Here is a 62,457-nt window from a genome sequence, read left to right on the forward strand (position 1 = left end):
TACTAGACAAGGCAAACTCTTTCCCTCTGTTACACAATTTGACCTCTGTCAATTCAAAGAAGCCGGCCTGGAGAGACACTTACCCTGGAGCCACTGTGATGTCCCTTGTTCTTTCTCCTCTGGGTTCATGTTATGCTTCTCTCCTACCTAGAAAAGAGCCAAGTTCTCGGCTCTAGGTAAGACACCATGCACGTTCTTTGGAAGCCTGTGTCCCTGACTTCTACCCACTCCACTTAATGGAGGGCAGAGCCCTACATGGAGTTTAACATCAGCCTTTATGATCAGGGCAGATGGCTCAGCACCATCATTTATGTTTCTCTCCAGCCTCTTCTGTAGATACTATTAGTCACATTTCACAGACAAGGAAACTGAGGTTTGAAAATGTGCCGCTTGATTAAGATCCCACCACAGCCAGTAAGGGTGGAAACTAAGGAAGCTGGCTCAAGGCTTCTGACATTGTCCTAAGCTTGTCTGCCTGTGTCCCCTGCTTCAGCTGTGAATTCCCTGGCGTGTGTGGGGGGAGGGGAGGGGAGGGACAGGAGCCACCACGTCCATCCATTCCTGGCAAGGCTCCATTAAAGCCCTTGTGATCAAGAACATGGTTGACGGCAGTGCCTGGCCTCCTCCCGTCTCTCCCCCTGGGCCTCTCCTTCCACACCTCTCTGCCAGCAGCACATCGGGGGCCTCTGCTTGGATGCCAGGCTGCTGAAGCAAGCAAAGGCTTGACCTGGGCCTGGGGCTACTGGCCCGGCTCCTTGCCCTGCCTTGCAGACAGAGTGGGGCCTGGCACCCAGGACCCCCAGCCTTTAGCTGCCAGCAGGGCAGGCAGCTGCTAGGCCAGCCAAGAGGCTGCTATTCGTAGCCACCAGTGGAATCGAGAGCCCAGGAGGCCTGGTCAGCAGTTCCTGCAGACTGGGAAATGTTCTGGCCCCAGCCGGGCTTCACCTCAGGCATCAGGGGAACCTGCCGAACAGTCTGGGCTTTGTCTCCACAGTGTCTGGGTTTCACACACCAGGCCTGCCGGTCTGAGCTCAGGCTGTGCAGAACAGCTTCATGCCCCACCATCCACAGCACTGACCACTGCTGGGGTCAGCCTCTATGCATGGGCCTCTGGGGTCTGCTGGGCCTAGGTACCAGAAGCCCTAAGAAAAAAAATCCTTTGTCTTTGGAGGTGTATTTGGGGGAGCCACCCCACCCCCTGCGCCCAAGGGACAGATGGGTCTGGATTCCAAGGCCTGCTGGTTACCAGCTGTGTGGGTTTTAGATTGTCACTTGACTTCTCTGAGCTACATCTTTAACTGCCAGAAGGAGATATTCACAGAAAACTTAACACGGCTGTTGTAAAAATAGAGTTCTTTTTTAGTAGTTATCATTTTTCATTAACATGTATTAATTATACATACTAATGAGGCTCAATGTGGTATCTGAACACATGCATACATTATACACTGATCAAATCCAGCCTCCCTTCTCTGCACCCCCCACCCACCCACCCAGGACTCACGAATCAGAATCAGGTCCATGTTTTACCTTCTGCTATCCACGTAAGAGAGGATGAGCATGCAGTCCTCGTCTCGCTCCGTATCAGGCTCATTTTGTTCAATGTCACTGTCCTCTGGTCCCATCCATTTTGCTGCACCATAGCTGACGAGTGTCCACCATGTGTATGTGCCATATACTTGTTGTACCCTCAACCTCTGACTCTGTAAGCTTACTCCACACCACAGTGGCTGATAACCGTCCCACAGTAAACATGGGTGTGCAAGTGTCGCTCATGCTGACTGCATTTCCTTCGGGTGCCTATGCAGGAGGTGAGCATCCGAGTCATGTGTGGAAGTTCTATTTTAGTTCTGAGAGGGACCTTCTCGCTGATTTCCGTAGAGGCAGAACTATTTTACATTCCTGACACAGTAATGAGAGCTTGTTTTCCTTGACTCTTTATCAGTATTCATTTGTTTGGTTTGGTTTTGGTGACTTTTAAATCATGGCCATTGTACCCTGGGTGAGATGTTTTTACAATTTTGATTGCATTTCTCTGATCGCTAATGATGATAGACATTCATTCATATATTTGCATCTATGTTTTCTTGAGACGTATATTCAATCATTTGCCTGTTTTTAATTACATGACTTGGTTGTGCTGTCACTGAGATATTTATGAATTTCCTTACACATCCTGATGTTAAATCCTCATCAGATACAACACTGGCAGAGGTAGCCACCACTCTGCTGAGAGTTTTCAGCTCTCGCTCTAACAAACACTGCGGTGGTTTGAATGAGAAATGTCCCTCACAAGCTCATGCACTTGAATACTTGGTCCCCAGCTGATGGTGCTGTTTGGGAAGGTGATGGAACCCTCAGGAAGTGCCATCTTTCTGAGTGAGGTGTGAGTCACTGAGGGAGGCTTTGAGAGTTCATAGCCTTGGCCCACTTCCGGTTCCTTCTCCCTGCTTCCTTTCTGTGGCTGAGACGTGACTTCTCAGCTTCCTGTTCCTGCCACCATGCCTGCCCGCCCTGATGAACTCTTTGTGCTCTGGAAGTATAAGCCAAGACAAACTCTTTCTTCCATAAGTCACTCCTGGCTACAAGAACTCATCCATGCATGTTAGAACCAAATAACTGCTTGAACAAACATTCCGCAAGTTTCAGTTATTTTATACCATAAAAGTTTCTTAGTCAGGCTTTGTGGGGTACATCTGTAACCCAAGCTTTTGAGAGGCAGAGACAGGAGGACAAACCCCTCAATGCCCCCAGCCCCCAACCCCCCATCCTGACCCCATTCCACAGCTACAGCGTGAAACCATGCCTTTCACAACGGCAGCAGCAGCACAAACACAGGTCCCTGGTCCCGTGCAGTCCAGCGCTGGCAGCCTTGGTCACGGAGCTCTGTGTGGTCCTTTTCCTGACAGCAGTTTCGCCAACCAGGTACTTGAGAGCCTCAGACTCCATCACTCACAGCCACGCCCCCAGAAGGAAAAGGAAATGGCTCTGGATGTGTGCATGGCAATCTCTCCATCTTCTATGTGAAGCTTTTCTAGGAACTGGGGAAGTTGAAGCAAGAGTTATGTGACAGGAAGTGACAAGAGATATGATTGTGCCTGAAGGCAGAGCAGAGCACTGGCCTTGTAAGCCAGGCTGGGCAGCTCCTGTCTTACCCTGAAAATAGTGCGGAATCGTCAGATGTGCTCAGACAGCGGAGTGATGTGATCAGATTTTCCTTGCAGTGTGATTGTTCCTCCAGTGTGGAGGAGAGGCTGGAGAGAGAGAGACTGGAGGCTACAAAACAAGACAGAGAAGCATCCTTTAGAACAGCAGCTCTTAACCTGTGGGTCTCAAACCCTTTTGGGTCAAACGACCCTTTTGCTGGAGTTGCATATCAAATATCCTATATGTCAGATATTTACAATATCATTCATAACAGTCACAAAATTACAGTTATGAAGTAGAAACAAAATTAATTTTATGGTTGTTAATCACCACAACATGAGGAACTGTGTTAACTGGTCACAGCATTAGGAGGGTTGAGAACCACGGCTTTAGGAATAAGTGAGCAAGGAGTACGAGGAAGGAGAGGAAAGATGGATGACTGTCCTCACAGGCACTGAAGGTCATGGATTGGGGTCTGCACTTCTGTGAAGCCTCAGACGGGACTTGGCCCAGGTCCGTTCACTATCTAATGGAAACTCACGTTTGTGAAAGTGCAATAGGTCCATAGCTTGGAAGCTCTATACAAGTTTGAATCTCATTAGTTAGGGTCCATAGGAATCAAAAGACAAGCTTTGTACCTGAGGATGCAGAGTGTTCTGGAAGCAAGTTGGAATCTTATCTATTAGACATTGTTACTGTTCTCTTAATATCCAGGTCTGTGGCTGTGTGCTATGCTGATTTCCATATCCATGTCTCATGTCTTTGTCACTTCCTGGACATGCAAAGGCTTGCCCCTGGACACTAGGGGAAGCTCACCTTACTCTTAAAAGGGACTTGGAGGGGAGCGGGGGCGAGCACAAGATGGCTCAGCAGATAAATGTACTCACAAGCCTAATAGCCCTGAGTTCCATCCCCCCATTCACTTAAAGGTGGTAAGAGAGAATCATCTCCACACATTGACCTCTGACCAACACACATGTTCTGTGGCACACACACACACACACACACACACACACACACACACACACACACACTAATAAATACATTGTCTTAGTTAGGGTTTCTATTGCTGTGAAGAGACACTATGACCATAGCAACTCTTATAAAGGAGAACATTTAATTGGGGTTGGCTTACAGTTTCTGAGGTTTAGTCCATTATCATCATTGTGGAAAGCATGGAGACATGCAGGCAGACACAGTGCTGGAGAAGGAGCTGAGAGTTCTATATCTGGATCCGTAGGCAGCAGGAAGAGAATGCCACACTGGGTATGGCTTGAGCATCTGAGACCTCAAAGCCCGCTCCCAGTGGCCACTTCCTCCAGTAAGGTCACACCTACTAATAGTACCACTCCCTATGGGCCTATGGGGGCCATTTTTATTCAAACCACCACATCAAAAAGTTGGAAAGTGGGGCTGGAGAAATGGCTCAGAGGTTAAGAGCACCGCTGCACAGAGTGATCAATTCCAGCAACCACATGGTGGCTCAAACCCTGTAATCGATGGCCCCTCTCTGATAATAAAAAAAATAAATCAAAAAAAAAGTTGAAAAGTTTTAAAGGGGGCTGGGGTCTGTGGCTCACTTTGCTCAACATATTCCAAAAGGTTCCACTTGTAGCTCATCTGACAGGAGGTATATTAACCAGGAAGAGGCTTCACTGGACACAGGTTGAAGGCTTACCTCTTCCCTGAGAGAGATGGTTCAATTTTTGGGAGCAGTTCTATTGGTTTAAGAAAGGAGTTATTGAAGTATCGCCTCCTTCCATGTCTCTGGAGAGTGCTGGGACCCAGGCTGCCTCACAGCTTTCAGGCTAATGCATCAGTAGACTTGGAACCCAGCTGAGGTAGACCTGTGCCCTGTAAAATGTGATGATATATTTCCTCTAAAAAAAGTGGGAGCTTCAATATTAGAAGCTGAAAAACTTCTTATGGGACCGATGAGGAGGTTCGGTGGTTAATTTCAGCTGCCATATTGACGAGATTTGGGATCACCTAGGACACACATCTCTGGATTTGTCTGTGGAGGGGTTTCCAGGGAGGATGTCAATTGAGATGGGAAGACTCACCCTGAACACTCATCCTGTGGGCTAAGTACTCACACAGAATATAAAGCAGAAGGCAAGCACAGACTTCCTACAGAGTATTATGCATTTCAATTATTGCACACCTACTATGCGCTAAACGCTCTGTGTTACCCTATTTCATGCTCAGCTAACTCTGGGAGATGTGTGTCCCTGCACCACTTGTGATCAACACTTCACAGCATTGTCTGCTTCGAACCCCCTTTTCTTAGAGTCCCCTCACAAAGCCATCTGCTCTCAACAGTTGGTGCTAGCTTCCTGTGCACTTTCACTCTTGGAGACCACGTGACTGAACTGAGGGTGACCACACTGGTAAAGATTAAGCCTGTCTCTCCCTTCCTTAGAGGCTCAGTACTGAGTCTGAAAGCAGAGCAGCCTCACTCCGTGTCACAGAAGTAGTAAAGACATCCAAGGGACTACAAAACCACGCTTTGTGCTTGAGAAAGCAGCAGAACTCCCTGGAAGCCATAATGTAGTGAAGTAGAGCAGACCAGAGTTTAACACGTTGCCTATAATTAGCCATATGATTTGGACTGGCAATACTAACTAGTAGTCGTATCTAACACGTAAACAAATTCATGCAATGTTCTACGTACTCTTCCCAATGCCTCAAACACAGGCGGTTATACATGCTGACTCATTTTCTCATCACTCTGACAGTAGAAAGTGGTTTCTAGGATGGAACCTAAAGAAACCCAGGCCCCAGTGAGGTAGGCATGCTCCCACATGTACGCCAGTGTGTTGGAACACATCTGTTGAGGTCAACTTACTGATCTGGACATGGAGAGAATACTTGCTCTTTTATAGAAGCAAACAAACATGGCAAGCTTAAGACTGTTATCCTTGGACCGTCCTACTCATAGGGCTGACTCTCAGCCTGAATCTAAGAGCTGGGCCTTCGGGAAATTTCTGCCATTCTGTGATAGGGATGGCTCACAATGCTGAAACCTTTGTTCAAACAGTATGGCTTGTGCTTGAAGACCTGGGGTGCAACTCCTCTCTTGTTGGACTTAGTAAGTGACGCTTACTTACATCTTGGAAGAAGTGTGTTGGCCACAGAGTGCTTATGAAGTAGTAAGACCCTCTGGAAGGATCCTCCTTGGAGAGTGTAACCTGAAAGTCCATTTCAGACTCCCCTGGTGTCCTCTCTTCTGATGCCATTGCTATTCTTAGCCTTCTAACCATTGAGCTGCAGGACCGGCCCCCTGTGCAGGATGGTACAATGCTCCTAGGTATTTTAACAACAAAGAGCCTATTTATTCCTAGAAGTTTTCCCACTTTTGAATAAGATGGTACGTGGGAGAGATGCTTTCTGCTGATGTATTTTTAGGTTGATTCTCTGGGGAGCCAACTGTACCAACCCACTGATCAGAGGGAACAAAAATAAACCGTTGCTGGCAGGGGCTCCCAGGGTTATCTGCTTCCATGCTGGATACCGGGCAGGGGAGAGACTGAGAAGCATGCTTTCCTGGACGTCTGGGCAGCAGCACACTTAGTGCCGGCCGAGGCTAGGGTTTGGCTAGGGTGTCTTCCCATACCTGCCCGGCGAAGCTGGTGGTTTCACCTGAGCTGGTCCTATGTGTGGCAGGGAAGTGAAGAGAGGTACAGGAAACATGGATGAAGAGGTTACAACCTGGGGCCCATCAAGGAGTTTCCCGCGCAGTGTCCTGTGGAACCAGTGCTTCAAGGCCTGCTTTGGGATATAGCTCGGCATGCTGTTACCCATCTCCAACCCAACAGAGACATTTAGAATACAAAGGTCATTCTGGGAGAAGACAGTGATCCTGCCAGGACAGAATTTAGAAGCCAGTTTTTCTGGGTTGCATGGCTAGACTGGAAGCTAAGGGATATAAATGCTCACGTCAGGAGAGGTGACGTCTCCCTTCAGACTCTCTGGGGACCCTCTAAACCTGGACATGTTGAGATCTAAGACTCACAGGCAGACACCACACTGTGCAGAGATATCATGGTACTGGTGCCAAGCATGCACTGGTTCCTAGCCACTATAGATGTTGGGGATGTTTAGCCCAGAAACCAGATAGCCTGGGTGACATGGACACTGTCTGCCCTTCTCCAAGTCTCCAACCAGGGAAAGGCTTGCCTTTGCCTCTTAGCCTCTGGGCAAGAGCATCCTGGTACCATGGTAAGCATTTTGAAGAGGCAGAGGCCTGTCCACCAGAGGAAAATCCCACAGGGACTGTTGTAGTACACTCAGCAGACAGGCCCTGGGACTGGCCAGCTCAGAACGACTCCTGGAAGCAAGGGCTGAAGCCCAGATGGAGAGGGATTAGCCCTGGAACTTTTGATTTTAGGCACCTCGATGTTGTAAAGATACTAACCGCATTCTCCCATCCCCTCCTCTTCTAAATCAACAAGGTTATCACTTCTCCTTAGAGAGTGATACTTCTGCCAATCTATCCCCATTCTCTTCTCAGCACCGAGTCTGCCCCGATTCAATTGCCCAACATCTTCAGACTGGAGAGCCAGGAGACTTAGCTGGTCTCTTTGCTTTCCTCTTGCCCTCCTGTAACACAGACAACCAAAGCCTGTGGAATAAGGGCAGCCAGCTTCCCAGGAGACACTGGAACCAGCCAGAGCCCTTACGGCCTGTCTTGGCTCCTCCCACCTTCACATGGCCAGCAGGTGCCATCAGATTTGATACCCAATCCCTCTGATCTACACATGCTGGCTCCTCTCAACTTTCAGAGTTTCCTGGGGCTCCAGTCCTTCCCTAGCAGGACTTCTATGCTGTCTGTGCCCACAGCCTCCACTTAGTCTGCCTTTGTTTTTCTAGAACTCTGTATCTTTCCAGAACTTATGGCAATCTGAATATTTATTCACAACATGACCCATCTTCTCCCATCACTGCCATTTTTTTTTTAATGAGCTGCCTAGAAGCAGATTCCATTTTGTCATGACTTAAAACATGGCTTGGCATATAACAAGTCCTTAATAAAGACTGGTGAGTTTCTTAACTAATTACAGCACTATATTTGTTGAGGGATCAAAGGATTCCCTCACCTGAAAACCTTAGTTAAAGAATGTGTGTGAAGACTCTCCCATGGAAGGCTGGAGATGTAGCTCAGTGTGTAGCATGTTTGAATCCCTGGGTTCAACACAGAGCAGCACATAAAACGATGTGTGGTGGTGCACACCTACGGTCCCTGCACTTAGAAGGTGGTGGAAGATCAGAGCTCATGCCGGGCTTCATAGGAGCCAGCTTCTAAAACAAAGGAACCAACAAAAAGCCCACAGTGTTCCGTACCTTCTCCTGGGTGGTCCCTATGCCCTGCCTCCCCTTTCCACAGTGGGGCAGTACCCACAACTTCTCCACCACCTACGCTTCAAGTCCTTACCAGCCCCAGCCAGTCACACTCCAAGAGAGTTCTGGAGTTTAGACTTCTACCTGAAGGAAAAGCCATTTCCGAAGTGTAAGAATTGTTCCATTAAGCATTGGGAAATTTTCCTCCCTGGAGGGTGTTTTAGCAGAGATTCTCTTTCTGGGGCTCTCCAAGCTGACTTGGGTATAGGGATGGAGAATAAGAAGAGTCAAGAACATAGATGGCCTCCTCTTAGATCCCCTGATCCTGGACACCGGTTGCTGTGAGACCTTGGACTCAAAGGCTGTATCCCCATCTATGGAATTAATTCTGGACTATTTCCGCACCTGGCTCTCTGAATATGCCAAGGTGCTGTGCACCCAGTCGGCAGCTTTGATTGGGCAGCTTTGATCTCTGCTGAGCATCTCGGAATAATATCTTTGTTCTCAGCATCCTTGCCAGCTCCCGAAATAGCTGAGCCAGAGGGGGGCCTGGATTTCGAGCCTGTTCTATGAGAGGCTTAAAAGGAAAAGGCAGCTGCAAACGGTCAGGGGTGTGTGTGATGATGTATGCTCATGCTTGTGTATACGTATCAAGGAGGCAGCCATGACCCCTGGGAAATGATCACCATGCTATCAGTGTGCGCCAACCCTGTATTCAGCATGGCTGCCTGCTGTGGAGAGTGGGCAGCTCCTGGCAGTCAAGTCCCAGAGTCAGGTGGCAGAGCTGCTGGAGTGATAAAAGCTTAGAAGGCCTTGGCTTCTGTCTGTGGCTTCTGCTTGTTTTCAGTGAGTTGCCTGAAGATCGTGCATCAGCTTGCCTTCTGCACATCTCTCCCTGTGCTGTATGGAGGGGACTTACCATGCTTTTGAGATGCTGGTCCTCCAAACAATTCTATATATACCACAGATGGAAGTTTCTAGCTCTAAGTAACTATGTTGGATCTGGACACATGCATCCTGTGACACTGGTGTTTAATAGTCTTTATGGGAGGCAGGTGTGCGCACCTCTGGCAGAGAATCAGGAAGTTCTGTGTGTACCTGTGATACCTTCCTCTCTGAGTGCCATCTCCTTGAAGACTGTGCTTTCAAGCATCTCGAAATGTTTTGGCTTGCTGAGATGCCATACACATATGCACATTGCGCACACACACTCTTGCAGCCTTTCTGTGGCTGGAGGAAGGGTATGTATGCACATAGCAGGAAAATGCATGTGTTTACATTTGCATGGAGTGAACTCAAAAGCAAACCCTGGAGGAAAGGTGTTTGATGTCAGAACATTTTGAACTGGAAGTCATTATTTGCTCCTCTTTGGTGTACACCCCGGGAGCTCTGTCCTCGATGGGGCTTCTCTGTGTGCACATGTAGAAGAAAAATGTCTCTCTGAGACCCTTTGTTCCTTGTTGCTGAAGCTGCCTTTGTTCCTACCAGTGGCCCCAGACTGGTGGTTATAAATTCATGCTTCTATTCTTACCCCCCGTGGGGAAGACCTTTTTTTTTTTTTTCCAGAAGCTGAGGGAGTGGGAGATGGGAAGAATTTTTGGTCAAGCGCTGCATCTGATCCAGCCGTTCATGGGGGTTCCTTTGCTCAGAGCACACCTCAGCTCTGGGTCACAGGGCCCCTGCCAAAGCCTGGTCCTTGTTGAGACAGGGAGAGAAGCCCAGGAAGGAGCTGCTGTTAATCCAGCCAGAGGAAGGTCTGAACCTGTAGGAGGCGATGCAGAGAAGGCTTTAAAACAGACATCATCTTGTTGGGCAGGCAGCAGAGGAGGACTCAGGGACAAGGTCCTAGTTTAGGACAGGAGGACTGCCTCCAGAGCACTATGCCAGGCAGATATGCCATCCCTGACCATGGTGAGGCATATCTGCATAAGCAGTTTCTGATTGAAACTGCTCCTGGTGTTTTGCAGTAGCTAAGTACACTTGGCCGCCTAGAGGACCATATTGACAAGAATCTCAGACCCACTTCATTCTCAAGGGAAAGAGAGTAGATGGATTGTTTTCTGTCAGTCTCAGTGGTTTAAGATTGCGCAAATCTAACCTCTTAAATTCCCCAAATCAGAAGCCAGTGCAGGTCTCCTAGTTTAAAAACCAGCCCCTTCCTGGGGCTGTAGAGGAAAATCCATTCCCTGCTTACTGTAGAGCCTAAAGGCTGATGTAGGCCACTGCCTAGAGACAAGAGCCAGCAAGTCTTCCCCATGCTCTGTCACTGAGGCTGACTTTGCTGTCCCCCGCTCACTGTAAAGACCCCTTCGGTCTCACCGGCCTCATCGAGATACTACAAGATAAGCATCCTATCTCAGGATCTAAACTAATCACATCCACAAAGTCCCCTTCACCATAGCAGGGAACACAGCCATAGGCTTCAGAGATTAAAATGTGGCTGTCTTTGGGGTCCATAATTCTGCCTGCCACAGAAGGGATGGATTAGCGATGTCTGCCACAGTGCTCCATGCTGACTGTCTGTCATGGAGACACCTGACAGAAACAACTTCAGGGAGGGAGGATCTATTTGGTCAACAGTTTGGAGGGTTTCTGTGCATGGTTGCCTGGACAGCTCTTTCTGAGCACATGAAGACAGAACATCTTGCTGGAAAGAGGTGGCCTTTTCTTCTCACGGTGGCCAAGAAGCAGAGTTGGGGGAGAGTGCCTGACCCATGGACTTCGACCTTCCTCCCCTTCATTTCCATCCAGGACCACAGCTTATTGGGCGGTGCTTCCCACATTCAGGGCAGGTCCTTCCCCCTCAGTTGCTGCCCCACATGTCAGTTATCCCTGGGAATGCCCTCATAGACACACCCAGAGTTTGCTTTACTAATCTCCTAGGTGTCTCTCAATCCAGTCAGGTTGACAGTAGCCATCAGACCCTGGTAGGGGTGGGAGGTGTTGAGAATAGGATGTGCTCACTATGTCTTAGTCTGGTAACTAACCACCAATAGAGTCTGGCAAGGAATATCAATGGCTGGTGGTGTAGTAAGAGGAACTAACTATGTGTCAGGCACTTGCTACCGAACTCAAAAGCATGTCTCGTGCTTTTGTGATCTGACCACATGTCTGATTAGATGCGGAGGGAGCTAGTATTCTACAGCTCAGGAAATGGAAGCACAGAGAGGCTATGTGGTGTGTTGGGTCACACAGCTTATAAACAACAGAACAGAAGTAGAAAACCAAAGCTGACTTGAAAGAGCCACTGAGGCTGGGGAGGAGAACATGGGTAGCTCCTTAGATATACTGTGATGATACTGATGGTCTTATGACTGGCAGGACAGTGATTCAGCATTATATTGGAGACAGCACCTGACCCCAAGCTTGTCCTTTGGACCTGAACCCACCCGGATGATTATCCTATGGTTTTGTAAATTGGGTTGAGTGAGAGGCCCAGGCTGGGGGCTTCAGCCCTGTCAGCAGAAATGCTAATGGCCTACCTAGCTGAGGCCAGAAAACGCATCTAAGGGTCACTGGAATTGGACGTGGCTTGCATTCCAATGGTCCACAACTGACCTTGAGGGGCTATTAGAACAACTGGAGGTGTGAGGTGGGAATTCTGTTGTTAATACAAATATTCTTATCACTACAACAGGCTGCTTTAGTATGGGCTGGGGAGATCCAGCTGGCTGGTTCCTCTGCTTTGGGAGTTTTGTGCAGATGGGCATTGGGCAACCTCACATGCAAACAATAAATTGAGATGATGACTCTGTCTGAGCTGTGTCTCTGCAATGCTGAGTACCATGCCCCTTAAACTGCTAGAGGTCAGAGAGCAGGAAGAACCTTAGTTTCCACAGAATTAGAGTCCAGGGTCTGGGGAGCTTCTCAGGATGGATTATGTATGAGAATGTTCTTGTTTGTTTGTGTGTTTATTTGTTTGTTTGGTTTTGGTTTTGTGAGACAGGGTTTCTCTGTGTAGCTTTGCGCCTTTCCTGGAACTCACTTTGTAGACCAGTCTGGCCTAGAACTCACAGAGATCCACCTGCCTCTGCCTCCCAAGTGCTGGGATTAAAGGCATGTGCCACCACCGCCCAGCAAGAATGTTTTTAAAGTGAGGACAGTAACTAAACAAAAAGCTGGAGAGAGAATCAGTACAATTCTCAAACAGCAGCTATGTTGCGAGCACAAACCTCTAATCAAACCCAGAAATATAGAATAACTTTAAAAATCACACAGCTTCAGTGTGGTGGAACCAGGACTTGAACTCAGTTCTGACTTACTCTGTGTCTGTCTGCAGGCACTGCAGACTGCCTGAATGAATGGTCTGCTATAGACAGGTGTTAGGGATTCCTGGAAATGCTGGCTGCTCCTTCACCAGTAGAGGCTGCGTGAGAGGGCACTTACCCTTTGGGGCTCAGTCTTTAGCTGTGATGGCTGCTGTGGTCAGGGATAGTCCCCTTGCCCTGCTGCTAGGAGCACACAGAAGACACAGTCCTGCTGGGGGAAGGGCTGAGCACACACAAACCTGTACACTATATGTATGTTCTCAGAAGATGGGTTCCCAGTGGACATGGAGAAGCTGACACCGATACACAGTTATCACCATGGTAGGCTGTGGAGCAGCCTTCAGATCACGCCGAGGGTTACATCTCCCCTTTGCTTCCTGTATGGTCCCACCTCCTCCATCCTCCCAAACCTGCAAATCTAAAACCCTGATTGCAGTACAAAGTGAACCCCTGCTGGACAGTTGGCATCTGGGCCCCTCTCCTCCAGCATCAGCATCAATCCTCATCCTTATAGCCCTGTGAGGCAGACAACATGAGTCTCCTCTGTCTGAGGGAGGCTCCGTGGCTTGCTTGGCTAGTTTCTGCAGCAAGGTGTGGGAGCAAGGAGCAGCCTTGTTCCTGGATCATTCAGCTTTGACCTTGGACTTGTCTCCACCTCTTACTGTCTGCAGCCAGCCATTTTTGGTGGGGAGCCTGGCTATTGATGCACACAGAATGGGTGGAGAGAGTCCAGCTCCAACCCACCCTTTTCTATTGTTGAAAGGGAGAGAGATCGAAGGACCCCTCTCATGGGACTTCCATCCAGCTCTTTCTATGCCTCCTCCAGAAGTTTGGAAATGCTCACTGAGCAATGGATAAGGGCCAGATGTGGTGCTAGGACCTTGACATACAGCTGCCCCTGAGTGAGATAACAGTTGTTTCTTCTTGCATAAAATGACAGCCCTGAGGCTACAGTGGTTAGTTAGCTTCCCTGTGAGTGTGCATGGGGTGGTCTCTCTGCCAGGTACTGTGGCTGATGTGGAGTGGTGTATGGGGACTAGGGCTGGGCTTGCACTCCAGTGCAAAAGCCAACTGCTCACTTTCCAAGAATTCTGTGGGCTACTTTTTAAAGACAGTCATCATTAAAAATTAAATTTTATTGCCTGATTATTAAATGCTTTTACATCAAAAAAATGAAGGCAGTAAATCCCCCAGACTCATCCCTCTCAGTGGTTTGGTTGCTGTCTGCGGCACTGGAGTCATTCAGCTCTGCTGCAGCCCATGCTAGGCATGCAGATGAAACAGCACATATTGGTTTGCTATGCGCATCGCTCTTCAATGTCCTCTTCCATGTGGTCATACATTCGGGAGCATGAAATCAGCCACAGCGGGAGCATTTTCACAGCAGCAGCTACAGACCACTGCTGCTCTGTGAGTCCTGGAGGCCACGCAGGCTGTGTACTTTGCAGACCGCCCTGCCAGGGAGGACTTGGGCATGTCTTAGATCAGCACTGGCCCAGGGACAGGTGTCTGGGTAGTTCACAGGGTCCTTCAGCGGTAGGAGAGGCAAGGATCTCCCATGGCCTCTTTCATACAGTGGATATAAAGTTATGCTGCCCAGATTGGGGCTGGGACAGGGGCTGTGGGAAGCTGGAGGAGGGTAGGAGAATCCTCCCACAGGGCCCTGGAAGGAGCTTGGCGCTGTGGAAGCTGTTAGACGGCAAGTTGCTGTTGCCTTAAGCTGTGGTACTCTATCATGGCTGCCTTTAGCAAGGAAAGAGACCTCCATAGGACCGAACCCTCACAAACTAAGGTATTAGGTAAGCAAAAAGAATACAGGAAGTTACACAAAGACTTGTTTACATGTGACTGTGGCAGATTCAGTTGCTATAGGCCAAAATTGAAAATTAGCCAAGTGCCCAGCAATTAATAAGTGGGTATACTAATTATTGTGTCTTCTACTATGGAATACTATCCAGCAACGAAGAGGACTGGCCTGCAGGTCGTGAGTAACACAAATGAACCTCAAAGATATTATACGGGAGACAGCAGCCAAGGAGAAAAATCTGCATGTAGAATAATTCCATCTGCACAAAATTCTATAAAAGGGAAACTGAAGCTCTAGGAATGAAAGCTCAGAGAGCTTTTGGGGTAACGGGAACACCTATATCCGGATTGTGGCCGCGACAGAAGCCACACATTTATAGAAACACTTGCAATGGGTGCATCTTATTCCTCGTAAATCAGTGCTCAGCACAGTTGTCCTAAAGAGGAAGAGCTGCCTGCTCTGGTGACAAGGGGCTGAAGTGTCATCACCCAAGTGAGTCATGGGCTCTTGGGAGAAAAATCTATTCCCCTCCGTTCTGCTGAAAGAGGCACACTGTGTGGGCCCACTGGAAACCTTGAAGAGATTTTTTTCAGAAAGGTGTTCTTCATGGCTGGTCTCCAGCGAGGATGGGTTTCCTCAGGGGGCTCTGGGAAGAGGGAGATTAAGTGAAGGCTAACCTCAGGCACTTGTAGCTTACCAGGCCCCTGTGGGGAGGAGGCCTGAGTGCACACCCTGGGGGACAGGTGACTGGGATGCTGGTACTCCTGGCAGGGCTTATTATGTGCCATGTCTACAATGAACATCTTCTGGAGGGAGTGACCTTGGACCATTGCAGGTGGGTCATTTTGCCTAGACTTCGAGAGCCCCCCTTTTACCATATGTCAGGCCTCAGTTTCCACACCTATCAAAGAAGCGCCTGGTGTTGGCTTTGAACTGCCATTGTAAAGAATTAGCTAGGTAAAGTGTGTCAAACACTTAGTGCCTGTAGCAGAGATGAAAGCCTGGTAAAAGGAGCTTATTGGTAACCTGAGTGATTGAAAAGCCCACAGAGGGTCCTTGTGGAAGCAGAACCTGGGAAGATGAACTCGTCACCCACCTTCATCCTTCCAGGAAAGACAGGACAGATGGGAGTCCTGGCAGATACCATCTGTTTCCAAACACCATTTCTGGCAGGGCATGTCACAAAGCAGAACCAAACCTGCTTATTTTCCCCAACCTTAGAAAGATGGAGTTCTAATTGGGTGGGTCTCGGGGGTCCCAGGTGCCTGAGTGAAGAAGCTGAACTGCATTCTGGATGGCGAGCCACCAAGCATCCTAAGGCAGAGAAGGATCTTACCTCATACTAACTCAATGTATGAGCTGAATGTAACATGTTAGCCTATTAAAAGAAGCCAACTGCAAGATATACTGTCTGTGCCCTTCTGCCCCCAGCTAATGGAAGTCTCCGTTCAGCATCTTCAACAGGCTCTGGAGCTCTGCCAAGTGCTTGGAGGGGTCTTGGCAAGGCCGAGTCCATGAAGGCTGCACTTCTGTGCATTGCTCTGTATGCAGAGAGGAAGAGGGGTTCCAGATAGCCTTGTCTGCCTGGGCATACATGCATGAACAGAAAACCATGAATTTTCCCTTCCTTCTTTTGTTTCTTTTTCTCTCACCTTCTAAAGTAATGCATGTGAAAAACCATCACTAGCAGAGACCTGTGTGTAACGAGAAAGGGAAAGCGGAGTTTCAGCCCCTACTCTGACCAAGTGACAGCTCTGGGTCTGTACCCCCTGTCCCCAGGTGTGCATTGCTGTTTGTGATCCTGCTTGTACATCTGTGTGTGTGTGTGTCCATGCACAACCACAGAACTTTCCAGCACAAAGAGAACCAGACTGTCCCCAGCATCCTCCTTCCCCCTTTCACCAGGTGGCTTCTGTGGCAGCACATGTAAATTCCCTCCTTTCTCCCTCAGGGATGCGACATGCCGGGTAATCTGCACAGACTACAATTTGTTCAGCCCATTGAGCTGTTTGGGGTGTTGCTGTCTCCCTTCCGTCTACAAAGCATTGTTTTTCCGGCTTGTGAAAGCTCCAGGGAAGGCGGAGGGCTATCCAGCAACAAGCCTCAGCCCTACACTGCCCTCAGTCACCATCCTCCCTCCACCCCACCCCGCCCCTCGTGGCTCTCCCCTCTCGGCTCAGCCTCTCCTGCCCTCGTCCTTAATAGCATGTGACACTTGGCACAAGAGCCACCCAGCTGCAGCGGAGCTTCGTTCTATCCTTGATGCGTTTCTTTAAGTGCTCTTGTTAATGTTTCATGATGGATGGCGGAGAAACCTGGGAAATGCACCAGCCTGGATTCTGAAAGTCTGCGCACTAACTTAACGTATTCATTTATTCAGTGTGACAGCAGAGAGAGAGAGAAGTGCCAGAGTGCAGAGACAAGCTTCAGATGCGAGGGGGGGAGAGGAGGGACAGGACCAGCCTCTAGTAAGCCTCTCCCGCAAGGGCTAGGGGTCTCACCATGCTCTCACCGTGCTCTCGCCATGTTCTCACCATGAAGAACATCCCATCTTGTATATGAGAAAAGAGAGAGGAAGTGACTTACCTAGACCCAGACAGACAGACAGAGCTGAGATTTGAACCTGGCGGCAAAAACCTCACAATATTTCCTATGTGCGGGGCCTATCCTGAGCTTCTTGTGTATGTGTGAATATACTTGTACTTGTTTGAGAAAGGTGACCACAACTATACCCATTTCACAGGCCGGGAAGAGAGGCTCAGAGCTGAAGTCACCCCTGTGGTGATGCAGCCCTCGCAGGCAGAGCTGGCAGCTGAGCCCCCCGAGGAGGCCTCTCCTGGGCAGAGTCACTCCATCACCCCACCTCTTGCCTAGGGACAATTCAAGAGTGACCTAAGACATGGGCCGGCACTCTTGAGCTCCTCTGGGCCCCTGGTGGAGAAGGAAGAGAGCAGCTGCTCTTGATGCATCTGCTGGCACCGGTGTTTTGAGAGACCTAGCTCGGGGTGGCTTTCCCTGCAGAGCCAGGGCAGTGTCGGCTAGACTTTCCACACTGTGTTTGTCTCACTCCACAGCTCCAGGCCAGGTGTCTCTCTAAATAGCAAACAGAAATGACAAAATGCAGAGCCCTGACAGAGGTTGCGGGGACATCCCTGCTTGGGGAGAACGAGGGCTGCAGGCGCTTTGGGGCCGGAGTCGGCAATGGAGATGAGATCCCCAGAGGCGCCTCAGGCTGGTTTGTGTTGGGAACTCTCAAGCACAGCCTTTATCAGCAGAACAGCTAGCAAACCGAATGCAAAACCGAGGTGGGTGGTGGATGTGCTGCCGGAGCGCAAAGGAGGTCACTGTGGCAGTGTGCAGAGAGGAAGAGAGACCACGGACATGGTTGTGGGGGGAGCCTGGCCAGGGCAAACCAGGGCTGCAAGTGCGGGGCCTTCGATGAGTGTGAGCTGATCCCTCTGGCTGCTGACGGGTGAATAAAGGGTGAGAGGGGAAGAGGAGGGATTTAGGGACAGGTCAGCCCGGGCTGAGACACAAGCAGGGTGTACCGAGCAGGTAGGCCCATCCATCTGTGCTGTGCTTTGACTGTGAGGCAGGACAGAAGGAAGGATCCCGCATACTGTCCACTTCCACCCCAGCTCCTTGGGCGGATGGCAAATGGCAGAGGTGAAGGCCGTGGGGAAGAACGGAGAGTTGAGCGTTCTCTTGGCTGTGCTGCGGGTGCCAAGAAGGTCTAGAAGCGCAGGTGGCACCGTGGAAGGGGAAGTTGGCTCGACAGGTCCAGTGGGTCTCAGGTCCAAGTCGAGAGAGCAGCTGGAGCAGAGCAGAGCCTGGCCTCACTCTGGCCTTCTCACAGAGCCGAAAAGGCAGGCGAGCAGAATGAAGCCACCGGGTGGCTTCTCTCCGAGTGTGCTCTCTGTGAGGGCGTGCGCTTTGTTTCTAGGTATACACAGTAGAGCAACCAGAAGTCGTTTCACCCACCTAGTTCACAAAAATCAAGCAAACCAACCACCACCAGTGCTCCGGAGAGGGTGTGTGGATGCGTGTTCCCGATCTGAGTTCAACTCAGGTTTCCATGCCCGTATAGTCCTCTGATTTTGCCACTCTGGCTGGTTGTTACTAAGGTTGTATGTACCTGGAAACACGCCTCTGTGTGCCCTGTGTCTCATCACCTACTGTCCTCCCACTGCCACTTCTTTGGGCTCTCTGGAAGCATTCCATCCCTGAATCTAAATAGAACGAGGACCACATCCATCAGGGAGGTCAGTGACAGCAGCCAGCACAGGCCACCTGGGCAGGGCCTCAAGAACGACTCTACTAACACCCCTCGCCTCCCAGGGAAATAGCTGCATTTAAGCACATTCAGCCACCCAAGCAGCCTTAAAATGACCATTATTGTCTCAGTTTGATAGAGGAGGAAAATTAGTTTTCAGAGAGTTATTTGTTCAAAGAGCACAGAGCTGGGGAACAGAGGAGCCAGAATGTTGCAAGGTCTCTCCCTGAAACAAATGCCCAAACATCTAACCATTGGCCATATACCATACCATACAAAGCCATACCACCTGGCCAAGCTGGTGAGCCCTCTGACCACAGACGTCAGACTCTTGGAACCTCACACACCCACACTCACACTGCAGATAAGGTTGTTTTGTATTGAGCCAGTGGCTGCCATGTGCTGGACCAGGCTCTGGTCAGCTGAGAGCAGCCGTGTGCATCTTTTCCCAGTTCTGCAGTCAGGCTCTTCCTTGGGCTCACTACGTCATGGAAATCTATAGAGAGGTAATGTATCAGTCACCAATGATCAGATTTGAACTGATGTTAGAACAAGGGTGTCCATCTGGAATGCGAGGAAGGTGGTAGATCCGGGAAGGAGGAGCTCTTCTTGTGCTGAGGAAACAGAAAGCTCTCAGCTGGGTTTCTAGCTCAGCTATACGCTGCCTTCCTAACTCTAGGCTTTATAGAATTAAATGGACATGCCTAGTACAGTGGGGGAAGATGGATAAGGAGGAATGAAACTAAAGAAATACGTGCTAGCCATGGTGGCACGGGCCTTTAATCCTAGCACTTGGGAAGCAGAGACAGGCAGATCTCCCTGAGTTTCAGGCAAGGCCAACCTAGTCTACATAATGAGTTTCAAGCCATGCATGATTACATAGTGAGACCTTCTCTCTCTCTCTCTCTCTCTCTCTCTCTCTCTCTCTCTCTCCCACACACACACACACACACACACACACACACTCTCTCTCTCTCTCTCTCTCTCTCTCTGTGTGTGTGTGTGTGTGTGTGTGTGTGTGTGTGTGTGTGTGTGTGTGTGGTCACACACACTTTCAAACTGTGATGCTATAGAAGATACAGGAGCATCAAAGGGCATGATAGGTCAGAGAAGGTGCCTATGAAGAGCAGACCTGGGTTGTTTTGCTTTTGAGACAGGGTCTTACTGTGTAGCCTAAAATAGTGTACAACCTAAGCTGGTCTTAAACTCAAGATCCTCCTGTCTCAGCCTCCTGAGCACTGGGATTAGAGATACATGCCACTGCACCCAGCTTCAGAGTTGCATAGGTGGGCAGCTGCTAGAAGCCGGAGCAGGCCAAGTGTGCAGCAGCAGTCAAGGGAGAAACAGAGAAGGCGCCAACGTCAGATGACGTGGTGCCTTGCTGGCCACAAGGTGGGAATCGCGGCAGTGGGCAAGCCCGGGAGTTCATAGGGTGGTGGGTGGCTGTGTGCTGTGACAGTAAAAGGTGATTTTGACGTGTGGAGGGAAAGTAGGCTGGGAGGAAAGTGGTGAGGGCAGAAGCATGGCCAGGTCGGGAGCTCACATAAGAATGAGAGCGGATAGTACCTGGGCTGTGCCGAGGCCGGATGGAGATGGATGGAGGACGTAGAAATACCAGAGCAAGCTGGTGCATCAGTAGAGGCTTCAAGGGAGACGGGGTGGTGGCGCTGAGGACGAGCTGGTCGTTAGCTAGGATCTGAGATGCTGAAGACAAGAAAGAGGTCCAAACTATATTCCCTTAGTTCAAACTCGGACCCTCTATTTACTACCATTTTGGCCCTAGGCAGGTGACTCAGTCCTTGAGGGCCTCAGAGTCCCCGTCAGTAAAATGAAGATCACAGCACATTCATAGGGTTGTCTGTGTAAGGGACTCTGTGTAAAATGTTTAGACTCACACCTGAGTATAGTAGATGCTACACAGAGGAAGCGTGTGCTCTTAATAGGAGTCTATTGGTAGGTCTCCGCCCCACCATTAAGAGATAAAGACTTTCCAGGCCCATGGCCCTTGTTTGGAAAGAAAATGTTGTGCAGAGCAGGACCCTGGGAAGGATCCTTCTTTCAAAGTGTTTGCATTCCCTTCCCCAGCGTGAACTTGGCAGGCGAAGCTGTTCAAAGTAAACACAGGTTCCGAGCTCCAGCAAATACCAGGTTAGGCAGCGCGGAGGCGGCCACCCCAGCCCCAGGGCCAGCAGAGGAAATGGGCTGGCTATGCTGACCTCACCAGGCTCATGACTGCTGGCCTTCCCCGGAGGCAGGGCCTGGGCACCTGCGCTGTCTGGTCTTTTTACTGGAATGGCTAGCGATGAGTCACCGCTATCCCTCACTGCATCCTAGCCTGGGCTTGGTGAATCACAGTCTCCCAAACTTAACACCAGGTGGCAACAAGAGGTGGAGTCCAGGAGGGAGCAAGTTGGCATGGAGGGACAGGAGTACCCCAGGGTCACAATGTCATGTGAGAATGGAGGTCTACGGAGCACTGGGAGCAGGGTGGCGGATGGAGGGGAAGCGGTAGGCGTGAGAGGAAGGAAGGAGGGAGGGAAAGCTGCAGATCTTAACAGAAGTCAACTCTGATTCAGCATCTTCCAGCTTCTGCTTCAACTCAGGTGTCCCTTGTCCTCCGACTCCACGACCCACCACCCTAGAAACTGACACAAAATGAATTAGAAAGGTAACAGGCTAACCCACTTTCTTCCATAAACTTAAAATATTTGTTTTCGTTACTTTTCTCATGCCTGCTACAAACCTCCTGACAAGAAGCAATTGAAGAAAGGCCTGGTTTATTCTGGCTTATGGTTTGAGAAGACACATTCCACCATGGTGAGGAAGGCATGGAGGCAGGAGAGGGAGGCCGCCTGGTCTGCGTGTGCAGTCCGGAAGCAGAGAGCCTTGGATGCTGGTGCTCAACTCCCTTTGTGTTCAGTCCTGGACCACCCCAGCCCGCGGAATAGTCCCACCCACATTTAGCATGGATCTTCCCATCTCTCCTAATCTCGATAGTTACTCACAGACACGCCCAGAAACTTGTCTCCCAGGTGACTCTAGATCCTGTCAGGTTGACAGTCATTATTAACCAACACAATCTTCGATACGATTGCTGAGCTACCTGCATGTGTTACTCTGTAAGATTCTCCTGTGAGCATGAGAGTGGCCAATAGTATGTGGGGAGTTGTCCTTTTAACTAGAGGAGCAGAGGTAAGAGAGGGGTGTCTGTAATATTGTGTGTGGGTGCCATGGTGCACATGTGGAGGTCGGAGAACAACTCCAGAGCAGATTCTCTCCTTCCACCATGTGGGTTTCAGGCACTAACCTTGGGTTGTACTTGTTGGCCCTTGCATGTGTTCTGAACATTAGAGAAAGATGTGATTTTTGTACAGTGCCAGTCTTTATGTGGTAAAATATATACAACATGACATTTACCATCTTATCACGTGGGGGCTTACTGCTCAACGGTGTTAGTTACATTCACTTCATTGTATATCATCACCAACTGTTCATGTCCAGAATGCCCTCAGAGCTGAGACTCTGTTCCCACTAAAGATTGTGCCGGATCCCCGACCCCCAGCCTCCGACAACACTCTCCTATGCCATATCTCTAACTCTGACTACTTTAGATGTCCACAGGGAATCACGCATGCTGTCTCCCTTCCTGTCTGGTTTATTGTGTTTGGGGGCCCATTCATATTGTGGCACATGTCAGAATCCTCTTCTATGGGGGCACAACGTTTTGCTCATTTACTTAGCCAGCAATGGGCAGCTGCTTTGCCTCTGTTTTTATTATTATTGTTATCATTATTATTAGTATTGTGATGCCTCTTTTAGACTAGGTTTGAAAAAAAATGATTAAAGTAAGAAAATTCCATGACAATAAAGACATGGCTGTCTTTCCTCTATCCTGTGTTTTCACGTATCGCAGGGCTTTTGCAAATAAGATTTAAAGGGGAAAATGGAAGTTAGGAGACCAAGAAGACTACCTAGACTGAAGACTACCATCTTCCGACTAACCGTGTGCTTTAGGAGAAGATCCCCCAGTGTTCCATGTTTCAGAATCCTTAACATGTTGAGAAGTAAGGCTAAGTGTGGACAATGGCTTGTAAGAGAACATAGCAGAAGAAATATCTATGGAATGCTCTGAACCCCTTCCCCTTTCCTTCACTGTCCTGGAATTCACTATGACACCCAGGTTGGCCCTGTGGTGATCATTCTGTCTCCGCTTCCCAGGAGCTGGCATTATGGTGTGAACCACTGTAACTTACTTCTACGCTTACTTCTTATCCTTCTCTGTCAGGTAAGCACGATGCTCCTATTTTCCCCCTCCTTTATTCTAAACAATTCCAGTCTCCCAGCCCTTTACGCTCTACTTCCTCTTCCTTTTTGGATACCATCAAACTGCTCAGCAGAACAGAAAGCCCGCCCACACAGGCACATTTGCACACTTTGGATGTGAGGCATGCAGACTCACCTTCTAATGCACATTCTCTGATATAGGGTGGGGATGACAGCTGTGTGGCATGTGGCTGCCACTCCCCACTCCCAAACCCTAAGGCAGACATCACTAATTAATGGCCACACTCCTTCCTGTTGGAGCAGACTGGCCCAGAGTCAAGAGTGCAGAGCACGAGCACTCGCATCTCTGCCCAGCCTGTACCAAGCTCTACTGTCTCGAAAACCTGCAGAGCACCATGAAGCCATTCCCTGACCGCCTGGTCTCTCGTAGGAAATGCTACCTGCACTCTCCTTTCCCATAAGGTTCGCTTAACTTTACATATAGGAAGCCCACCCACCCTTGAAGGTAGGAGGCAAACCCAATCTCAATCATTGGAGGAGACTAGAACTTCGTAAGGAACCTGAGGCTAGAATCAAGTCCTTTCTCTGGCCCTCCACTGCTTTTAAACTAGGCTTTTGGGTCAGGGGGTTCTTTCCCCTGAGTGAGAAGAAAGTGAGCCTCCTGACATGGATACAGTTCCATAAGTGGGCATGGAGGAACCATCGGGGACTCCAAACAGAAAACCAACCAGTTTCATGGGTCTGCCTGTTTTGCCCTGCTGTCTGGGAGCTGTCAGTCATCATGGTTCCTATCTTGACTTGGGTATGACTGGAGCATTGCACATTCATGGAGAGGCCATGGCTTAACTCAGAGCCATTTATGGGAAAGACACTTTCTAAGCCAAAACAATGACAACAGACTTGGCCAGAGGAGTATGTATCCCGGAACAACAGGTTTCCCTAGCTCTTTGCTGAGTCGCTCTGCCATCCTTAAGGCAAGACCCAAAAGGAGCAGGTGACAGGGTTCTGACTTGCCGCAGAAAACAAACATCAGGTGCCACCCACTTCTTGGGCCTCATCCTATCTGTGTCTGGACCATTTGCCACATCCTAAGGGCTTGAGGTAGCCAGAAGGCCTACTGTGGAACATCGTGTCTGCTTGCCAGAAAGGGTGTATGTGTGAATAAACCCATATAAAGTGCTTAATATGTGCTTATAATTTGTAGCCACCCTCACATTCCATCTTCAGAACAGCTGTGTTAGAAGAGAACCACCACCACTCCCCCCCCCCAAAAAAAACCTAGAACTCAGAGAAATCAAGGAGCTTCTTAATCACCCAGCTGGTAGGTAGGTAGGTAATCATCCAGAACTAGGATGCAGACCTAGACACTGCGGTACTAGGGATTCTTGGAGCCTATCACTTGGCTGCATTTCCTGTGGGAGTTGCTCATGGAGGGTTAGCCCTGGGCCTGCAAGGCTGAGCAAAGTCTGTGGAGAGTAGGCCAGGTTAACAGAGCAAGCCCAGCCAGTTCAACCCGAGCACACAGAGGCAGGTCACATACATTCAGGGACAACAGCTCTGGCCCTATGCTTCTCTGGGACCCTCCCCTTCCCCAGCACCCTGTTTCCAGCATTCCTCCTGGGTCTCAGAGCTGATGCTGTTTCCCAGGCAGCCATGCTGAGAAGCAGATGGTGCTGAGGGGGTGGGCGCCTGACATCCCTACTCAAGCTTCCCGACAGCTCTGCTCCTCCTCTCCCCGCTCCCGACCCTTTAAGAAGCTCAACCCAGGAAAAACCTGTGGCTCTCCTGCAGCGTGCAGGTATTGGTCTTCAGCTGAAGGCTGTAGCTGGCATTCAGTTCCATGCTTGGAAAAGCCCTGAGGGTTTGAGCTGCTCACCACTGTCATTGGCCTCTTGATTTCTGGCTCATAAGGTGAAGATTCAAGGAGCAGCACATCTGAACTTCCCCCATCCTTAAAGAGATTGGTCATCATCTCTTTGAAGAGCAGAAATGTCTGACTGGATCAATTTAATAAGGAAATGTTTGGCTAGCTATTCTTATTCTTTTTTTTTTTTTAACAAATAACTCTTTAAATCAAACTCTCAGACAAGAGTAAGGTGCTTACGATCTGTTACAAGCATAATTGAAGACGATCTCATTCCAGGGTTAGGAATCACAGCACTTCAAAGAAGGAAGTGTCTCTGGCATTCTCCTCACCCCCATCTTGAGACCCTTCATCCCAGGCCATGACCTCTCCACACTGTAAGGTTCAAATCCCCTGCACGGTTAAGTGAGGTATGATACCCTGCAAATAAAGTCAAACTGAGCTTCCCAGAGGTTAAGTAGCTGTGCAGGTTCAGCTGGCACAGTAGCAGTTCCCTCTGACCTTAAAATCACACCCTCCTCCCTCTCCTCACTCTGTGCCCAACTTCTAATGCTCCATACAGCACACAGCATGGAGGCCGACACACATCCATCAATACCGAGTACAGTGGAGCGAGGTCACATTGAGCATTTGCTAAAGACAGCTGTGTTTTCAGGGGCCGTCATGGTCCCTTCCTATTAGAAGGTTCTGTGCGGTGCCTCCCCCAGTAACCTGGGTGTGCAATGGAGATCAGCCTTTGCTTTCCTGCCATCATCCAGGGAGACCTGAGATGATGGCCTCCAGGATAGGTGGAGCTGAGTAGACTCCTCTCAGATTATACAGTGCAAGGTGTCATAACAGACTATGGGGTGTTGGTGGCTGAGGTCGAGATAATGCCCTTCCACCCTGCCTGTTTGTTTTGTTTTTTAATCTAGATGATACCGAGAAATGTTATGCATGCTAGCTAGGCTATTCTTGCTCACCTATCTCCCCTTCCCCCCACCTACACCTTCATCTAGCTTATTGAGCCCCCACCTGACCTTTCCTGGTGGCCAGTTGAACAGCTTTTAAAACGCTGATGCTCAGGTCTCACTCCGGCACAATCAGAATTTGGTGGGGTGAGGCCAACACTGATATTTTTATATCATGCTCCAGGTTATTTTTACATATAACCAGTGGGAAAAGCTGCTGATTCTAGTGAATTCAGAAGCCATTCCCAGTCTCCCTTCCTCCCACCACAGCTCCCCACCCGCATATGATGACACCAGCCCCTCTCAGCTTGTTGGCATTGTTGCTAACTCTCATGAAGATGCCAGTCCCCTGGGCAGAGTGGTGAGGTCCATCTTGCCACAGCCAGGTGCTCAGAGCTAGTCCTTTCTGGAGGGGCCCTGTTCCTGCCCATTGACCAACATGGCAAGACCAAGCTGGTGGGAAAGACAGTGCCATCCACTCAGGGCCAGAGCTAGTGCTGGGCTCTCTGCACTCTCCACAGAAAGCTAAGCAGTAGATGTACTCCATGCCCTTGAGATACTTGAGTCAGGCTGGAAAGATAGACAGTGAACAGAGTCACATTATAACATCTGACCATACACACATGTGGCCGATAGCACTGTCTTCAGGCCTGAGGATACTAGCAAGAATGGCCTTCTGTGGGTACCAGGGGGTGGAGAAAGAGCAGATGAGGAGGATTATGGAGTTCAGGGACCAGAAGGGCTGGATCCATCCTGGATCCCCTCTGCCCAGCACAGCGCCTAGAACACAATGGGTGCTTATTGGAAACTTGTTAGGAAATGGATGGATGATAGACTAGCAAGCCAATGCTCAGCCTCTAGAGAACAGGAAAACTGACTGGGCAAGTCTCCATGTTCCTGTGGCTAGCAGCATGTACACATTTGAGATTTCTTTGCCATTCTATTAGCTCAAAGCCTGAGCTGGTAAGCAGTGGTCCATGATTAGAAACAGTTCAGAAGCCAACAGAAATTTCAATATAAGTCCTTTTTTGAACTTTTTTCAGTCAGATCTCTCACTGTCTGCCCTTGTAGCTTTCCAATTCCCCTGGAGTGAGGCGTAGCCAGCTCAGGAGCTCCCAAGCCTATGGTCTCAGCAACCCCTCTTCTCCTGCCAGGTCAAGGGGACAGCATTGGCAAAACAGCTCCCTCCTAGGAGGGGGAAGACGGACATTGAGGGGTGGCAGCAAAATCAAAGATTTTAGAATATAAAGAGGAATATTTTTTGTGCATAACATAAAATCAGTGTACTTCTTATGAAACATTTTCGTCAGTGGCCTTGGAAAGCAAGCTTGGGATCTACAGAGGTGACTTGAGCGATGTTTATCACTCAGTTGTTATCTTGCATTGTCTCCATCCAGGGTGGGGCCCCTCTTCCCATCCATCCTCATTCAGGCCCTTGACTCATCCCTGTTTTGAAGTTGAAGAGGGACGTGGAGCCGCTTTGTCCCAATGACCAAGCTTGGCCACTCAGCATCTTGGCTCTTTCCTATCAGCTCATTTGCTCATGCAGCCAAAGGTGAGCCTGTTGGCTCCCCACTCCCTCATGGGGTCTGAAAAAGGCCGCTGTGGGAGCAGACTGCACGCCACTGATAGTACTTTGTTATTGAATCCTACCGGAGTCACTCCCTCTATGTGACATGCCTGCTGGGCACCACTAGGAAGTTGTCCTGGACTTCAGTCTTTTGCCCATCCTCTTGGGATGCTAGTAAAGTGAAGGACGAGCAGGCAGATGATGGACAGGTGACTGCCACATCTGTCAGTCAGAGATGTGGAAGACCCTAGTGGTACATCAGCTACAAAAAGAAAAGGTACCGCCAGCTCCCGAAGCTAGCCTGTGCTTTTCCTTCTTAGCAAAGGGAATTACTGAGCAAAGACCATTTCACTGTACAAGGTGGCCTCCGCTGGCCACCCCTCCCCAGCTGTAGGCTACTGCACATCTGCACTTAGGGCCCTCCCTCAGTCTCCACTCCATTTCATTAATTCTTCCCTATGCCTGAGGCCCATGCATTCCTTGTTCTTTCTGCCCTTCACCCATTCATTTCTACTGGCTCCACTATAGGACAGCTGCACGGCCTCAGGCAGGTCACCCCTTCAGGTCTCAGTCCTAATGTTAGCACTGTGCAGGTGACAAGAGCCCATTCTCACAGAGTCTGGGGTGGTTGTGAGCTGGTGCGTGTGGGAGACAACAGACTCCATGTAGTGCTGACTACATTTCCCCTGAGTCCAGGCATGGCTGTCTGTACCTTCCTTTGAGGCGCCCATACAGGGAGCAGCACAGAGAGGGGACAGTGGCTACTCTCCTGTCGCATGTCAGGGAGAAATGGCAGCAGCGCTGCAGCTCCCTACCTGCGGCAGCCCACATCCTGTCCCCAAGAACTTATGGAGCTCCTTGGAGGCCAGGCCAGAAGGCGCTGCTGACCCAGCATCTCTGACTCACTGGGCAGGTGAGGGAGGGAGGAGGCGGGTGCTAATTACCTGGTTCTCAACAACCACGGGAAGGCTCAACCTGTAAAGCTGAAGCTCAGCCACAGAGGAAGCAGGCGTGGCCAGCGAGGTGAGGCCATGGCTTGTGGGCACCGCGGAGCCCACAGGAAACTGTTAATAAAGATATAACCAGGGAGCACTTTGTGTGGATAAATAATGACACCCTGCCTCCCAGCAGCCTAAGCATTTTCCAGCTACGCTGTGGTTCCACCGCCTCTTTGGAATGCTAGCGTAGCTCATGGAGAAGACTCGGGGTCCTCTCCAGCTCCTTTCTCCCAGAGCAGTGCACCCTGAGAGGCCAGATCCCCTCCAAGACCCCCTTTCCTGAAGGTCTATCCTCTGCCAAGATGCTGGGGCCTCTGGGTACTCGTTTATTTATTTATTTGTTATTATTTATTTTTCAAGACGGCTTCTCTGTGTAGCCTTGGCTGTCCTAGAACTCACTCTATAGACCAGGCTGGCTACGAACTCACAGAGATCTGCCTGCCTCTACCTCCCGAGTGCTGGGATTAAAGGCATGTGCCACCATGACCCAGCTCTGGGTACTCTAAGGATGGTCATTCAGATGCTTCTGCTATGTGGGTGCTCCAAAAGGTGGGATGGGGTCTGGGCTGAGACTCTTTCAAGGTTGTGTGGAAGCCAGTCCTTCAAGAGGGCTCTGGTCATCTGTGCTGTTGACTGGGTCTCTCTGATCTGCATCTTGGAACTTCATCTGTTTTGAATTTTCTCTTGCTCACGCCACACCAATGATTGGTAGATGCTTTCCAAATCCTTACACCTGGTGGTCCTGGCACATTGGCACGTGCATCCTTCTGTCTTATATGGTGTGACTTCGCAGAGTGACATCTTCTTACAATGCCCCTCATCTCATTCAGCTTTTATGTCCTGCCCCTCTGCTGGGGTCACTTCCCTGTGGTGTGGCTTTGGAAAGGTTGCTTGCCCTTGGAAATAGGCTCCTACCACAAACTCTCGAAGTCCCCACTTCCTGGCCCCAGCCTAGTGTTGGATCTCAAGTCAGTGCTTAAGGGATTTGTGTCATTTCATCTCTGTGTTTTTATTCTCATAAAGCCACAGGGAAGGCCTCCATCCGTACACAGCCCTGCTGTAGTCTGGGCCCTGTGTGTCCTCCGAAGGTCCGAGTGTTAATGGACGGTGCTGTTGGGAGGTGGGGATGCCTTTAAGAGCTGAGGCCTAGAGAGAGGTCCCTGGGTCATGCGGGCATGCCCTTGAAGGCAACTCTGGGATCCCAGCCCTCTCTCCTCCTTGGATTGTGCTCCCTGGCTACAAAGTAAGTGATCTCTCCCTCCATGATATGCTGACTTGCCACTGGCCCCAAACCAGGGCTGGGACTCCAGAGACTCTGAGCCCACATCAGTGTTTCCTCTTGCTGGCTAGTGACCCTGGCAGCTTGTTTGGATGAACAATTAGCCAGCACAGCCTCCAGCAGCCAGCCAGGTCTACACGGGGATCTGTGATGGTCCAGGTGGTGCAGTCGGCACATTTGCCTTAACCTTCTACCTTAACCTTTGTTCTAATTCTGGCTCTGCTGCCTCTCGGTCTTGGTGGAGCATATTATTCCACTTCCCCGTGTGTTACTTTTCCTCCTAAAGAAGCTGTAAGGACAGGACCTGCCTCGTTGGAGTGTTTTCAGGAGTCCATGGACACTCGGCAAGTGACCCCCAGATGGGGATCAGTGAGGTTCTTCTCCATCTGCTTAGTACAGATCATGGAGGGTAGGAGAGCTATGCTGAGGGGAGTTGGCATAGACTCGGGGGCAGAAGGAGATCATGGGTAGGGACCTAGGGAGAAGCTTAGAGCTACTTCCATGTCAATCAGCTAGGACTCAGAATGGCCTGGGGACACGTAGTGCCCACTGTCCAGGAACAAAGGGAGACTAGGGCCGGGGACCATGAAGCTCCAGGTTGGAAACATGTGGTATCTCTAAACCCAAAAATGCAAATCTCAGGCAGAGGAACCAATTCTTCTCATGGTGCAGAGCTAGTTTTTGTTTCTGTATTTGCTCCTAGACTTTCTTCAAAAAGAATATGACATGGGTTACAATGAATCTCATGCATACAACATGCTTAATACATGGAAAGGGAAGACAAACAGAACTGTAGACAAGACTGGATGAAACGGTGAGTGTAGCCAGGTGGTGGTGACACACACCTTTAATCCCAGCACAAGGGAAGCAGAGCCAGGCAGATCTCTGAGTTCAAGGCTAGCCTGGTCTACAGAGCTGGTTCAAGAAGAGCCGTGAATGCAGAGAGAAGCCATGTCTCAAGAAAACAAAAATGAAACAAACCAACAGTGAGTGTAGCTCTGTTCTCTTGAGTGTCAGGAGCTACAGAGGAAAAGAGAAAACATCACCATCACAGAGGGAGTTTCCCAGCAGGCACTCTGTGGTACTGGCATTAGAGTCTCCATTCCACACTGTAGAATTCCACCTTAGAGCTGGAGCTGCACATGCCTGCTTACTGAGCACCTACTTGTGGCAGGCACAGTGCTAGGTGCCTTGCACGCAGGGCTCAAATGTTTCTGTCTCTCCCAGGAAGTGGTTATACTCATACATCATTATACTCATGTGACAGAGATGGAAGTCATGAAGATTGGGGAAAAGCGACTTTCTTGGTGACACCAGGTAGTAAGTGTTCAAGCCAAACTAGGAGCCCAGATGAGCTTGTTTATAAGCATTTCCTTTCACTACCCAGTGGATGCACACACATGTTTATGTGGGGAGGCCCAGAAGTCGGCATTGGGCATCTTACTTTGTCTCAACACTCTCTCTCTCTCTTTTTTTTTTTTTAAATTGTTGTTGTTTTTGTTTTTTCAACACAGGGATCTCTGTATAGTCCTGGCTGTCCTGGAACTCCCTCTGTAGACCAGGCTGGTCTTGAACTCACAGAGATCTGCCTGCCTCTGCCTCCCAAGTTCTGGGATTAAAGGCATGCACCACCACCACCTAGCCATTTTTTTTATTTTTTGAGGCAGGGTCTCCTCACTAAACCTGGAGCTTACTGACTCAGCTAGGGTAGCTAGCTGGTCAATGATCTCCAATCTCCAGAGATCCTTTTGTCTCCACTATCCACCCCCACCACCACCCCCCACACCTACACACACCCAGCATCAGGGGTGACAGATGCATGCCACTGAGCCTGGCTTTTAGGTAGGTGCTGGGTCTCTGAAGTTAGGTCCTCATGTTTTCGCAGTAGTCACTTCACTGACAAAAGCTATCTCGACATCAAACAGCGTGTGCACCAAAATCTTTGGCTTACACCTTTCTCCTCCTGGGGCTAAAATCTTCCCTTTATGAGGAACTAAAACTAAGTATGGCAGAGGTTGTGAACCACCAGGCCTGATGGGCAGGGCCCAGGATCCTAGAAGGCTGGAACGGCCCAAAGCTGCTGTTAGGAGCAGCATACCCAGAGTGTCTCAGGATATGGATTTTGCCCTCCTTTCTTCCGGGGCTTTTTTTTTTTTTTTTTTTTTTTTTTTTGACACTTCAGTTTGCTATTTCTTGGGGCCAGGCACCTCCTCCAAGCTGAGCCAGCCTTTTATAGTGCTGGCTGTAGTAAAGTTAACAGGGAGGCAGAAGTGCTTGGAAGGCAGTTCTGGGCGGCAGGCCTGGTAGTGCAGCCAGCTGCCTTCCCCTACCCTCCTGTTAGCCTTGCGTCAGAGACACTTGAAGTCCCTTTCTCCTGAGCTACCTTACGACCTACCAAGACCAGCCTGAGGATGGCTGTGCCCAAATGCTGGGTTTACTTCTCCCCTGGGTGCTCTCTGCATGAGAGCAATGTGAAGATGGAAGGTTGCAGCCTCAGGGTCAAGGCCACCTCAACAGCCAGGAACGGCAACAATTTTTTGTCAGTAGAAGGTTACAGTCCCCCCCCCAGGGTAAGAAAGTGAATTTCTCAGGCTCTTTCCTGTAACTTTGTGTGAGCCAGGCTTACCTCCTCCAAACAAGGCAGGGGCTAGCCCTGAAAAGGACTCTCTCTGTAGACATGCAGGGCCAGGTGGAGGTTTTGGTGAGTGACATCATCCAGAGAGCAGGTTTCCCGGACCCTGGGCTTCTTTCCTGAGTTCCCTGTCCCAACGCTTATTCCCACAAGCTGCCTGGCATAGAGCTAGCAGAAGACCTTGGGAGCCTCAGTTTCCACATCTGCAAAGCAGGGAACAGTGGGACCACCTTGTGGAGTGTTTGGGAGGGGTATGTAGGGAATGGAGCTGGAGCTGGGTCAGCACCCCAAGAACAGGGAAAGCCTAGGGGGGACAGCCTCTCTTCCATAAGCCTGGGCCTCTACATGCCTCATGTCACACCTGCACCCGGATAGTGGCTCCTTCCTCTTAGAACCTTAGCATAGTGTAACAGGAAATGGCTCTCCCTTCCTCGTCTCTCATCCTCCCCTACTGTCTAGCTTTCCCTGACGCCATGCCCTGAATATACGCTACCAATTACAGTTCTCAGAAATGGTGTCTTCATAGGTATTCCTTCCCCCCACCACCCCTACCCCACCCCATCCCCCCGCCCCCGTCTCACACACACACACACACACACACACACACACACACACACACACACACACTTCTCACTTGGTAAAGTCCTAGCTGTCTATTAGGCCTTGTTGGAGCATGCCCTGATGCACACTACACAGTCATACCTGTGCACACACTCCAAGTAGGGAGTGGGTACTAGTTGCTTGACATCCACTGCACACACTTGTGGTGTGCGCATGTGAGGCATCACTCTGAGTGAGCAGTGCATGTGAGTGTTCTTGCTCTGTCGAGTCTAGATGGTGAGCTCCTGGAAAGCAGGAAGCATTCTGCCTGCCCCATTAGGTATTCAGTAAACACCTATGGGATAGAGGAATGCATCACTGCTCTAACTGAGCAATATGTGGCAGGAATTTTTTCTTTTTTTTCTTTTTTTTTTTTTAACCTATCTCCAATAAGTCAGGGCCACCATGCACAATGAATGAGTTGGAGAGTGTACCATCTATATGGCCATTCCCAGAGCCCTGGGTGTTCATCAGTCATTCCTGCACTGGTTAAGGCCACTGATATCCACGGCTTCCTTACTGTAATTGATATTTGCACAATTCATAATTTACAAATCAATTTTCACAATAGCATAATGAGATGGCTCCCATTTTGGGGTCTTTCCCTGGGCTAGCCTTATCTCTTTCAACAAAGGTAGAGGCAGGATCAGAAAGGACCCTCTGGGTGGACATCAGGTGGAAGCTGGAGACCTCTGTGAGTGAGGTGCACAGAGTTTGCCAGAGTTTCCTGGGTGCTGTTGTTATTTCAATAACAGTTTTCCTGGGTGAACTTGGTATTTCAATGTCCTTGTCACAACCTCACCGGGCAGCCATGCTTGTTACACCCTCTTCACCAGTGTGGAAACAGATTTTTCCCTGAGTGTGGGAAGAGTGGTCCTGACATTTAGGCCCTCTCCCTCCAGCATGCCTCCCCCGGAAGCCACCAGAGGCCTCACGCATTGGTGGTCTGAGCTCTCCCCCAGGCCTTGCTCTCCCGGAGCACTCCCTGTTCTGAAACCCCACAGCAGTAGCACCATGGCTGAGGGATTCCTGACTGGGAAAGAGAGGAGGCAGTGCATTATAACCACTGGGGGTCAAACCTGGGTCTTCCGTCTTAGCTGCGTTTCCACAAGCAGGTATCTTGGCCCTTCTGTGCTTCCATACTCTCCTTTGCACGTGGGAGATAGTACCGCCAAAGCCTGAAGGTTTGCTGTGAGGATTGAAGTCTAGGTGGGTGCCCAGTTTATAGTACACGTTAAAATCAGTGTCTCTCTCTCTCTTCCTCTTCTGGCAGGGTAGGGGAAACAAAACAGAAATCATTTTTAAAAAAAAAAAAAATTTTAGAAAGCAATTTCTATGGCACTACCCTGAAGGAAACCATAGCAACCAGCTTCCTGCAGTTCGATTTCCGGCCTTCCCTGCTGTACAATGGCCCTAGGACACAGCCTTTGTTGTCCCGGTACCCCAGGGAACACAGGGACGTCACGAACTCCGTGGGGTGGAAGCATTGCAGGCAGAACTGCCTGGGCTGTCCAGGCATGTCCTTCTGTGGTCAGGCCACAGAGTTGCTGTGGCCTCCCACTGGCGACTCGACTCATCTTCTAAGGAACTCTCATTGTGGTCAAGCCCAAGAAGCTGGCCTCTCTTTTTTACGGGGATAAAAGCGAGCAGCCTTCTATTGGGACCAAAGAGCTTCCTGACTCTCTTTAGATCTTGAAGATGTTTCCTAGGAGGCAAAGGCCGCAGAGTGTCCTGTGATTATGTATTCTTAAGCATGTGTGTGCATGTCAGCAACATCGAAGCAGGGCAATGCGTTTGTTGGAAGGATGCCAGCCACAGAGGATGGCCAGCTGGCCCTGTGGAGTGACAACCGCCCCATCCTCAATGGCCTCAGAAGCGAGCTGTGCTCTGATCCAGACCAGGACCTGGCCTAAGCCAAGCTGGGTTCTGTGGTCTGGCTGTGTGTGATTTCCAAGGGGAGTCAGCTCGGGCATCCAAAGGCATGGCTAGATACTGGCCCAGTCCAGATCAGCTGCTTGTCGAGGTCTGGGGCCATAGGGACCAGGGCCATGTGCTACAGGGAAGGGCAAGATGTGCCCAGGTTTGATATCCCTGAGCTTCGGAAATGATCCCTACTGCAAATGGAAGGTCCTCCCCATCCAGTCCTCCTAGGTGCATGGCCAGAGACCACTAATAAATGCATTGCTTTATTTTACAAAGAAGGAAAGTGAAGTACCGGCTTTATGTCACACAGCTTACCAGGTACACAACCAGGGCATTTAGGGAAAGAATCACTCTTGAAAAGTATTATCCCATCTCCTCAACTGAAAGATAACAAAACTGGGGTCCAGGGAGGAAAAGAGGCTTCTTGGGGTCACAGCATGGGGAAGGCAGAAGCCTCCTGGGCTCTGACCATGTGAGTCAGACTGGCCTATCCAGGGGACAGCAGTCTATGGCATGTGGGCCAAACCTGGCTGGCTATGTTTTGCAATCAAAGCTTGAGTAGAAGCAAGCCGTGGCCACTCATTTGCATATTGTATATGGCTGCCTCTGTGCTGTGACAGCAGGCCTGAGTGCCTACAGCTTAAAATACTCACTATGAGGCCCTTTATAGAAAAGGTTTCTGACCCCTGGTCTAGCCCTCTGAAGTTTTTCCAAAGGCCTGAACACTGCTGGCCACACTCCCAGCATCCTTCCTCTCTGAAGGGAGACTCCATCTTCACAATCAGGCTGGGGCCTGACCAGAGAACCTTTCCACAAGGAGAGACTGTGTCAGTAACAGGAAGGAAGCAAGGGGGCAGAGGAAGCCCTCTTCTGAGGGGAGCTTCTTCCCAGCTCATATCTGGAGAAAGCACAAGACAAGAAGAAAGCCGGAAGAGATACAATGGCTTGCATGTGTGACTATGCACTTTTTCTGTTACAAGGTCCTTGAATGTAGGGTTGAGACTTTGTGGTAGCCTGCGTAGCTGGGTACAGTTAGCGGTCCCATTTAAAGTGTAAGAAGGTGAGGCTTGGAAAGACTAAATACGTGCCCAAGCCTTGTGTGTTCACCAACTTTCCATTACAACGCCTAAGATAACTGATGTAAAGAGGCTATTTGACTCTGGGTCTTTGACGAGGTATCCCACAGTTGATTGATCCTTTGCTTTGGGGCCTGGGAAGAGGTCTTCCTCATGGGGAGGCACGAGATAGAGCAGGTGGTTTCCCTGGCAACCTGTGTGTGTTTTAAATGTGAAAAGTCCCTCATCGGCTTTTGTGTTTGGTACCTGTTTCTCAGCTGGTGGCACTCACTATATTGGAAGGTTGTGGAATATTTAGGAAGTGGACACTTGGTGAAGGTAGTGGGTCCTTTGGTGTGGGTCTCATAGCATTTTTGCCCAGCCTGAGTTTTTTCCTGAGCTCACTTTTTTCCTGAGCACTGTCTGGCCACAGTGTCTTCCCCACCCACCATGGTGGACCATGTCCCTTTGAACTGTGAACCAAAATAAAGGCTTCCTTAAGTTGCTTCTTGTCCAGTGTTTGATCACGGCAATGAAAAAAAGAGACTAATGTGGCCAAGAAGCGAAAGAGGGAGAGGAAAGACGAAGGCCCCACACACTCCTCAGGGGCATGGCTCCAGCAGCGCTTGCTCCAGTGACCAAAAGCCTGAGCCGGGCCCCACCTCTTCAAGTGAAGCTCCAGACTACAACACCTGGTGTGTGTTGACAGTGGGTCTGAGCTCAGGCACAGAGCCTGGATGACGGCAGGCATCTCACCCGCCTCCAAGGACCACACTGTGAGCCTAAGGCTTTTTTTATTCTCCATCATTGTGTACTGAATTCCCTTGTGCCCCGTCACTGTGGAGATGTGCTGGGCTCTGAGGTGGACAGAAGGGAGGGGAAGACAGAAAGAGACACAGAGGCTGTCTGAGAGAAGCCATCCGTAAGGAGAGGAGGCCATGGCTTCAGGATCACTCACTGTCCATGATGGAAATTGGCAGGGATGGAGGGGAAGCCCTGCTGGGCTGTGTGAGCAGCCTGATCCAGAGCAGACACTAAGGTGTGAGCTTATGCAAAGCCCAGATGCCCAGAGAAGCAAGTCTCATTTGCCAAAGATGCAAGAAGAGCCTGTGGAGAAGAGCCTGACACGGTCCACAGCATACAGAGTGAACCAGCCTCCTTCAGTCCATCAGGAGCCGGGATAAGTAACCTTTTCTTTGTGTGGACTAACAGTGATTGACATGGAAAGATTCTATAATGAATTGCTGTATACAAAATAAAAGAATCACAACATGTTTGGGGATTTAAAAAAAAAACTCTGTATATGTGTGTGTGTGTGTGTCTATATGCATGTGTGTATGTATTTATCTATGCAGGTATGTATGTACATTGTGTATGTGTGATAACAGGTGCCCATGAAGTCCAGAAGAAGGCATTGGATCCCAGAGTTACAGGTGGTTGTAAGCCACCTGATGTGGGTGCTGGGAACTGAACTCAGGTCCTCTGCAAAAGCAGTACTTGCTCTTAGCCACTGAGTCATCTCTCCAGCCCTCCCAAAGCAAACTTTTAAAAACTGTTTTAAAGTTCAACTCAAACATCACAAGCCCCAGGGCATCCTTCTGGCCGCCCCGGCGCCGCCCTCTACCTGTGCTAAGGCCTTCTTTTGCAACCATTGTCCACACCTGCGATTCCCCAGTGACCCAGACCCTTGATGTGAGCTTCCTGAGGACCGGGGCCTTTTCACATGGAGTGTCCAGAGTGAGTGAACTACACACACCCAGGAGAATGGGACAGAAGGGTGAGAGGCCAGAGAGCTCTCCGCACCAGAGGCCTAAGGCAGATGAAGAGCGGGAAGAGTCACCTGGAATGAGGGGCGAGGTGATCGTGGCAGGAAGGGGTAGGAAGGTCTTCCCACTTGGCTGGGTCTGAATTCAGAGGTTAGGCTGGAAAGCAGGGGGAATGTGGAGAGGGTCTGGGAGCAGACCGGGGAGCTTAGAAGTCCTGCAGGCCTGAACCTCTTCCAGAATGGCTCCTGCTCAGCTCCCTTCCCCCTCCCCCCCTCCTTTCCTCTCAAGTGCCCCTGGCTGGAGCCTCTTCCTGCCTTCTTGGCACCAGAAGACCTGCTGGCTTCTGGCCTGAGCAGTGTGACCTGCTGCCCATGAGTAACAACTGGGCCATTCCGAAGTGACTAAGCTGTCACTTAGCCCTGTTTCCCGTAACCGCCAAGGGAGGACTCACTCTGAATCACTGTTTATTGTTTTGATTTTTTTTTTTTGTCCTTGGCTTCCCGATTTTTGAATTTTTGAATATCAACCACCCTAAGCTGGCTAACAGAGCTGAATAAATACTAGGAACCTGCCAGACACCCTCCCTACAACCTATTCATGGAAGAGAGACTCAGAGCTCCCTTGCCCTTACAGAGACAGGGCTGACCTGAGTAGGAACCTCTGCCTGTTCTCCTAACTGCTCTGTTCCCCTGGGCTGTTCATTTCACTTCTCGGAACTTCCATTTTTCTTCTATAAAAAGGGGTAATAATGTTGTCATGTCTATAAAGCGACTGGCTAGGGCAGGCTTTCCAGTATAGGGAATTAATAAATATAAAGTGTAGCGCCTTAGATCCCACATGAGCACACCTGCCAGAAAGGTGTGTGCCCCAGACCCTGTCCACCTGTCACCCCACAAAGGCAATGGTAGCCTTCTCAAAGCACATGTTGGGAGTGCTGCTAGATAACTTAATTCTGTCCACAGCAGCCACCATTTACGGAGCACTTGCTCTGAGCCAGGTGCCATACAGAGCACTTCCCATTAAGTTATTAAACGGATTAAAGTTAGTTGTGACTGGTATTGGTTGGCTAACTTCCTAATGAGAGACAGAGCCAGGACTTGAACACAGATGGGGTCATGTCATACATGGAGACCAGGTTTTCTTGGGATGTCCCATGGCAAGGGGTAACTGTCAGGCAACGGCACCACACTAGGAACTCAAGCATCATTCATGCCCAGCTTAATGTGCACAGCAGTTGTGTAGTTCTACTGTGCCGTGGAGGGAAGCTGAGCTTTTACACAGTGAGGAGACACCCGATCTGAGTGGTGGAGCTGACGTGTCAACCCAAGGATCTTCAAATCCAACATGGTTCCAGCACTGTGTGTGCAGTGTGGGAGCTGGGACGTACTGACCCGGTCTTTTGGAAGCTCATTGGCCTGATTGTTCTGTATCCATGGCTTCAGTCTCTGACTGGAGCGAGCAATGGGATCCCATCATGATGAACCCCTTGTTCCTTCATACCAATGGTCTCTGCTCTCAGGCTCTGGCCAACCTCCAAAATGCCAGAGTTTGGGGTCCAGGAAGTAGCTCTGCAGAGATCAGCAGGCTCACCAAGTGGTTTTCCTGTGGGGACAGACCATGTCAGGTGTCTGACAGATACTTCCACATGAAGGAATGTCCCTGCAAGGAAACAGCTGCGGGCCTGGATTGTTGGCGTAGCCTCTGTGTGTGTGTGTGTCCCTGATAGCTCATCTCACAAGGGATAGGCTAGGGAATAGACCTGGCCTTATGGACCTCAGGTAGAATGATGCCACACACCATCATGTGGTCCCCCCCCTTTCTCTCTCTCTCTCTCTCTCTCTCTCTCTCTCTCTCTCTCTCTCACACACACACACACACACAGAGTCACATACACAGTCTCACTCACACAGTCACACACACAGTTTCACTCACACACACAGTCACACACAGAGTCTCTCACACACACAGTCACACACACACACACACACACAGTCTCACACACACACAGTCTCACACATACAGTCTCACATGCACACGGCTCAGGACAAGCCTACTTATCTAGATTGAGTGTTAGGAATCTTGGGAGGGAGAAAGGGGACTGGGAGGAAAAGGCTAATGGTGATAATATGCTAATAACAGTTCCTTCCCTGCACTTGCCATGGCTGAGTACTGGGTTAAACTGCTTATACACATGCATTGCCTTGTATAATCTGCCCTTTATCCCCACTTAGTGGATGGGAACCAGGCTCTAGAGGATGAACAGACTGCCAGACAGGAAAAGCTGAGCACGGTGGTGAACATGTCGTGTATCAGCATGCTTATCCACATGGTTTGATTAGTCCCATGAGGACCTAGGAACTTGGTATGGTAACCATTTTCTCAGAGAAGTGCAGGTATCCCATAGTCACCCGATGGGGTAAAGAGCCTGGGTAATCTGTGAATCGCTTGTGGTACTCCAAATCCAGCTAGGACTGAGTACTTATGGCCTATAAAAAGGTACAAGGACTCCAGTCCCGAGCTCAGCCAGCCTCCTGTGCCGATGTGCTGGCAAACCTCTTGGCCAAATCTTTAGAGACAATCAAGCAAGGCCCGGCTGCTTCCAGAGTGTCTACAGAACATTGTGGTGGCTCTGAGAGTCTCTACTGCTGTGGCCTCAGGAGAGCAGACATAGCAGTCTTCCTAAAGGGCAAGACTGAGTCAGGTGTGAAGAAAGCCACCTCTCACCCCTTCCTAGCTGGATGTCTGTGGCCCCTAGGGTACCAGCCTCTACCCCACATAACAGCATAAGTTCAAGGGCAGATTCCATCAGTTACCAGAGAAATGAGAAAAATATGGCTTTTCAACTGGGATCTCAGAACATTGAGTTTAAAAGGCTGGCCTTTATTCTGATCAAATAGTCTGCTCTACTTTTGACATTAAGGTATCCTAAAAATATGATGGTGATTGTAGATGTAAGTTTTTGTTCACTTGGTTTGTTTGAGACGGGGTCTCACAATGTAGCCATAGCTGGCCTAGAAACTCACTATGTAGGCCAGGCTAGCCTGGAAGTCAGAGAAACCCACCTGCCTCTGCCACCTGAATGCTGGGATTAGAGACATGTGCCACCATGCCCAGCTTAAATGTACTATTTTAAATTTTAAAAATTCCTTGCTTAGAGAATTGAATGTAAATTAGGAACCTGTATATTCTCCTATTTGTTGTTATTGTTGTTTTGTTTTGGGCTTTTTGTTTGTTTTTTTACTCATTTATACTATCCAAATACTGAATACTTTAGCTGGGGTGTGGTGACATGCACCTGAATCCTAGTATCTGGAAGGCAAAGGCAGAAAAATCAGGAGCTCATGGTCATCCTCAGCTACATAGCAAGTCTAAGGCCAACCTGGGCTACATGAGACAAAATAAAACCTAGAAACCACTGACAACATCCCTGAAAGTATGTTGTTTCCTCTGTGAAGTGAGCTATGGTGATATCTTTCCCCCAGGAAAGATATAGTGATGGAGAGAGACGTCATATGTATTTGGTTTGTTCCTGAACTTAATGTAAAATATGACATTGGCCCCTCAATATCCCTGAGGATTGGTTCAAGCCCTTTAAATTATAAAATTCTATGGCTGCTTAAGTACCACCGATAAAAGGTGGAATATTCCTATATAAACTCGACACTTTCGCTGTAGCCTTTAACGCCAGAATATTCATACTATGAGATACAACGCAACCGTTGCTATTATATGGTTGTTGAACCATATGGTTTAGGAACCAATCACAGGAGAAAAAAAAATCTACATATGTTCATTACAGATCCTTTTTTTTTTCCTGAATATTTTTGATTTTGCTCAGTTCGGTTCCTAGATGTAGAAAATCTTGATCCAAAGGGCAGGATGTAGACTTCTTTTCTATTCCAACTGCTATGACCCAGGTCTACTGGACATCACTTTGTCATACTGTCTTCCATCATTTCTGGGGGTTCCCAGGGCCTTGACTCTGTGCAAAGATATCATAGCTGCTGGATGTCTCTCACCAGTGGGGGAGGGAAGTGAGAGTGCCTGCCTGAAGGCCAGGGTCCTCCTGGTTGTTGGCTTCTCTCAGAAGTGGGGCAACTTCTCAGACATGCCCCCTGTATCTAGGGTGCTCTGGCACTATCTAAATCTCGATGGTCATTGTCTTTGCCGCCTTGTAGCAACTACTCTGGCCACAAAGTGGAGCTGAGGGTCCCAGGCAGCTCCCACAAGTCCTAGAGTAGCTCAGCACCTGGGCCCACTGAAGGCTCAGGACAACTCCTCACATTGTATGATGAGGGGGACATTTCTCTCCCATCCCATCCTGATGGTTGTCACATTTCAGACCCTTTCCAAGATTGTCAACAACGGAGACATCTATCGCCCTCAAGGGAGCAGTCCTACCTCCGGCTCCAAAGTGGATGACCTTACAGCCCAAGGCCCCCAGCTGATACAGCACCAAAAGCTATATCACTGCAGCTGGGGATCCCCCTGCATGGCATCTGTTCACTCCTAATCCTGAGCTGCCACTCCCTGGGAGCACAGACTCAGGCCAGGCTCTGGGACGCTGAAGGTTCTCTCTGAAGTTCTGGGGAAGGGGGAAGCAAAATGTGGACAAGATGCAAATGCTGACCCCGCTCATAACCCTCCCGGAGGTCTTAGATCCAATGACAACCATGGGTCTGCTCCCCAGAACCCTTTGCAGCATCTTCCTCCTAGAGGCCTCAGCAGGTGGATTTACTCATCCTCGGCAGGGGATCGGCCTTGCCTTAGAGTCACCTTCACTGATAAGACATCTGTCATTTGGGACCAGTTGAGCAAGCCTAGGGAATTCCACACCTGAGAGGAGAGGGAGAAGTCCAGGCAGTCCCTGATAGAATCAGTGCTTGTGGCCATAGCCTTCCTTGATCTTCTTGAGCAGGGCTGCAAGGTTGCTCAGGCGGGGAGGCAGGCTCAGCATGGCCCAGGTTCATGCCAGGAAAGGGTGAAAGAAGAAGCAGATGGAGGACAAGCATTCCCACGAGGTGCCCGGATTCCTCCATCTCTCAAGGACATGCGGAGAGTCTGGCAGTCCAGCCAGGGTTGAAAAGCTGTTCCACAAACTTGTGAGACAGTGATGCAGGACAGGGTACAAGGACATGTGTGGCCTGGAGGCTTGGAGAGCAGACCGAATTCTGCCTCTGGTTTGTTGAGTGACATTGGCTAAGCCACTCTTCCTCTTAGATCCTCAGTGTCCCCATCTACAAAATGAAGATGCACCCGTATGTACAGGTCCTGCTGCTCCAGTTCTGGGAGATATGCAAGGGTTAGGAGCCTTCCACACTGTGCACTAAGTACCTTTGTGGGGGTGGGGAGAGAGGCACTCAGGGCTGAGAATTTTCTAGAAGGAAAGCCTCTTTGTTTTGTCTCCCAACCTTTGACTCTCAACAGACTCCTCATCCCTGCAGAATGGCATGCAGTGTTCTTCTTAGCTTGGCTCTGGCTATCTTGCTGGCTTCCTTTGTCAGTGGCAGTGAAGACTGGAGAGGTCTCAGGTACAGAGACAGCAGACTGAGTTTCTAAGTTCTTCTTATCATCAGAAGGACTCAGTTCTCAGTGAGGAACTGGGGTGGAGTGTTGTTACAGAGCAGAAATACACACTCAAGAGTCACACGGCCATCAGATTTGGGGTTGCCTTATGGGTCCATTTTAATGGAAGGAAATTTTATTCACAAGTCAGGCATGAAAAACTGGGGGAGTCTAAGAACGGGTTGAGATTTTTCTTGGAATAGGGTTTATTCTTCATCTGTGTCCTGTGAGGCTTGGGGGATTCATGGAGTCAGATGCATGATAAAACTGTCGGTTCTGAAGGCTAATGCCATGGAAATATCCTTCTAATGAAACAAGTCAGCTAGTTGGTTGTCTCTGAGGGGTGAGTTGGTCCCAGTGGGTTTGTCTTATCTCTGTTTGAGTAGTCACAGGATGACAGTACTGCTCTGTGGTGGCATCTGCCTCCGGGTCCCATGCAGTCTCTTTCCCCCCATGCCTGTCTAGCCCACCTCGCAACATTGCCTCTTCCTGTTCCCCAGTTCTTGAACTAGCCCCAGCATCTTCACATGAGACCTTTCTGGCTCTTCCCTTCCCTCGAGTGCCTCCTGCTCAGTTTCATCAGTGCCTTGACCTCCCAGGTTCTTCTGTGAGATGTCATCTTTGTTTCCCCTTTGTCCAGCCTATCACTCATAGTCATCCTTCAACATGGCCCCGCTGACCCCATCCAGGTTGTGAGTTCCAGAGGTGGGGTGGGCAGGGGAAGGGGGGTCGTTCCTGCTCACATGTCACCTAGCTCCTGTACACAATAGAGGCAATCTGCATTGACTGAATGAGTCTCAGCCTCCTTGTAGCACCAGTGTGAGGCATGTTGGGGCCTGGGACCCGGTGGCCACCCCTCCAGCCCTTGCCAGCTTGTGCACAAGGCCTATCAGCAACACTGCATTCAGTTTCTGCTGGACGATAGAAACCACTTTCCCTGGATGATGCAGGCCTATAGCACCCAGTGTGAGGAAAAAGCAAGCTATATGGAAGAACTATAATTCTAAGATACCAAGTGACCTGCTGGCTCTGTAAACTTCAACAAGATACTCCTTCTCTGGTCTAAGTTAACTCACATAAAGTGAGGGGGTGGTGCTCGATTATAACATTCAGTTTTAATGGGTACTTGTATTTTTTTTTTTTTTTTTTGGCAGGCCCTGGGCTAAAACCTGTATATTCAACACAGGTGATTCCCATAGCATTCATACGAAGCAGGCACTGTTATTAGCCCCATTTTGCAGATGTGGAAACTGAATATTAGAAAGTTTATGTAACTTTCCCAAGGTCACATGGCTAGAATGAGACAGAACCCAGGTCTTAACACAGGTTTGTCTGGCTGCCACCAGCTGCAGAGTTGTCCAACTTGCCTCCTCTCACAGGATCCCCTGACCCGGTTACCCAGGGACACAAGGCTGTCCAGAGCCTGAAGAAGAGGTAGCTCCGGGTCCACCTTGTTCTTGGGAAGCACGGAACCTGTGTGACTTTCACTCGTTTCCCTGCCCCAGCAGTTCTATGGCAGCTCTGAGCTGCATTGACCCTTAGAAGGCAGAACAGTCGGAGCTGCAGGTGGGGTCGGGTTTGTCTTTTAAAGTTCAGTTCTCACTGATGCATCACAGTCAGAAATCATCTCAAGTGAGCAAGCCTGTGTGGCCGCCACCCTCATCCAGACAGGAGGAGTACTACCTGCGCCAGTCCCCATCCTGCCCTCCCCATCATTACCTCCCAAGGAACTGTGCATTTCTAGCTAAGAGTCCCTGGGGCCATGGAGAAAGGCTGGAAGAAGTTAATTTTCAAATTATCTTTTCATCTCCAGGGAAATTGGAAGTCTGAAGGAGTGGGGGAGGGGTGGATTCAGCACAAGATGTGCTAAGCCCTCAGACACAGCAAATTAGTACAGGTGCAGAGAAAGGAAAAGAGCGGATTGGTGTTCTTGGGGCAGACTGTCACTGTATGTGCATGTGTATGCAATTGTGTGTGTGTGTGTGTGTGTGTGTGTGTGTGTGTGTGTGTGTGTGTGTGTGTGTGTGAGCATCTGTGTGTCGTGACAGGCACAGACAGAACCTTGCCAGGGAAGCCCAAGGTCACTGCACTAACACAGGAGATGAGTGCTTCACCCGCTCTTGCTATGTCAGGTCTTATTGAGAAAACAAGCCTCCACCCCAGGTCTGCCCCCCTACACTCCAGGTCTCCCCTACATCCTAGGTCTGCCCCCTACACTCCAAGTCTGCCCCCAGACCCCAGGTCTGCCTTCTACACCCTAGGTCTCCCCCAACATCCTAGTCTGCCCCTATACCCCAGTCTGCCCCCAGACCCAGGTCTGCCCCCAAGCCTCAGATCTGCCCCTCCACCCAGGTATGCACCCATGCCTCAGGTCTGCTCCCAAGCCCCAGGCCTGCCCCCTACACCCCAGGTCTGCCCCAAGCCCGGTCTGCCCCTACACCCAGGTCTGCCCATATACCCAGGTCTGCCCCATACACTCCAGGTCTGCCCCCAAGCCCTGGTTTGCCCCTAAACCCAGGTCTGCCCCTACACCCCAGGTCTGCCCCCCAAGCCTCAGGTCTGCCCCACAGCCCCAGGTCTGCCCCTAGCCTGGTCTGCCCCCAAGCCTCAGGTCTGCCCTCCCAAGCCCAGGCCTGCCCCCCAGCCCCAGGTCTGCCCCCAAGCCCCAGGTCTGCCCCCAAGCCCCGGGTCTGTCCCCCAAGGCCATGTCTGCCCCCCATCCCCAGGTCTGCCCCCCAAGCCCAGGTCTGCCCCCATGCCCCAGGTCTGCCCCCCAAGCTCCGGGTCTGCCCCCCAAGCCCCAGGTCTGCCCCCCAAGCCCCGGGTCTGCCCCGCTGTAGGACCTGCCTTCTGGTTTCTACTGAGATCACTGAATGGTCTGCAAAGGGGGCATAACAACTGCACAAATGCTTCTCATTGTTCCACAGTTCAACTTCCCAAGAGTCAAGGCAAATCAGAGGAGATTGTTCCACAGTTCTACTTCCCAAGAGTCAAGGCAAATCAGAGGAGAAAGCTCAAGTGAAGGAAAGCTCAAGAGCAGGTCCAGACCCAGAGCCAGGCCTTGTGCACTGTAGCGAACACCTTGGACGTGGGAGTGTCCACCTCCACCCTCACAGGTTGCTGACATACCCTGACCCCCAGGTGTAATGATCAAGAGGACAAACCTATGGTAGGCATCTTCCTGGGCATCGGGTTCAGCTCAAAAATTGAGAAAAAGATATATGGAATAAAATAAAATAGCAAACTTTTATAACTGATGGTGAAATGAATATGTCTTTTCACATTTCAAGGCCAAGTCTGCTATGTGGAAATGTGTGCACCAGTCACTAAGGGGTCCACCAGCTCTCCTCTGTTCTTTAGAGCCTCTGCGGACACATATGAGTGACTCAGAAGAAGGAATGAGGACCATGTGCCACAGAGTTGGACACAGTTGTGGCCAGGCTACTCCAACGTTAGCCTGCACAGCCCCTGTGTGGCCCCTCACCCAGTCATAATCATTAATTAATAGCACCACTGTCCAGAGAGCTCAATTGGGATGAAAAGCTATGTACACCATGTGGCTGTCAAGGGTAAGAGGAGGCAGCCTATAGGTACACTCCCTAACAGGAAGACTCGTCCTCAAGGCGCTGGGACCTTAGAGGAGGGAGGGTCCAGTGTGGCCCTTCTCGGTGTTCCGTTCCAGGTCCTGCTCAAGACAAACTGTGTGTCAGTTCCAGGACAGAGACACAGAGGTCAGACTAAGCCAGCTCCTGTCAGAGATGGACAGTCTATGGGGAATGATGCAGGTTATGGACAGCTCTAGAAGCTAAGTGCAAGGACACTATTAGGAAATGGGACCAGAGCCAGGAACCAGGAATGAGGCAAATTCTGGAAGAGGAAGTAGGGGTGCAGAATGATCCCAGTGGATCAGTGGGGGGGGGCGCTAGGGTGGGGTACTGATGTCACTGCAGCATACAGACATACAAAAAGGTGTCTTTCTTCTGGACTTTGAATTTGAGGGCACTGAATCAGAATGGCGAGGTTGCCTGGCAGCCAGACACATGCTACTGACTGTCATGGCAGAGGACAACACATGACCTTGTATGCTGACTTGATTTTCTGGGGTCTAGTTGGAGACCTTATGTATGGGCTATCCTCGTGTCCAGTTATGCCTGAAGTCCTAGGGCCCTGGGCATGGACCACTTATTAGCAATGTAATCTTGGGAGACTTAACAAAAGCTCACTCTGCTTTAATTTATGCATATATAAAAAAGTTTATTGTGGAGCTGGAGAGAGGGTACAGGAGTTAAGAACACCTCTGGCCTTTGAAGGCACATGCACATAACCACATGCAGATATACACACCTATCACCTATACATAATTAAAATGAATAAGAATAAATCTTTAAAAGTTTGTCTTGAGCACCCCTTCTCAGAGTCATGTGAGCACTAACATGAGATTATATGTGTAAAGCACTCAAAGTAATTCCAAGACATAGGAACTTGTTAGTATGTTAAAGTGAAGCTCACAGGTCTCAGATGAGGCCGTGATGATGGAGACATAGACACTGGTTCCCTGCTGTAGGTGACACCTCTGAATTGGAGCAAAGCAAAAAGCAAGCTGAAAGTAAGATACTCTCCCTAGGCTCTTGGCTCTCTTTGTACACCTTGGTAAAGGTGCTGGTTCCGTTGTACCAGCTGATAGAAGAAGCAGCTCCTTGGGGAACTCTGGAGGCCTTCTGGTCCAGCTTTTCACTTGCAGGGTGGAGAGAATTGGTCCCAGTGACTCAAGATCAGCAATTTCAAAACATAGTTACTCAGAACCAAACCCCACTTTCAAATACAGTCTGCTGCCATAGCATGGTTCAGACTAGCTTTCGCTCTGAGGCCTGAGAACTGTGACGCCAGGCAAGCCAGGGAATAAGCTGGCCAGGCAACCTCAAATATTCTTTTTCTTCTTTATGCAAGTTTGTTTGGTATCTGATTGTGTTAACACATACTAACCATACAGATGAATGGCTTCACTGGGATATTTCCATGCGTGCCTTTAGTGTGCATTAATCACATATCTATAGCCAAAGGAAATGAAGTTAGTGTGCAAAGGGATGCCTTCATGCCCATTTCAATATATAATCAACATAAAATTATCAATGCAACTGACATTTCCCCCCCACACACACTGAGATCTTTGGAATTTGGTGTCTTTACACTGAGAGCATGTCTCTGTCTGGAATGACAGATGGTCTCCCATCTGCAGTCCCTGTGCCTGGCCAGTGCCTGCAGTTGGGTTCTAGATTATCTCATAGTAGCTCTCCTGCCCTCTGATACCAGTCAAGTCTGACTATCTTCTTGAGGCCTTCCTCACATGGATATCCCCAAATAGCATGCCCAACATCCTTGCAGTGTGTGTGGCCAGGTGATACAGCCATAGACCAGGAGTAGTATAGCTAGCCCTATGCTCAGTACCAGAAGACCTTCATGCCCATACTCAGTGTCTGAGGGTACACCTGTCCCATGTTCAACACAAGAACGGGGCTGAAAATGCCTTCCACGTGGCTCATGGCCTGCCCTCGTTTGGCCACATGTTTGGAAGGGTTTTGTGTGTAACCAGCCATGACCATGAAATATACAGGCTTTGATTCCATGGCCAGGTGCCAGTATGACATGTGTGGGCCCTCTGTGACTTTGGGGATGGCTCTTCTGCTGGAGAGACATCAATAGAATGAATCCACCCCACAACTCTGGCAACACAGGCCGACTCACAGGAGGAAATCCCCTCTGGTCTATGCCAGAACAGAGCCCACATTCATCTTCCCTGACCTGTGACTTGCATGTGACTCAGCAGGCTCTTCTGTTTGTAGGGACCTCCTGAAAGTCTGTGTGCAAAAAGCCGGGTCATGTGACTTTTCAGAGCTGTATTTGGTGTTGCTAGCTCTTGTCTGAGAAAGCTCATGTGCATTACTACTTAATGCCAAACACACAATGATCTGGAAAATTCGAATATGCTGTGGCCTGTAGAAAAAGCAGCCACCTCCGTGGGGATGCTCCACAAATGGTATTTGCTGGTCAAGCAAAAACTACTCCTGTTTCGCTCTGTTGTAGTAAAGCCTCCTAAACTTGGGTCACACTTTTCCCTTCCAGAAAGTTCTTTTTTGATGCACTGGTCCCTGCCAATGCTCTAGGAGCACTAGTGGCTTCTACAGCATTTTTGCTTATTGACTAAGAACACAACATTCATTCAGTCAACAAGTATGTATCTAGCACCTGTGCCTCCGAGAGACTGTAGCAGAAGAAAGTCCTTGTTTTTACGGAGACTTTGAATATGCGCATGTGTATTAGGGTCAGATGGAGGGGGCAGGGACGAGTAATAAAAAAGCAGCAGCCCATGAATGGCTCCAGGTGGCCACTGTTTGTGGACTGCAGTTCCAGGTGGCCACTGTTTGTGGACTGCAGTGTACCTGATGGACTGTAACCCGACACCACCTGGCAGCCAGGCTCCAGCTGCAGTAGTTCCCAGCTCCTGATGGCCTCAACTTCCCAGTTTTTTTACCCAAATTCCCCATATTTTCCAATTCTTTTTTTTTCCTTTGGTTTATCTGCTACCAGCCTGCCTCTGCTTGGGCCCTGGGTTTCCTCAGACCTCTGTGCAGGACTCTCCCCCTCTACGGGATCCCCTCGTGATGGGAAAGGAATGGATGGTGTGTTCGGGAGATAGGGGGATGGATTGCCATGTCACTGGAGCGGTGATAGGCAGAGGAAATATAAACAACAAAGTTCCAGGCCCCTTTTATGCCACTGGCCACACCAACACACACTTTTCATCTGCCCGGTGATTAGAACTGAAATGAGCCATAAATACACCACAGCCATCAAAGGGAAGGTTCACAGCAGCTGCCGTTAACAGGCCACAGAATCATCTTTGGAGAAAAGTAAAACACAAATATATTTACAAAACATTGGCCCCGGGGGGACTTGGGGCAGCTAACAGTGTGTTTTTCCTATTAATGATCTGACCTTTTCCGCCTGACAGACATGGATTGCTCTTCCCACCCTCACCTCTGCCCTCAACCCTGTTTTAGGTGGGGCCCAAATTTGCACAATTTTCTGCTTAAATAACAAGTGTTACTGTCCCACCCAGAGCCAGGCAGTAAAACACCAGCTACTAGGACATTAGAGGCCCACACTGTTCTCACGGGGAAGGGAGCAGGGAAGGAGGCTTCTGGGTTGGGAGCCTGCCACAGCAAGCCAGGGTCTTCACTAGTTTTTGTTTTTTCCCACAGTAGCTGCTAAAAGAATGTTGGGAGACTATACTGTAACATGTCATTGGGAAAATACCATTTTCAGAGTCAAAAGTAGTCATTATTGGCAATTTCTTCTACAAGTAAGTGGCTATGATCATCAGTCACTTCCCGTGTGCCATACATTAACTAGACACATTGCAGGAAGTGTGCCTCTTTACCTTCACCACACAGAGGAGCATCTGAGGTGGACTTCCCAGCTGGAGAGGCTAAGATAAGGACTGTGGTTCCGTAAAGATGTGCTGCTAGGAAAAAAAACAAGCAAGGGGGGATGGGGTAGGCTGGGGCAGGCTGAGGCAGGCTGGGGCAGGCTGAGGCAGGGTGAGGCAGGCTGGGGCAGGCTGGGGGCAGGCTGGGGCAGGCTGGGGCAGGCAGGACAGGCTGGGGCAGGGTGAGGCAGGCTGGGGCAGGATAGGGCAGGCTGGGGCAGGCTGGGGGCAGGCTGGGGTAGGCTGGGGGCAGGCTGAGGCAGGCTGGGGCAGGGTGAGGCAGGCTGGGGCAGGATGGGGACAGGCTGGGGCAGGGTGAGGCAGGCTGGGGCAGGCTGGGGCAGGATGGGGCAGGATGGGGCAGACTGAGGCAGGCTGGGGTAGGCTGGGGGCAGACTGAGGCAGGCTGGGGCAGGGTGAGGCAGGCTGGGGCAGGCTGGGGCAGGCTGGGGACAGGCTGGGGCAGGGTGAGGCAGGCTGGGGCAGGGTGAGGCAGGCAGGCTGGGGCAGGCTGGGGACAGGCTGGGGACAGGCTGAGGACAGGCTGGGGACAAGCTGGGGCAGGAATTAAGCCAAAAAAGTGTGTGGTTTGGTCCCTAATCTCAGCCCCATCTGTGGAAAGTTCCAGAAATTAAGTTTATCCCAGATCAAGGCAAGGGCGCTGGGCTTTCATCTACCGGTATTCCATCCTGGGCCTCAGGCTGCCCCAGTCCAGAACTAAAAATCGGCCTTAGTTGGCATGGGGTATGCTGGGGGCAGGGACCACTTGAAGATTGTTCCCTGGGTCCCTGGTCAGAGCATCTTCAAGGCTCACTGGGGCGTCGGTTTAATCACCATCTCATACAACAAATGATGCAGAGCCACTGGGCTACTTTTAGTCTTCAATAAAAGTAGAATAAAAGTAACTCAGCTTTGATTGCAAAGAGGTCAGTGCAGGAGCCCTGTCATGTTCGGCTGGCGCTATGTGGGTCTCCCAAGGTCAGTCTCCAAGGTCCCTAGTCAAGCTGATGGTGGCACGATCTTCCTTTCCTTAGAGCTGACTTGGCTCACGAAGATGACAGCGCTGATGCGGCGCCTGTGATTGACAGCCATAGTCTCAGGGATCAGAGACTGTCCCTTTAGCTTCCCCTTGCACCACTCTAGGTCAGGAAGGGGGCCTTTTCACGGGACCCATATGGTCGCTGCAGCCTAACCTCTGGCTCTAACCTCGCAGCCTCAAGACACTATACAATGCCACAGCCTAAAAAAAAATGTCCAGGAATATGCCTGACACCTGGGGATCACCTCAGCTACTGCCTTGCCTGCTCTTACTTAGCACCCAGAAATGGGCTTCCCTGGAGGTCTGAATCAGAGCTCTCTGACCCAGGACAAGACAAAGCCTATGGGTAGATCTTGGAGGCTGCAGTCAGAATTTACAAGGGGTTCAGCCGCTTTCTAATGAAAGTACCTGCTTCTTTGCACCTCAGTCTTCCCATCTGTAAACAGGGATAGTGACCCTCTAATTACGAAGACTAAAATCCAGGTAGAGGTACCTTGTGCAGGGAGCATTTGAGAAGTGTCTCTTCCAGCCCTTTCCCCCACTACTGGCCTTCCTGGCATTTCTTCCTGTCACACCAACTCCCTAACATCTCCCAGTTTGTGCATTGTGATTCAGTACATTGTGCTAGTCTTGACTGTGTGAAAAGAATAAGCTGGAGAGGTGTACCCTTTATTAGCATGTGTCTTTAAGAGCTTGGTCCCCTATGGGTTACCATTTGAGTTCTTTCGGAGAACACCGGATGCCCTACTTTATTTCCCATTGATCTTAACTAATGCAAAACTAGCACTCAGCCCTCTCCATTGAACCCTTATGGTCTTTATGGGAAGGGCTCCTTCTATGAGACCGTCTAGAACGCCCAGCTGAGAGAAAAGGAAAAACGCTGTACGACTCCGAAAGGCCAGGGCATGGCCTGCTCTGCCTTTCCCACACACATACAAATAGTGTCCTAGTTTTTGGCAGCCTGATTGAACATCAGTCACAGAAGATGAGGAAGAGGAGGAGGAGGAAGGAGAAGGAGGAAGAGAAGGAGAGGAAGAGAAGGAGAGGGAGGAGAAGGAGGAGGAGGAAGAAGAAAAGGAAGAAGGAGAAGGAGAAGGAGAGGAGAGGAAAAGGAGAAGGAGAAATAACAATCATTTCTTCCACCACGCCACTGTGTTCTGACTATTTGTGTCCCAGCAGGAGTAGTAGAACTGTTTTCACCTGGAAAGCGGTGCCAGGCTTCAGGAAGTGCCATTGACTGTAAGTCTGAACCTGGCATGATCTCTGTACTTGGGCAGACACAAAACTGAAAAACCCAGACATCCAAATGCTGAGTCACCCCCAATCCTACCCCTGAATGGAGCCCCCTTCTCTTTGTATGTGACCTGACTCGTGTAGTTTGTTTCAGAAGAATTTGGCTCTTCATAGTGGCTGGTGACTAGCTTTGGGGAAGGAAATCACTCACCCCTTAATCCTGCAGATAAATATAATTGTACATTCATTCAAAAGGTAATCCCAGGATGCTGAATTTGCTCCAAGTGTTGTGCTACCTAAGCACCTAGAACCCAGAGCACAAGTTACATTCACATGCATCTCTCAGAGATTGTGTTGACTTGGTGGTTCCTAATCTTGGCTGCACAGCAGAACAGCCTGGAAGCTTTTAGGAAAGTACTTTTGATGGGGTCAAAAACTTCTAGCATTGTGACCCATGGGCCCACAGCCCACAGGCCACAGGTTGGTCATATCTTTGACCTCACCGTACATTCTTCTGTAAAACTCATACTAATCCTGTAAGCAGCAGCTACACCTGAATCTATAGGTGTCTATGGAGAGCTGTACTATACCACTTTCAGTGATGAGGAAACTGAGGCACAGGTTGATTGCATCATTGGTCCAAGGTTGTACTACATTGCAGAAGTAAAGGAGGACCAAGGAAACCTCTGTCCTCTTCTACCTCTGTGTACATGGAGGCATGAGAGAAAGGTGATGCCTATAGAAAAGGTTGGAGCAAGCAGCCAACAAAAGACCTGGGAGAGGGAGCTGGAGAGGGGGCAAGAAAGGGCAGGAGAGCCTTGGTATCTCAGAACTGAAGAATGGATGTATCCAGTGGGTAGGCGGGGTGGCTCTTACCTGTGACAATTAGAGGGAGACAACATTTCTTAGAGATACGTCTCTACACAGCAAAAAATAGGTCAGTGTTTTGAGGCATTCAGTGATGACAGTGATCTCTGATAGCAGCTCATCCTTGCTTAGCAGAAGGAATGTGAAGATGGCATGTTCCTTTTCATATAAAATCAACATGTTTGGGGCAACTTCAGGGTCAGCCATGAAGCAGCTGGCTCTATGCTTTCCTCTAGAAGCCACCTTGTCCTGCTTACCTGTGCCCCTTCTTGTTCATCAGGCCACCAAAACCTTTAACAGCTCAGCAAAGCACAGCACAGGGTGAGTCCCAGCAGAATGGCCACAGAAAAGCTAACAACTGCCTAAGAGGTGGTGTATGTATAATAGTCACCCTTGTGAGCCAGAGTTCAAATCTCAGCTCTTTCACTTACTGTGTGATTGTGGGCAACTCCTTGACTTCCAATGAGTTGTTTTCATGCCTACAGCATGAGATAGCCATTGCTACCTTGCAGGCTTGTTTTAAGAAGAGGGAATGGGCTAACTAGATGGCTCAGTGAGTAAAGGTGCCTGCCAACCAGACCTTATGGCCTGAGTTTGATTCCTGGAACCCATATGATAGAAAGAGAGATCCAACTGCCATTGTCCTTGACCCCCATACTTACACTGTGGCATGTGTGTATATATAAACACACACATACACACACACACAACACACACACACACACACACACACACACAGAGAGAGAGAGAGAGAGAGAAATGTAAAAAAGTAAAAAGAAAAGATGAGCAGGCATGGTGAATGCCTTTAATCCTAGCACTCAAAAGGCAGAGGCAGGTAAATTTCTATGCATTTGGGGACAGCCTGGTCTACATAGTGAGTTCCAGAAGAGCCAAGCTATATAGTGAAATGCTGTCTCAGATTGTGATGGCAGAGAATGGTACCCACAGGCATCTAGAAATGTGTTTAGAGCCCTTAGTAACAACAGCTGCTACTATTCCTGGTTTGCTGCCATTAGAATATTGTGTGACAGCTCAGATTGAGTGAAGGCCATTGACCTCCCTTATGTGTGTGGGGGGGGGGCGTAGGGAATGGGGGATGTCATAGGAACCCCAAGTGTTCCTTAGGTGCCTGCCATAGACCTTTTTTCTGAGATGGGGTCTCTCACTGACCTGGAACTTATAAATTAGGCTAGGGTAGCCAGCTAGTGAGCCCCAAGAGTCCACCAGTCTCCACATCCCCACTCCTGGGATTACAAAGCAGGCACTGCCATGCCGAGGTGAATTCTGGGAATCCAAACTTATGCCATTATCATTGCCTGCTCAGCACTTGACCAGCAGAGCGCTCTCCTCAGCCCGACCCTGACCCTTTACCTTAGCTTTTTGTTGTTTGAAACAGGGTCTCTCTACATAGCCCTGGCTGTCCTGGAACTCACTATGTAGACCAGGCTGGCCTTGAACTCACAGAGAGCCATCCACCTGCCTCAGCCTCCCATGCCTGGCTCAATCAACCACCACCCCCTTTTTTTAAGCAGGAAAGGAAACTGAGGCCTGAAAAGGGTTGGTCATTGGCTTTCCCAGGGTTACTGGAATTTGAACAGTGGCATCAAACAGGAGCTACCACTGCTAGGTCTTGTGGTTCCTGACACCCACAGGGGTGACAAGTTCAACTCCAGATTGGCCTTGACCACCCTTGGCCTTTGCTCTAATTTCCTCTCTCGGCAAGCAATGGCATAAGCGTGACCTTTCTGGAAAGGTTGTGTGCGTGAGTAAGCTGTCATTCCCAAAGTGCTGAAAAGCGCTCCCCAGGTGCCAAGCTCTGGCTCTCTGTGGATTTCAACACCTCGGTTGGCATGCTTTCCCAACAGCTGCAAGCTGCATGAGGACAGTGTGCATGTGTGCATGCGTATGCATGCACAAGAGGAAGAAAGGGAGGAAGGGGCAGAAGAACACAGGTTTCAGATGTCCTAGAGTCTCTTTCCATAAGGCAGCTGTGCCTTGGCCCATGAAGAACACAGATACGCTCTCTTCCTCCAGTCACCTGAGCCCTTCTTGCCATTGGCTGAAGGACAGCCTGAACAAAAGTTGCTGGCCAGGCCCTGCTCTGAGGCCCTGCTCTGAGCATCAACACCCCTGCTGACAAGGGCAGAGATTTGCTCACTCTTCAGCAAACAGGCAGTGCACAGCTTCAGGCTGTAGATGTCTAGTGCAGCATCAGGAAGAAGCATAGACTTTGGAATCAGACAAGCAAGGCTTTGAATGTCAGTCCTTCTGCTCCCTAACTGTGTGGCTGTCAGTTAAGTGATCTCTTTAGCCAGAGTGCCTCTGTTTCTTCATTGTAAAAACAAAAGGAGGGGGAGGATGCTATTTCCAAGCATTGTCTGGAGAGATTCAGTGAGAGGAAGGTCTTGACATATAACTGTTTCACTCTCTCCCAAACCCTGCCACTTCCGGTGGTGTGTAGTGTATGGGTCCTGGTGATTTGGTTTTCACTGCTGGAAGCATCAGAAAAACAACAGATAAAGAGACAGTGGTGGAAACAATTCCTGTTTTCCAAGAAGGCAGCTGCTCCCCAAGGTGAGCCTTGGTGACCTTGGGCTTTGGGGACTAAAGCAGCCGTCGGTGGGGGAAGGAATATTAGCGTTTGACACTCTGGTGGAAGGATAGGGCCAGCACCTTGAACTGATTCCCTGGAGAAAACAGCTTTTTTATGAATGGAGTCAGGGAGGAGTGGACAGATGTATCTGGGGCTGCAAGGGGAAGGGGAATGTTTTCAGTGCTCTGTCTGACCTGTGGATGTTTATAAAGAGGGTCCTTCTTCTCTCTCTCTCTCTCTCTCTCTCTCTCTCTCTCTCTCTCTCTCTCTCTCTCACACACACACACACACACACACACACACACACACACACACACACACCCTCTTTTCCATGCCTGGATCATTCTGGATACCCCAATCCTGAGGATGCAGATGGCTTCCTCAGAATACTAGATGATGCCCCCAGCCCCTCTCAGAAAGCCAGGGATCCCCAGGTCCAGGGCCTAAAACCCAGTGCAGTAGCTTACACTTGTAATCTCAGCACCTGGGAAAATGAGGCAGGAGGATCACCACAAGGTTAAGTCCAGCCTGGGCTACCAGAGTGAGTTCCAGCTTGTCTCAAAAAAAAAAAAAAATAATTAATTAATTGGCCCTAGACATTCAACTTATTGTCTCAGCCATGGAAATTTCCATACACTCAGAACATACTCTGATTGATTAAGGCAGGGAAAGAGCTGGGCTTGAAGATGGTGTGCTCGGGAATATGATGACTATGTGATGGTAGCGGAGCTGAACACACAATGCGTTTATTCCTTCTAGCGACTCTAAGAGGGAGATGCTGTTATCGACTTCATTCTACAGAGGAGAAATCTCAGGCACAGAGAGGTTTGGTGACTTTCCACGGTCACACTGTAACTCAGTGGCGGGGCTCAAACCTGTATAACAAAACTCATGGTGTAGAACCCTCCTTTGTGGACGGTCTTTGTTTAACCTCCCCTCCACAAGCCAGGAAGTGCATCTCACTGGTGATATGGAGAGGAACATAGGCTCAGAGTTGGCTCGTCCAAACCTAGAGTGCTCTCGGTTGAGGTGATAAAAACACTCTAACCAAAAGCAACTTGGGGAGGGAAGGGCCTATTTCCTCTTCTACGTCCAGGTTAACAGTCCGTGACTGGGAAAAACCAGGGCAGTCACTGAAAGTAGGCACCTGAAGCAAAAAGCACCAGGAAAGCTGCTTTCCTGACTTGCTTCCTGGCTCCGTCTGCTTGCTTTAGTGTATAGTCGAGGACCACCTGCATATGGAGAGCACTGCCCATAGAGGGCTGGGCCCTCCTAGAACAATAGCGGTCCATGCAATTGCCCCACAGGGCAATTGGAGCTGGGCACTCTTCAATTGCTCTTCTCAGGTGACTGTGGATTGGGTCCAGTTGACAATAAGAACCAACAAGCACACATCCCTAGGTCGAGATCACTCCACCAGTTGCATACCCGTGCGACTTTCACTCCCCTAACTGACTTCCAGAGAAGTACTCCAGACTCTGGCATCACCCCTAAGTCCATAGGTAAGAGATACAACTGTAGGGCCGGGGACCAAGCTCTCCTCTCTTTCCGGTGCAAACCTCCACCTACCCTCAGCATGCTGGCAGGTGGAAAGGAATGGCCCTTTCTGCCTTCCTGCTTCTGCCTTTCAGTTCTTACCCTGTTTGTCCGTTCTGTAGAGAGGCCTCAGTTGCTTCCATGGTCTGAAGGGGTCTAGGACCTTTATCTGCTGATACTGCATTCCCTCACATAGAGATTACACAGTCACTAATATGTTCATGCAACTTCTATTTCCCTTCGTGGAAACTCCCCGAGGAAAGAACTTTGTGGGGCTGGAAGAGGAGGCCTCCTTGTAGAGGACATGGGTTCCCAGCACCCACAAGGCAGCTCGCAACCTCCACAACTCCAGTTCCAGGGCATCTGATGCCCTCTTTTGACTTCCTCAGGCACTAGGGGTACACATGGTACACTTACATGTAAGCAAAACACGCACACACATAAATTAAATAAATCTAAAATAAATGAAAGAACTTTATTTTACTGCATTATTATATTGACCAACATGTTGCCTATATTTGCTGGCACTAAATTGTCATTTGAATTGATGAATCTGTAAGTGTCTGGATTCATCCCTGGCTGTCATCTCAAATTCTTGGGACAACTCCACTAAACAATGACATTCTTCCCCATTTTATTGATGAAGAAACTGAGACTCATAGAAGTGAGGTGACCTGGATCAAGCCATGAGAGGTGAAGTCAGGGTTCACCCGGAGCCCTTCCTGACAGCAGCCTTTTGTGCCTCCTTTCTCCACTCCGAAGGAAGGAGGAGGTGTAAGGGGACTCTGCCAGGTTCCTGCAGGGGGCGCCAGACAGGACCAAAAGTGAGGGCAAAGGATCCAAGGGGAGGCGGAAGCTGGGAGGGCCATGCAAAGGGATTCTTGGAGCCTCTTCCAAGGCCCATCAGGAGGTGCATTGCTAGTCGGGTGGTGCCTCTCCAGTCCCCTCTTTTGTCACTATATGAGGATGAAACATGACTGTGGGGAGTCCATTCCCCATTCCTGGCTTGCCAAGATGGTCTTTGGAGGCAGGCTGGTGGAGCTTGCTAGTCTTCCGCACAGCCTCAGGGTGTGCCTGGGGAGAAAACCAATGCAGCTGCGAACTTCTAACATTCTTGGACCACGTAGAGCTGTAAACACTGTTTTTTGGGAAACAACTGAACAGTGTCTTGCCCACCCTGGTTTGTGAACCGATGTCTTTCTAAGCCAAAATGTGAAAGACAATTCTTGTATATTTGTTCTTCTCACTATCAAGCGCCAGGATTTTATTTGCCTTACATTTGGGAAGGGAAGCGGAAATCAACGCAGCTGTTTGTGATCTTGAATCTTCACACAGCTTGAGCTGATCTTGGAGTGCAAAGATCCTCATGGGTGTCTCTGTTTTGTTGACAAGTTTTAGCCCAGCCTGGAGCTTGGCCAAGGGCGATGGTAATAGATTCCTTTCCGCACGTGCCCTGGTTATCTCTGGCATTCTGGGCTCACCGTCTTTGCTGTCTCTCGTTCTCCTGTAGCCAGCATCCTTGATGTCACAGACTGTTACTTCCAGAGCAACTGGAATTATTTCTAGTTCCTCTCTGTTGAGGGTAACCCTGGAACGTCTGAAGTGAATGATGCTGTTAGGGGCCAGGCTTGGTGGTACCTACGTGTACCAGCACTGGGGAGACTGGGGTAGGAAGGCTGGGAGTTTGAGTCAGTTTGAACTTCATAGTGAGACTTTGTTTCAAGAATAAAGATGAGGAGGAGGAAGAAAAGGATAAAGGGAAAGAGGAAGAAAAAAAAAAGAAAGTTGTTCCCAGAGCCACTTTCAGGCAAGGCCTCTAGAATAAGTCTCCCTGTGTCTTACAGAGACCTTATCAGTGACCTTGTTACATGGACAACTGCCACAGCGTTTTTTGTTGGTTTGGTCAGTTTGGGTTGGGAAAACGACTCCCTAAAAAGGCAGAGGGCAGAGACAAAGCCAACTGTGTCCTCATCACCAAGGCCAACATTGGCACAACGGTTGGCTTAGGATAGGGCTTACTGAGTGTTGCTTAGATAAGTGAAAGTTTCAAACAAATATATTTGAAAAACACAGACAATCCCACTGAGGAGTACTTAAAAATCACCCCATAATGGAGAGCCTTTGGACGAATGATGTGAATAATAATACAGACCCTCAGCTCACATCTCAGAAGTGACCTCTTCATAATGATTGGTGTGAGTGGCCCTTCCTCTCCCTTCTCTTTATAAACAATTATTTCCACATATACAATGGGACAACTTAGGCATATCTAAATACTTCAGGAAACTATTTTGCATAAGTAAGCTAGTAGAATACAAATAATAAGAGGAAGTCTTCAGGGTTTTCATTAAAGGAGAGAATAAAAAAGTACATTCCAAAACTCTACATTTTTAGCAGTTACACTCAGCAGAGGTCTTTCACACCAGCAGACCCTTCGATCAGCCTGGATTCCCCGAGAGGTAACTTACAGCGTTGTCTCTGAGTCCTGCTGCCTGGGCTCCCTCCCCGATCCTTGGAGGTCACACAGTGGCCAGGAACCTCTCCTGACCATGAGATGCAATACTGGCCAAGCTCCTGCCTGGGGTACCATCAGAGGGTAGGCACACAGGCTTCCAGGAGGGCAGCAGTAACCAGAGAGGAAGTGTGGTCTAGGGGGTGGAGGAGGAAAGGTGCCTGGGGGCCTCCTGAGCAGTGAGGACCCAGCAACTGCAGGCTGCAGGGTGCCGGGGTGGCTGCCTGGGTTGCATGGGCTCCTTGTGGCTGAGTGTCTTCTCTTTAGAAGCAAATCTAATCAGGAAGTAGCAGAAACCCTGGAGCTTTCCAGATTGGCTTTTAACACTAATTAAAATTATCTAGCTATTGCTTCAGTACCGCCACTCCCCACTATAAATGCCACGAGAATAAAGCCTTTGCAGCGTCTTCTTTAAGCATATATTAATTGCACAAAGTGATGGATTTCACGGTGACATTTTCATTCATGTGTAGCACTAGTTACCGTCCTCATGGCTATGACCAAAGGCCTGACAGAAAGCCAATTTAAAGGGGAAGCGTTTACTTAGGCTCACTTAGTTCAAGGGGCATAGTCCATCATGGCGTGGGAGCAGGAGAGCGGGTAGCTGGGCACACTGCATATGGGGTCAGGAAGTAGAGAGAGGGATGGATGCTGGTACTGAGTTCACTTTCTCCTTCTTATGCAGTTCAGGGCTCCAGCCAGCACAATTGTTCAGCCCACATTTCGGCTGGGTCTTTCCACTTCAACTAATCTAGTCTAGAAAATGCTTCACAGATATGCCAAGACATTTATAGCCAAGATGAATTCTTAGACATAATTATATAAATAATGAATTCTAGATTCTATCAAGATGGCAATCAACATAAACCATCACAAGAATACAGTGAAGCAGAATGGTGGTGGTGCATGTCTTTAATCCCAGCACTCAGGAGGCAGAGGCAGGTGGATCTCTGTGAGTTCGAGGCCAGCCTGCTCTACAGAGCGAGATCCAGAACAGGCTCCAAAGCTACACAGAGAAGCCCTGTCTAAGAAAAAACAAAAAACAAAACCAACAACAACAAAATGTGCTTTGCTCACACTCATGCCCTGCCCCATTACTTGTCCCCATTTTGTTGTTTTGCCTTTGGCAGTACTGGGAACTGAACCCAGGACCTTGGACACGTTAGCAAGCACTCAGCCCTTGAGCTACATCCCTGATTCACCAGCCACTTTTACAGCAGCACTCTCTAGTTTGTCTGCACCAGGAAGACCTTACCATCACACCACTGTCTGGCCACACTACAGAGTGGCTGCCTTCCTTGGTACTGCACAGTGGTACCTGGCAGCTTTAATTTTTTTTTTTAACTCTCAGGAGGACTATAAAGTATGGCCAAGATGGTTCCCAGTAACTTGAGGGCTTGTTTCAAAGGTAGATGCCCAGACTCAGAATTCTAGGCATGCTGGAAAAACATAGGGCCTTTAAGACTCTCCCAGTAACTCTCAAGCTTCATGTTTAAAGAACCCAGGTCCAAGCTAACTTCACCCCTCATTGAATAATAGCAAGAAGCTCTACCTCAGAGGCTGAGCATCTCTCAAATGCCCCCTTGACTGGAATTCATTCTTTGTCTTAACTTTAAGACCTCTGCATTTGGGCTGGAGAGATAGCTTAGCAGTTAAGAGCACTGTCTACTCTTCCAGAGAATTCAAGTTCAATTCACAGCATCCACATAGTGGCAGATTCCATAAATTTCATGGGCTCTGACAACCTCTTCTGGCTTCCATGAACATCAGGCACACAGGTAGTACATACACGCAAGCAAATCACCCAGATACAAAAAATAAAATTAAGTAAAATTAAAAAATAATAAGGCCTCTGCCCTTTACAACCTGT

At 49.6% G+C, this 62,457-nt stretch overlaps 1 protein-coding gene across 1 annotated transcript; it reads left to right on the top strand.

Annotated features, from left to right (window-relative positions):
- The first annotated feature begins 1,753 nt into the window (after nt 1–1,753).
- LOC114700542 (splicing factor 3A subunit 2-like) lies at nt 1,754–46,343 on the top strand. The gene is made up of 6 exons (XM_028880205.1): nt 1,754–1,811; nt 44,701–44,755; nt 45,524–45,765; nt 45,859–45,990; nt 46,086–46,157; nt 46,249–46,343. Exons 1-6 carry the CDS (start codon nt 1,754–1,756, stop codon nt 46,341–46,343), a joined length of 654 nt encoding a protein of 217 aa, XP_028736038.1.
- Nucleotides 46,344–62,457: the final 16,114 nt, after the last annotated feature.

The sequence above is a fragment of the Peromyscus leucopus genome, chromosome 1 (genome assembly GCF_004664715.2).
Source record: "Peromyscus leucopus breed LL Stock chromosome 1, UCI_PerLeu_2.1, whole genome shotgun sequence".
NCBI classification, from domain to species: Eukaryota; Metazoa; Chordata; class Mammalia; order Rodentia; family Cricetidae; genus Peromyscus; species Peromyscus leucopus.

Excerpts from the sequence above, each read along its gene's own strand:
- LOC114700542 (XM_028880205.1), top strand. The coding sequence starts at position 1,754 with ATGGGTGTGCAAGTGTCGCTCATGCTGACTGCATTTCCTTCGGGTGCC. Across the intron at positions 1,812-44,700 it reads TTCGGGTGCCTATGCAGGAG|GATCCCCTGACCCGGTTACC; the intron begins GTGAGCATCCGA and ends CTCCTCTCACAG. Across the intron at positions 44,756-45,523 it reads GTCCAGAGCCTGAAGAAGAG|GTCTGCCCCCTACACTCCAA; the intron begins GTAGCTCCGGGT and ends CCTACATCCTAG.